The sequence below is a fragment of the Miscanthus floridulus genome, chromosome 8 (assembly GCF_019320115.1).
Source record: "Miscanthus floridulus cultivar M001 chromosome 8, ASM1932011v1, whole genome shotgun sequence".
NCBI classification, from domain to species: Eukaryota; Viridiplantae; Streptophyta; class Magnoliopsida; order Poales; family Poaceae; genus Miscanthus; species Miscanthus floridulus.
In genome coordinates, this window is record NC_089587.1 from 53,942,000 (window position 1) to 54,014,088 (window position 72,089).

Genomic DNA, 72,089 nt, shown 5'->3' on the forward strand with positions numbered 1-72,089 from the left:
CTTCGTCCTAATCTTTTCTTTTGATCCCAGGCCCGGTCGCTATCGACACCACTCACCACAAAGAAACACGCCTGAAAATGAAAGCAGGGGTACATCATGGCATGGATGTACGCTTGCTGCTGCTGCTGCTTGCTTTGTGGTGTGAAAGAGAGTTGCAGGGAACTGAAGCGTTTCTATTATATTCTGCTGGCGTTTAGCATGGACATGGAAGCATCGTGCAAACAAGCCACATGCCTGCCGGTGGCCTGCAGCTTTGCTTGCAACCGGTGGCACACTTGGGCAATAGATTAGTGGCCAAGCGTGAGTCATCAGGAGCTCAAGAATATGCAGACTAGGGGATCAGAGCTTCTCCTTGATTGACCACACACCATTTTAAAAGACCGTTAAGTTTAGTTTGAGAAGAAGACACCGCAATCATACTAATAAGCTATGCCATCCTATGGGCTATTGTCACACCCAATTTTAAGAATAAAATTGAATGCATAAAGCTCATGTGTGTTCAGGGATCAGTCACACACATAAGTCGACAAATTACATAAAGTATCATAATGATGTTTCTTACATCACGATTAATACCATTACATAATCTTATACAACACAGCGGAAAATAAAAGATAACTCTCTCGTGGTAACTCCATCACAGGGACGGTCAACTGGTTGATCACAAGCCTAATAGTCCTCAGAAAACTCCTCATACACATTGTCATCTGTTACCCATCCGGAATTTTTATCCAAATATAGAAAGTAAACAAGCGTAAGTACTTCCCGTACTTAACAAGTTAACATGGGGTTATGAAAGCTCAAAAAGGATGACACTGGCTTATTACAGTTAGCATTTTTAGCAGGTCAAGATTTTATCATCAACTATTATCAAGTTATGCTTAAGCCCAATTAAACCCACGTGATCAGATATCAGAATCAATTGTATCATATTATCATCATAGAACATCATAAATGAGCACAATAATTAACCAGTTATTCTGTGAGTTTTCCGGGCCGCTCGTGACCGTGAGCATGGCTGTTATAACAGTTTATAACCCTCTACAGAGGTTGTGCACATTCACCGCGAGTCGTGATTCCCATATGCCCGGATTAATTACTCCCATATCACTACCAAGGTGAGTGGGCATGGTACACTATGAAGCCATTTCATAGGTTTCTCTAATAAGTTAGGGCCGCTAGGTTTCCTCGGCAGGCAGATGTAGAAACCCCCCTTTCCTATGACACATATCCATCGCGACTATACACATAGGAACAGAGGCAGCCCTATACCCAATGTGGCAAGCCCCTTTTGCGCCATAAAGGTAACCTCTAACAAGCTAGAAAAGATCCTATTACTGAGCTAAAGTCAGATCCATATGACTCTCACGGTTGCACTGTCAGTCCCAGCTTTTGCCGACAGATAAGTACTTATGGAGGGCGGGAGGGCTTAGGGCATCATGATCAAAGTTATTTGCACCTTCGTCCTATGGATCAGTTGTTATAAAGCACGTTTTACCTTTATTTCCATAGAACCTTTAACCATTGTTTAGATCATGTTCAGTTAGAGCGCTAGCAATCTACCCATATGCAATTAACCCATAGGAGTCAAGGAAACATGTCATCAAATGACTAGGATGTCCTTATGGTTATCAAAGTTAGACACATGCACATGAGTGAATGATTAAAGTGAATAGGACATTAAGGTAGGCCCATGCTATACTTGCCTTGGTTAGCAAACTCCTGCTGGTCGTCGAAGAACTCTTGGTCTCCAACGTTCTCCTCACCGTCTGAACGCGACCAACACAGCAACATACAACATTCCAAAGGCATTCATGCAAAGTAAACAATCCTATAGTTAGAACAGTACACCAGCAGTATAGAAAATAAGATAAAATGTTTATGAAAAGATTCTATATCTCGCTACGATCACTTCAACGCGAAGTTCATGAAAAATGGAGCTAAAACGCGAAAGTTATGATTTAAATGGGATTTCCTATAGCAATTTATTTAACTAAATCTAATCTCAAAATTTAAATGTTGCAAACAGGGTTAACAGTGGTATTAACAAGTAGAGAACTTAATTGTGAACCTAACGTGATTTGAACGGGTCAAATCGAAGCTATAACGACGATTTTATAAGCAACACAGTGCAATGGCATTTCTATAAATACTGAAAACGTATTTTGGACTAAAACAGTATATTTTACATTTTCAAAAGGGAAAAGCATACTCTGGAAATGTGTTTTGGACTACGGGTTAAGACTTAGAAAAGCTCAGGGACTCATTAGCAAAACCGACTCACGAAGGGGTATCGACTTACGTGGTCCGTTGGATCACAGATGGGTGGCTCGGATTAGATCTGGGGGGAAGAAAGAAGGAGCCGGCCGGGAACAGTAGCTCCGGCGGCGGCGCAACCATGGCCGATGGCAAGGAACATGCTGGCGCGTGCGGAACTCGGCCTACGGGCCACGGGTCGAAGAACTGAGGGCACTGGGAGATGGCGGGGGTGAAGGAGACCTCGGCCAGGCCGATACGGCGGCCGAAGGACGCGGCCGAGGCGGCGGTCGCCATGGCCGGTGGCCGAAAGCTCATGGGCGCACGCAAAACGGACCCTAGAAGCCGTGAAACAAGAAAACAACGGCACGGGGAGAAGGAGGGGAGCAAGGGGGTTCTCACAGCGGGGAAAATTGATGTCGATGGTGGCTCGGGGACGGCTGACCACACGGAGGGCGGACGACGGATCACGGCTCACCAGTGCAGCGGTTGCGACCTCTGCTGCGCTCGGTGAACGTGAAGAATAAGTGGGGAAAGCAGCAGGAGGAGCGGTGGGGTCACGGCTCTGTTTTAAATGAGGCCAGGGAGCGGGGCGATGTGCCCACGTCGCGAGGAGCGGGCGTGGGGCGGCAGTTGCGGCTGACGCGAGCGGTGTGGGAGGTTGGGGGCATCTCTGATGGGCGGGACCGGGTTGTCAGCGGCAGAGAGGGAAGGAGGTGCGCGGGCCGTTGCCGTGCGGTGCTAGGCCAAGGGAGCGGCGGCGGTTGCCAGCATGCAGGAGAGAGCGGGCGTGGGTTGGGCCGGCCCAAGAGAAAAACAGGAGGAGGGGAAAGGAGGGCGCGCGTAGCTGGGCTAGCGGGCTGGCGTGGAAGAAAAGGCCCGTGGGCCGAAATGAAGAAGGAGAGAGAGTGAGAAGGATTTTTCCTTTTCTTTTTCCAAATAGATTTCCAAAAGCACTTTCAAATAGATTTTTTAATTCATTTGAACTTTGAATTAAGACTAATCATCACAAAAATAAATATGCAGCAGCATGTATGCATCAAGTAGTTACTAACCTTATGTTTGATTTTAATTCCATAAAAATTATTATTTCCCTAGGTTCAATGCTCACAAAAAATGCTTAATAAATCGTTTTATCTATTTTGGAAAAATGCAAAATTTTCAGGGTATTACAATTCTAGCCCCCTTAAAAAGAATCTCGTCCTCGAGATTGGTTGATCGCTTACTCGAACAGCTGCGAATAAGATTTTCTCAGATCATCTTCTCTTTCCCAAGTAGCCGCATCCTCTGAATATCGATTCCACTGCACCTTGCACATCTTTATAGTTCGGCTTCTTGTAACTCTTTCTGTAGTTTCCAAGATCTTTATCGGATACTCTTCATATGTAAGATCTTCCTTAACAGTAAGCTCTTCCAAAGGAATCTGCTCTTCTAGTACTCTCAAACACTTTTTCAATTGAGAAACATGGAACACATCATGCACACCTGACAAACTTTCCGGTAGTTCCAATTGATAGGCCACTTCTCCACGTCTCTCTATAATCCGGAAAGGTCCAATATACCTCGGTGCTAGCTTGTCCTTCATATTGAATCTTCTCACACTTTTCATTGGTGACACCTTTAGGTACACATAATCACCAACTTCGAAAGTCAGCTCTCTTCTGCGAGTATCATCGTAACTCTTCTATCGGGACTGAGCCACCCTCAAGTTGTCCCTAATCATTCTCACTTGTTCTTCTATGTCTCTAAGGACATCGGGTCCAAACACTTGAGTTTCACCAGTCTGATTCCAGAACAAAGGCGTTCTACATTTACGCCCATACATCGCCTCAAAAGGTGCCATCTTGAGACTCTTCTGGTAACTGTTGTTGTACGAGAACTCCACATATGGCAGACTCTTATCCCAACTAGTACCATACTGTAGGGCACAAGCTCTCAATATATCTTCCAAAATCTAATTGATCCTTTCAGTCTGTCCATCAGTTTGTGGGTGGTAAGCAGAACTGAAATTCAACTTTGTCCCTAAAGATCTATGTACTTTTTGCCAGAATTGCGATGTAAACTGAGTGCCTCTATCCAACACAATTTTCTTAGGAACACCATGTAAGCACACTATCCTTTCCATGTACAACTCTGCTAGCCTTGCACTCATATAGGTAGTCTTGACTGGTAAAAAGTGAGCAACCTTGGTGAGTCGATCCACTATTACCCATATTGAATCATAACCTCTTTGAATGTGGGGCAAACCTATGATAAAATCCATACCAACTTCTTCCCATTTTCACTCAGGAATCTTCATTGGTTGTAGCAATCCTGCAGGTCTTTGATGCTCAGCTTTCACTCTTTGACAAGTGTCACACAAAGCCACATACTCTGCCACATCTCTCTTCAAACCATACCACCAATACTTCTCTTTGAGATCCAAGTACATCTTCGTACTTCTAGAATGTATAGAATAAGCAGACTCACAGGCCTCTTGCAGAATTGCATCACGGATAGCCTTCACTTCAGGTACACATATCCTTTTTTCAAACCAAAGAGTACTATTCTCATCCATCCTGAATCCTGGTGCCTTTTCAAGCACTACATTCTCCGCTATCTCTTTTAGTTTTTCATCCTCCAACTGACTTTTGCGTATCTCTTGCTCCAATGTAGGCTCTATCACCAATTCCATTGCATTAGTGACAAAACTCAAGTTGAGATGCTCCATTTTAGCACACAACTCTGTTGGCATCAATGTCATCCCAAGTCCATTGACATAACTCTTCCTGCTAAGTGCATTAGCTATGACATTTGCTTTTCCCAGATGATAATGCACTTTCAAGTCATAGTCTTTGATCAATTCCAATCAACGACGTTGTCTCAAATTCAGATCTGACTGAGTAAAGATATACTTCAAACTCTTGTGATCTATATAGATATCACTCTTATGCCCAATTAGATAATGTCTCTAGATTTTCAAAGCATGAACCACAGCTGCCAATTCTAAGTCAAGAGTAGGGTAGTTCAACTCATGCTTCCTCAATTGTCTAGATGCATATGCCACTACTCTTCCTTCTTGCATAAGCACACATCCATGGCCCAAACGGGATGCATTGCAATATATAGAGAAGTTCTTGCTTAAATCTGGCAAAGTCAACACTGGAGCTATAGTCAATCTCTTCTTTAGCTCATCAAAGTTTGCCTGACATTTATCAGACCATATAAATTTAGTATTCTTTTCCAACAGAGCTGTCATAGGCTTAGCAAGCTTGAAAAAACCTTCAATGAACCTCCTGTAGTATCCAGCCAATCCTAAAAAGCTACGAATCTCACTTACATTGATTGATGGTTTTCAATTCAACACATCTTGTACTTTGCCTGGGTCCACTGCTATTCCACCATTGGAGACAACATGACCCAGAAAAGAGACCTCCTTCAACCAAAACTCACACTTGCTTCGCTTAGCATACAACTTATGTTCTCTAAGCTTTTACAAGACCAACCTTATATGCTCAGCATGTTCTTCTTCGGTCTTGGAGAATATTAGTATGTCATCAATGAATACCACCATAAATTTATCAAGAAACTCCATGAACACCTTATTCATCAGATACATAAAGTATGTAGGTGCATTGGTCAATCCAAAAGACATAATGATATACTCATACAAGCCATACCGTGTAGTGAATGTTGTCTTAGGTATGTCCGAATTTCGAATCTTTAGTTGATGGTAACCTGAGCGGAGATCAATCTTGGAGAACACATATGCTCCTCTCAACTGATCAAATAAATCATCAATCCTAGGCAAAGGGTATTTATTCTTGATAGTCACCTCTTTAAGTGAATGGTAATCCACACACATCCATTGGCTACCATCATTCTTATCCACAAAGATCACATGTGCCCCCCATGGGGAAGAACTAGGGCGTATAAAACCTTTTTCTTGCAACTCTTTTAGTTGTTTCTTAAGCTCTTTTAATTCATTAACCCCCATTCTATATGGACGTTTAGCTATTGGTGCAGTTCCAGGTAATAATTCAATAATGAATTCAATGTCACGGTCAGGTGGCATACCTGGCAAGTCATCGGGGAAGACATCCGAGAACTCCTCTACAACACGATCTTGTTTATTGGCATCACCATCCAGCTGGTTCACAGTGGCCATTGACTGAGCTTACACTACCACTTCTACATAGATTCTATCTCCATTGGGTGATGTCACAACAACAGATCTCTCTTGACACTGAATCACTGCCCGGTGTTGTTTCATCCAATCCATTCCTAGAATAAGATCAATTCCTGCTGTTCTCAACACAATAGGTTTCACTTTGAAGTCTACCCTCTTAAGGAAATACTAGCTGAGGGACTCCAATAAGAAGCTAGCATACTACCTCCTGATGAATTTACTAGTATGGGGTTTTTCATGGCACATAAAGGTATGCTACGTATTCTAACAAAAGCTTGGGAAATAAAAGAATGCGAAGCACCGAAATAAAAAAGTACTATAGCAGAGATTGAGTTGACACTAAATGTACCCAACATGACCTCAGGCGTCTCCTAAGCTGCATCAGGTGACACATAGTTCACCTTCATAGTGTGAGGTGGTTGGGCGTTGAACTTCTGATTGCCATTCTGGTTCTGAGGAGCTTGCTGGTTCTACTTCTTTGGACACTGATGAGCATAGTGACCTACTTCTCCACAGCGGTAGCATGCGTTGGGGTTATTGGGTGCACCACTCTTCACAAGAGCATTGTTGGGCATTCTCTGGCGTGTTGTCGGATTGCAGGTCTGTTGTGGGGGACGTTGATTACCATACTATTGCTGGTACTAAAGGTGTTGCTGGAACTGGTTATGCTGAGGATACTGACCACGGTTTCCCTAGTTAGATGGTCCTTGATTCCTCTACTAAAAACCCTACTAGGGATAGGCACGCGAGCGGGTGTTGCTTCCAGAAGCTTGCCTTTGAAGTCACCTCTTCTTGGCTTCCATCTCTTTGCGCTTATCGTCAATCACAATAGCATGGTTCACCAAGGACTGAAAGTTAGGGTAGGTGTTGGACATTAGCTGGAGCTGTAGTCCATCATAAAGTTCCTTGAGGAAATAGCGTTGCTTCTCCTTATCCTCAGCTACATCATTTGGAGCATAGCATGATAATTGAGCAAACTTGTCACGATACTTTACCACAGTCATGGATCCCTGCTTGAGGGACCTGAATTTCTCCTGCTTCAATTCCATGAGTCCATCAAGAATATGATAAGATCAGAAATTGTCCTTGAATTCCCACCAGGTGATAGCAGGAGCATCATTGGGGCGTCCATACTGGAAAGAATCCCACCAATCCTGAGCTGCTCCCTAGAGTTGACCAGAAGCATACAACACCTTCTCAAGATCATTGCATTGTGCTATGTTAAGTTGCTTTTCCACAGCACGCAACCAATCATCTGCCTCCAAAGGGTCTGAGGCATGGGTGAACACTGGTGGGCGACGCTTCATGAATTCTCCACGCTTGTCTCTGACCTAAACAGGCAGTGGTCCTCTTGTAGGTTCGTTATCCAAGCGTTGCATCATGGCTTGCATTAACTACGCTTGCATTCTCATCAATTGTTCTATAGTCATTGGTGGTGGTGGTGGTGGATTTATGAGAGCATCACATCCATGATCACAGCCTCTGCCTCTTCCTCCTCTTGTGGCCATCTGTTTTTCAACAAATGTGTAAAAGTTTAGAGATTTCCAATTTATAGAAAGCTTATGAAAGATAATGAACAATGCTGAAAACTTTTTGGTCAAGATTCAATTACAATAGTTCGGTAAATCTGTCATAACTTGAGTTTCAGAGATCCCATAGAGATGTACCAAGAACGGTTGGAAAGCTTAGGAGATCAGCTACAACTTTTATTTAGATCACTTTTACAGATTCTGACATACACATGGTAAAAAACATAGCTAAACTGAATCTATTCTGGGTTCTAGTCTGCGCAGGAACATCAATTTGTGATAGCTAGATCTCACAAACCTGAACAAATATTGATGTGATTCTAGAGACATTGGAAATATACAGAAGTCTAGATATCTCCACAAAAATTTCAGAATTTTTGATAGCCTAGATCTCGAGATACAAGATAAAGAACACAGGCTGCTCTAGAAAATAGTACAACAGAGATAAGATAAAGCAAACCCATCTACATTAAGACCATCATCTTAACTTAAGGTTCAAACCTAAGAAAGTTGTGAACATGCCCACAAACCTCCAGCAATCAAACAAACTCTAAATCATCCAAGTTCATGATTGAAAACATCTAATCATTAAAGTTCACAAGACCAAACAAGACTAGACATGACTCACGAACTAACAACATTATAATCTTTAAACAAGGAATCTAACACCTATGGGGCGGTGTCAATCATGGTGAACGACCGGCGCTTCTTCTTGTAGATCGGTGGTAGCCCAAGTTGAGCACGCAGTTTATCAACTTGCTTCTGGAGACGCCTCTCGGCCCTCTATGATGCACGCAGCTCTCCCTTGACCTCTTCATCTACCCCTGCATGGCATGGACATGTTGCACTGTGGCTTCTAGGGTTGGATCACTCTCTGGTGGTGCCAGGACCTGCCAGTTACCCTCATGATCATTGCAAGGGAGGAACCTAAAATGATCCTCCTTCATGGCCTCAAAACGACGACCATGGTAGTAGATGTAGGCGTCCTGTGCTGCATCTTCCATGCCATCCAATGCGTGAGCCCGTCTAGCAGTGGCACGGTGAACAGTCTCCACCTCATGTCCATTCTTTATGTCATTCCAAGCGGTGACAACCAGCTCTACCTTCCAAAAGGTTGCCTCCAAGGGATGCTGGTACTCTACGCAATGATAGCTGATGGAGGCGTGCAGATCAGGGTAGTAGTCATCCAACACATGAGTAAGGAGGGTGTGGTAGTAAGCCGTCTCTAGGGCTAGCTTGAAGTAGTAGTTGCACTTCTAGCCTATCTCCTCATCCACCACAGGAACAACTAGGGGTGGCACAGGCGTAGGTGAGGTAGCTGATGACTCTGCTAGGGTAGCTACAGTAGGATAGACAGGTGCAACAGCTGGAGTAGGAGCAGGTGCAGGTGTTGGGGTAGCCATCCACTCCTCATCATCCTCGATCAAAGGTTCCACCTCATCATCGGAGATGATCACAATCTCCTTCTCCGCCTGTGGAGCACGGGGGGTGAACAAGGCACGGTATCCTGTAGTGCTGAGGCAGGCGGTCTTTGGGTTATGAGACATCTATAGATTTAGAGTAAGATAGAATTAGAATCAACAATTTTATATAATAGATTAAGATATGAATAGCATAAATATTTTAATAAAATAACAAGAATGAGACAATAAGCAAGAAACCAATGGAGCAAAGATACTAAATCGACCATCTCTAACTAGGCTTGCGTCCTACAGTCAACATGGCTCTGATACCAATTTGTCACATCTAATTTTATGTATAAAATTGAATGCATAAAGCTCATGTGTGTCCAGAGATCAGTCACACACATAAGTTGACAAATTACATAAAGTATCATTATGGTGTTTCTTACATCACGATTAATACCATTACATAATCTTATACAACACAACGGAAAATAAAAGATAACTCTCTCATGGTAACTCCATCACAGGGACGATCAACTGGTTGACCACAAGCCTAATAGTCCTCAGAAAACTTGTTATACACGTTGTCATCTGTTACCCATCCGGGATTTTTATCCAAATATAGAAAGTAAACAAGCGTAAGTACTTCCCATACTTAACAAGTTAACATGGGGTTATGAAAGCTCAAAAAGGATGACACTGGCTTACTGCAGTTAACACTTTTAGTAGGTCAAGATTTTATCATCAACTATTATCAAGTTATGCTTAAGCCCAATTAAACCCACGTGATCAGATATCAGAATCAATTGTATCATATTATCATTATAGATCATCATAAATGAGCACAATAATTAACTAGTTATTCTGTGAGTTTTTTGGGCCGCTCGTGACCGTGAGCATGACTATTATAACAGTTTGTAACCCTCTATAGAGGTTGTGCACATTCACCGCGAGTCAAGGAAACATGTCATCAAATGACTAGGATGTCCTTCTGGTCATCAAAGTTAGACTCATACACATGAGTGAATGATTAAAGTGAATAGGACATCAAGGTAGGCCCATGCTATACTTGCCTTGGTTAGCAAACTCCTGCTGGTCCTACTGGTCGTCGAAGAACTCTTGGTCTTCAACGTTCTCCTCACCGTCTGAATGCGATCAACATGGCAACATACAACATTCCAAAGGCATTCATGCAAAGCAAACAATCCTACAGTTAGAACAATACACCAGCAGTATAGAAAACAAGTATAAAATGTTTATGAAAAGATTCTGTCTCGCTACGATCACTTCAACACGAAGTTCACGAAAAACGGAGCTAAAACGCAAAAGTTATGATTTAAATGGGATTTCCTATAGTAATTTATTTAACTAAATCTAATCTCAAAATTTAAATGTTGCAAATAGGGTTAACAGTGGTATTAACAAGTAGAGAACTTAATTGTGAACCTAACGCAATTTGAACGGGTCAAATCGGAGCTATAATGATGATTTATAAGCAACACAGTGCAATGGCATTTCTGTAAATACTGAAAACGTATTTTGGACTAAAATAATATATTTTACGTTTTCAAAAGGGGAAAGCATACTCTGGAAATGTGTTTTGGACTGCGGGTTAAGACTTAGAAAAGCTCAGGGACTCATTGGCAAAATTGACTCGCGAAGGGGTATCGGCTTACGTGGGCCGTTGGATCACAGATGGGTGGCTCGGATTAGATCTGGGGGGGAAGAAAGAAGGAGCCGACCGGGAACAGTAGCTCTGGCAGCAAGGAACATGCCGGCGCGTGCGGAACTCGGCCTTCGGGCCACGGTTTGAAGAACCGAGGGCACTGGGAGATGGCAGGGGTGAAGGAGACCTCGGCCAGGCCGATACGGCGTCCGGAGGACCCGGCCGAGGCGGTGGTCGCCATGGCCGACGGTCGGAAGCTCGCGGGCGCACGCAAAACGGACCCTAGAAGCCGTGAAACAAGAAAACAACGGCACGGGGAGAAAGAGGGGAGCAAGGGGGTTCTCACAATGGGAAAAATCGATGTCGACGGCGGTTTGGGGTCGGCTGACCACGCGGAGGGCGGACGGTGGATCACGGTTCGTCGGTGCGGCGGTTGCGGCCTCTGCTGCGCTCGACGAACGCGAAGAAGAAGCGGGGAAAAGCAGCAGGGGGAGCGGCGGGGTCACGGCTCCGTTTTAAATGAGGCCGGGGAGCGGGGCGACGTGCCCACGTCGCGAGGAGCGGGCGCGGGGCGACGGTTGCGGCTGACGCGCGCTGCGGGAGGTTGGGGGCGGCTCTGACGGGCGGGGCTAGGTTGTCAGCGGCAGAGAGGGAAGGAGGTGCGCGGGCCGTTGCTGTGCGGTGCTGGGCCAAGGGAGCGGCGGCGGTTGCCAGCGTGCGGGAGAGAGTGGGCGTGGGTTGGGCCGGCCCAAGAGAAAAATAGGAGGAGGGGAAAGGAGGACGCGCGTAGCTAGGCTGGTGGGCTGGCGCGGAAGAAAAGGCCTGCGGGCCGAAATGAAGGAGAGAGAGTGAGAAGGATTTTTCCTTTTCTTTTTCCAAATAGATTTCCAAAAGCACATTTTTAATTCATTTGCACTTTGAATCAAGACCAATCATCACAAAAATAAATATGCAGCAGCATATATGTATAAGTAGTTACTAACCTTATGTTTGATTTTAATTCCATAAAAATTATTATTTCCCTATGTTCGATGCTCAAAAAAATATTTAATAAATCATTTTATCTATTTTGGAAAAATACAAAATTTTCAGGGTATTACAGCTATAGCTGAGAGATCCGAGGTACTATAATATTCTCTTCTGTCGGGAAAATTGCCAGCATAGTCTGATCTGATGGTCCTAGGCGTCTACTGCTAAGCGTGGCGCTATCGATCACGAAAAAAGAGCAAATCTAATCTTCTTTTGTGATTCTTTATTTTTTCCACGAGAGTTTGCAGGAGCTTGTGATCACATAGCCGCCAGCCGTTGAGCTAGCAAGCATTCGAAGTGTCTGTCGAAGGGGACAGGATAAAGCTAGCTGGGAGGAGTATGCATGGCCATGGAATGCAAAGGGGGAATCATGGTGACAACACCTTTACTAGGAAGCTATCAGTCCTCGGAAATGGTCCAGAATCTATGTCACCCAACCCAGCCCAACCCATCTCAAAATATCTCTGCAGAGGAGGAATAGGCAAAGGCAGGCCACAAGATACAGTACACTGAGACTGAGTATTGTTCCCCTCTGGAAAGTGGGGCCAGGCAGAGTAGTTGCTTGGCCCTACCAACTCCCACCTAGGAGTAGTCCATTCACTTCCATTGTTGATATGTTTTGGTGGCCAAATTCGTGTAAACTAGAATGATACCTCTTGTTTCAAAAAAAAAAAAAGGAATGAACCTCACGTGTTGTTGCGAGACTATTTTTAGAAAAAAATAATTGCATGTCTGTTAAGCCTACATGCTCTTATATCCATTTTATCAAAAAGGCAACACAATGGAAGAATCCAATAATAAAACTCACCAAATTACAAATTATAAGATGATGGAACAACAAAACTAATTATATTATATGGATGGCTTTATATTTCTTATATATTGAAAGTAGTAATTGCGTTTAGTGGAGATGACATGGTTAGTGGGATCACGTGGCTATTAGTGGAAAATGAGGTGGATAGATTGCATATTAAGATAAAACTTGCAGTGAGATTAGCTTTAGTGAGATGGCATAGTTATTAGTGATTATGATGTGGATAGTTAATACCAAATGATGTAGATGGTTTGAATATTAAGATAGAACTTGTAGTGGAGATTAACTTTATAAGGGATATAGATTAACATGTCTTGGGCAACCATACCACAAGATTAACATGTTATGAAAATTGTTGTGTTACTCCACACGGTATAATAAAACACTGATGAGGTGAGCATCGAAAATAAAACGTAGAGCTTTGGTTTAGCTGGGCCCAGTTAACCCTGAACTTGTGTGCAACAGCCTTGTTTGGGCCGATCTGATTTGCGCCTTCTCTTTTTCTGTTTTTTTACTCTAACTAGCAAATTTGAGGTTGTGTTGCTTGTTTGAACTATGATGTTTATTGGTGTTTTTTTTTCAAAAAATTGCATGCTTGGCCCTTTTGCCCCTTTTCCTGACTATTTCGTTATGGATCAGAATATTGTGTAAGAAACTATTCTTACAGCTTTGAAATTACTAATGTAGGATACTAATAACTACAACTTTGAATTTTCATGACTATTTTATTTTTGGATTTTCTGTTCAAAATGGTGTAACTTTATGAATCCTTATTGATCTTTTTTTTAAAAAAAGGATATTTTGTGGAAATTGATTTATGTATATCTCCTAAGAAATAATAAATAGTTCAAAATTGTTGATAAATGACACTCATCCCTCAAACAATGTAGAAAAAGAACAATCATACACTAGTAATCTCAAATAGTACAATCATTTATGGCATGTTTAGTTTGGGGATGTAGTTGGATAGGATATGACCATCCATGTGTTTAGGATGGACTTATTCATGCTTTCTATTTGGTTGGATGGAGCCATTTTTTTTGTTTAGTTGGATGGATGGGAGTCGCATGCTTTCTGTTTGGTTGGATGGAGCTATCTTTTTGGTTGGATGGATGATAGTGGATGTGATGATAATAGTTGAGTTTGTATCTATTATTTAAAAATAATGACAACTAATTATGCACTAACACTAATGTTGGCATGATAATCAGTAATTAAAAACATTAAATATGTAATTAACACTACTACCACCCTAATTGGCACACAAAACACACACTAATCACCATATTAGCACTTATTAAAATTAATCTTGCCATCATAATAACTACTTCCTCCATATTAACTTATAAGTCATTCCAACTTTCTTTGAGACTCAAAGCATTTTTTAAAAGAAATTATAAATAGTTTAAAACTGCTCATAAGTGACACTTGCCCGTCAAACAACGTAGAAAAGGGCAATCACATGCTAGTAGTCTTAAATGCTAGTAATGATTTAAAAATAAGAAAGAAAAATAAAACTCATAAATGTGCATTTCACACTGAAAGGTCCTAATGGCTAGAGGGGGGTGAATAGCCTATTAAAAAATTTCTATAACAACACTTAGCAAACCAGTTAGACAAATATGAGACGAAGCGAGTGTTGCGCTAGCCTACTAAAAATACAAGCCACTTACCATAATTCTAGTTTCTATAGCCTCTATCCACACAATGGCTATGTCACTACACTAAGTTAGTGTGCTCTTAAAGGCTAACTAAAGAGCCACACTAACCAAACTAACAAGCTCTCACGACTATCTACACTAAATAGCTTGACAACTAGTTTGTGGTAATATAAAGAGAGAGAGCAAGATGGTTATACCGTCGAGTCGAGGAATGAACCAATCAATCATAAAAATGAATACCAATGAAATCACCTCGGAATCAAATGATGACACAATGATTTTTTTACCGAGGTTCACTTGCTTGCCGGCAAGCTAGTCATCATTGTGGCGATTCACTCACTTGGAGGTTCACACGCTAATTGGCATCACACGTCAAACCCTCAATAGGGTGCTGCACAACCAACATAAGATGAGGATCACACAAGCCACGGGCAATCCACTAGAGTACCTTTTGGCTCTTCGCCGAGGAAAAGTCAAGAACCCCTCACAATCACTACGATCGGAGTCGGAGACAATCACCAACCTTTGCTCGACGATCCTCGCTGCTCCAAGCCATCTAGGTGACAACAACTACCAAGAGTAACAAGCGAATCCCATAGCAAAACACAAACACCAAGTACCTCAAGATGTAAACACTCAAGCAAAGCACTTGGATTCGCTGCCAATCTGCACGATCTCAATGGTCAAGTGAGTCAGCGCAACCCCTAAGTCACGACTAGACGCGCAGGCAAGCTGACCGGACGCACCATGTCCGCGTTAGGTCCTCACACGCCTACGCACCAACACCCAACGACCGGACGCACTGATAGAATGATCGGACGCTCCAATAATGTGGAGTCCGATCACTTCCAGAGAGCATCCAGAGCCACATTTTCTTGATCGGACGCGTCCGGTGTACCTCGATCGAACCCATCTCAGCGTCTGGTGCAATACCCTAGATTATGTTGCCTCAGCTTTTTTCTGATCGGACTTACCACTGTCGTGTCCGATCACATTTTGACCTAGCGTCTGGTCACTTCAACAACAGAGCCTGAGCACCCCAACTTCATCTAAAATTGTTCGGGCGCTGCTCCCCCGAGTCCGGTCACTATGTGACCTACGTCCGGTCACTGTTTCACAGTGGCAATCACCTCCTTTACTTCACTAACTTCTCCACCCTTGCTCAAGTGTGCCAAACACCAAGTGTATCACCTTGTGTACGTGTGTTAGCATATTTTCATAAACATTTTCAAGGGTGTTGGCTCTCAACTAGATCCTAAATGCATATGCAATGAGTTAGAGCATCTAGTGGCACTTTGATAACCGCATTTTGATATGAGTTTCACCCCTCTTAATAGTACGGCTATCAATCCTAAATGTGACCCCACTCACTCAGTGTCTTGATCACCAAAACAAAAAAGCTCATATCAAGTTTCACCTTTGCCTTAAACTTTTTGTTTTTCTCTTTCTTCTTCTTCAAGTCCAAGCATTTGATCATCACCATAGCATCACCATCATCATGATCTTCACCGTTGCTTCATCACTTGAAATAATGCTACCTATCTCATGATCACTTAGATGAACTAGGTTAGCACTTAGGGTTTTATCAATTCACTAAAACGAAACTAGAGCTTTCAATTTTGCCTTTTTGGTAATTCATGACAACCCTTACACAAAGATATGAATTGAAATTTAATTGAATCAATATTGCTTGCCCAAGCATATTTACCATGTGTAAAAAGATATGGACAAGTTTCATGAATCCCATATGGTAGCAATTGCTCCCCCTACATATGTGCTAAGAGTTTGGATTGTAGCTTGCACATATGCTTAGATAGGAAATATAGGAGATAATATCTACCAAATGATGCTAAGGTATAAAAGATGGACATTTAAAGCGTGATACCAATCGGAGTGCACCAATATACCATCCTTAGCATCATTAGTAACTAGACATGCACAAAAACTAGAATATCCCATGAGATCAACGTTAGAAGCAAGGGTCTAGTTTTCATAAAAATGAACATAAGTCTAGTTTCTTAATCTATGCATGCTAGTTTTTATTTCATCATTCAATCCTATAACTAGCATATACCATGCAACCATAAATATTAAAATTTAAAACTTGTGTCATGCAAGCAAACATATGAAATGCACATTCAAATGCATCCACCAAGTTTATGAGCTTGCTCCCCCTATTTGTGTGCTCAAATTGATCCCTTTCTTTGTCATATATCTCTCCATATGTCAATTTCTCCCCTTTGTTATCTTTTCACTATCTGTGTACACTATTTCTTCCCCTTTGTCATCAATGACCACAAAGGTTTAATTTTAAATAGGTCGAGATTATCAATGTCAATCAATGGGGCGATGATTATTTTCCCAAATTTGGTTCAATCTAGAATACTTACCAAAGATATTTAACTCGGTTTGATCCAAGAACAAGCTTCTTTAAACCTCCAAATAAGGGTTATCTTGTACCATGTTGAGTTAAACACTTAGAGCTCATTTTCTAGATCAAACACTAGGTTTACAAGCCCACAAACATGTCATATGCTACCACTTGACCAAATTAAGCATAGAGGCAATAGTGGTACCATACAAATATTAAAATCATTTTATTTTTATGAATGAGCCTATTAAATGTGAAAGATGACTAGATACACTAAACATGTCCTTAGCAAGGATGTATGCCATGTCAATCAACTTTTACCTTAGATTGCTCGAAGGAGGTGCATCATACACATATTTGAGAAATCCAATATGTTCAACTCATTCCTTAGCTTGTAAAACCTTTTCTCATTTAATGGCTTGGTGAATATATCAGCAAGTTGATCTTCAGTGCCCACACTCTTAATGCAAATATCCCCTTTTTATTGGTGATCTCTTATGAAATGATGGCGGATATCAATGTGCTTTGTTCTTACATGTTGAACCGGGTTGTTGGTTAACTTAATTGCACTTTCATTGTCACATAGCAATGGTACTTTCTTGAACTTGATTCCAAAGTCATTTAAGGTGGCCTTCATCTAAAGTATTTGTGCACAACAACTACCAGCGGATATGTATTCGGCTTTGGCGGTTGATAATGCAACACTATTTTGCTTTTTTGATGACCATGAAACAAGTGATCTTCCCAACAATTGACATGTGTCTGAGGTGCTCTTCCTTTCAACCTTGCATCCCACATAATCCGAGTCGGAGTAACCAACTAGCTTAAACTTTACTTCTTTGGGATACCACAAACCAACATTTTGAGTATGCTTCAAGTACCTCAATATTCTCTTTGTAGTTTTCAAATGACTTTCTCTTGGCGAGGCTTGAAATCTTATACACATGCATACACTAAATATGACATCCGACCTTGATGCTGTCACATAGAGTAGCTTCCAATCATAGACTGATATACTTTTTGATCCACCATATTGTCACTTGTATCACTATCCAAATTGCTATTTGTCCCTATTGGTGTGCTAATGGCTTTGCTATCACTCATGCCAAACTTATTGAGCATGTCTTTGATGTACTTGCCTTAACTCACGAATGTACCATTCTTCAATTGATTGATTTGAAGACCAAGAAAGTAACTTAACTCTCCAATCATGGACATTTCAAACTCATTAGCCATCATCTTTCCAAATTCTTCACAAAAGTCTTGATTGGTTGATCCAAATATGATGTCATCAACATAGATTTGCAACATAAATAAGTCTTTACCAATCTTCTTGGTGAAAAGAGTAGTGTCAACCTTGTCCATCATGAAGCCTTTAGAGAGTAGGAAGTCCCCCAATCTCTCATACCATGCTCTAGGTGCTTGCTTCAAGCCATACAATGCCTTCTTCAATTTGTACATATGGTCAGGCTTCTTGTCATCTTCAAAACCAGGAGGTTGCTCAACATATACTTCTTCATTGATGTAACTATTGAGATATGCACTATTAACATCCATTTGATAGAGCTTGATGTTGTGGACATAAGCATAGGCTAATAAGATTCTAATTGCTTTCAATCTAGCAACCAGGGCATATGTTTCTCTAAAGTCAAGACCTTTAACTTATGTATATCCTTGTGCTACCAGTCTTTCTTTGTTTCTTACTACTATCCCATCTTGATCTTGTTTATTTCTAAAGATCCATTTGGTTCCAATCACATTGTGTCTCTTTGGTCTCTCTACTAATTCCCATACTTAATTTCTTGTGAACTTATTCGATTCTTCATGCATAGCATTCACCCAATCAACATCCTTTAATGCTTCATCTATCTTCTTTGGTTCAATAGATGACACAAATGAGAAATGCTCACAAAATAAAGCCAATCTTGATCTAGTTTGTACACCTCTTGAAATATCACCAATGATAGTGTCCAATAGATGATCCCTTGTAATATTGGTTGGTTGGAGTTTTGAAACTTAATTGCTTACACTTGCTTGATCATTAGATTGAGATGATGTGCTAGCCACTTGATTTTGTTTATTGTCATGAAAGCCATTTGTACTAGCTTGATTTGTATTATCTTGCAAATTTATGTTAGAGAGCACTTGCACTTGATCATCTTTATCATCATTCATTTGGCTAGGCCTTAATTCACCAACATCCATGTTCTTCATGAATTTTGAAAGTTGAATGACTCTAACATCTTCCAAGTTCTCATTCTTATCTTAGGAACCCTTGGTTTCATCAAATTCAAGATCATGAACTTCCTCAAGAGTACCACCATCTAAATTCTAAACTCTATATGCTTTGCTAGTAGTTGAGTATCCAAGCAGTAATCCTTCATCATATTTCTTGTCAAACTTGCCTAATCTAGTGCTTTTCTTCAAGATATAGCATTTGCAACCAAAGACCAAAAAATATATAATATTGGACTTTCTACCATTCAAGAGCTCATATGGTGTCTTCTCTTTTAATGGGTGACAATAGAGGCGGTTGCTACAATAGCAAGCCATGTTGATAGCTTCGACCCAAAAAGATTGACTCACATTGTACTCACTAAACATAGACCTTGCCATATCAATGAGTGCTCTATTCTTTCTCTCAACAAGGCCATTTGATTGTGGAGTGCACTTGGCTGAGAATTGATGTCTAATTCCAAATTCATCACACAACTCATCAATTCTAGCATTTTTAAACTCACTACCATTGTCACTTCTAACTCTCTTGATGGTTGTTTCAAACTCATTGTGAATGCCCTTGACAAATGATTTAAATATTGCAAACACATTTCTTTTGTCTACTAGAAAGAATACCCAAGTGTATCTAGTATAATCATCCACTATCACAGAGTCATATTTGTTACCACCAATGCTAGTGTATTGAGTTGGTAAAAAGAAGTCTATGTGTAATAACTCAAATGCTTTACTAGTGCCCATCATGCTTTTCTTAGGATGTGTGTTTTCAACTTGTTTTCTGGCTTGACAAGAGCCAAAGCTTATCTTTCTCAAACACTACATCTTTCAAGCCTTTAACCAAGTCATGCTTGACCAATCAATTCAATTGTTTCATTCCAACATGACCAAGCCTTCTATGCCATAACCAACCCATGCTAGACTTAGTGAACAAACATGTAGATAATTAAGCTTCATTAGCATTAAAATCAACCAAGTATAGATTCTCATATCTAAAGCCTTTGAAGATCAAGTTAGAGCCATCTATACTTATGATTTCTACATCATCTACCCCAAATATGCATTTGAATCCAAGATCACACAATTGAGCCATGGATAGTAAATTGTAGTTCAAGCTCTCAACAAGCAACATATTGAAAATACTCATGTCATTGGATATTACAATCTTACCAAACCCCTTAACCTTGCCTTTGCCATTGTCACCAAATATAATACTATCATAACCATCATTACCATTGGTGTTGATTGAGTTGAACATTCTTGCATCACCGGTCATGTGTTGAGTGCACCCACTATCAAGAACCCAATGTCTTTCTCCGGCTTTGTAATTGACCTACAAAAGAAGTTTAATTCTTTTTAGGTACCTAAACTTGCTTGGGTCCTTAAAGGTTAGTGACCAAGCTATTTGGCACCCAAATGACTTTCTTCTTTGAGCCAATCTATGGTGTACTAATGAACTTAGCTTTCACACCATTTGTACCCTTAGTATGCACATAGAAAGAATTAATCTTAATTGAGGATATATTAGCATTTTTGCTCTTGTTCTTGCACTCATACTCTTTATGACCAACTTGCTTGCAACTAGTGCAAAACCGACCATTGTTCTTCACAAAACTAGTCTTGTGAGGAGTAAAGGCCGCCTTGCCTTTCTTGGGGGTCCTCTCAACAGCCCACCTCGGCCCAATTAGCAGACCCACTCGGCCACTCCACCAGACCACCGCTTTGGCCCCGCCCCCACGCGAGATGACGCGACGAGACAGACACGACGGCGAACCCTACCGAGAGAGAGCGGAGGCGACGCGACGGCCACGCGAGGGGAAGCGACATGGGTGGCTGGGTGTGACTCGCCGACGAGCTGCGAGCGCCCGAGTGGAGCACCGAGCTGCGTGGGCGCTGCAGTGGCTGCGAGCGCCCAGTGCCGAAGCAGGCGTGCAGCGGCTACGAGCGCCCTGTGCCAGAGCGAGCGTGTGGCGGCTACGAGCGCCGGAGCTGGCGAGCGGCGCGGCGAACAGGGCGAGGAGCTGCACGGCCGCGGCCGCGGCGGCAGGAGCGACTTCGAGTGAGATCAGCGAGGAGCGGAGCAGGTCAACAGGAAGACTTCGGTCATCTCGGTTTAAACCGAAAAGCCGAATTAGGAAACTGAAACCGAACTCGTCGGTTTTGCATTTTTGAAATAACCGATCGGGTGTTCATTGCTGGGAACCGAAGTTTACTAAAACCGAACAAACCAAACTGAATTTTCGGTTTAAACCGAATGCCCAGTCAATGGGAATCCACAGCTCGAAAAAAAGTGAGGATTCTGATCTCAGTACCAGAGAGGGTCCAATGCACGGTATAGACACGTGCGTGCTGCACGTGTAGTGTAAAAAACACACCAAAAAAGTCAAATCTTAAAATGGCTAACATGCGAGCCCAAGACGATGACAACCAAGAGAGTGGCTGCCTGAGTGCCTGCTGTCCTTCTTCTCCCCCATCGATTTTCCTCCGAAATCGAATCCTCAGAAAACCAAATCTCATTCTCCGGCGCTCAGGGCGCACCCAGGCGGCGACTCTCTCCCTCTCTCTCTCTCGATCCGATCCGTAGTGGCTCACGTCCCAGTTCCTCGCCGGCGGTAGCGGCGTTGGGCGAGCAGCGGTGACTTGGCGAGGGCGCTTCGCCGGCGACGATCATCCAAAATGTACGCCGTTCTTTCCCTTGCCTTCCTGCTGGGCGGAAGCGAGCACCCCACAAGCTATATGCATTCTGATCTGACCCAATTACAGTATATACATGTGTCGTATCCTTTAACTTCGATGTTAATTATCGGGTGTACATATCTTTTACTTGGCCCGCCCCTGATTCCTTGTAATCTTGATGTGCTCAAAAAATTATTCACGGTTATTCTATGTTGATGATGCTAAAATAGCAGAACTTATCCCATCCTTTAATTCTGGGAGTAATTGATTTGCAAAAGTCAAACTTTTCAAGTTTTGACCAACAATTGGTCAAATTATTTTTCCTGCTTGGTGCTCAAATGTTGCATCAATAGATTCATATCCAAAGCGCTTTTAGGATGGTGTTGATTCTGTTGTAAGAGAAATTAATTCAAGACTACCCAATCAAAATATGCCTTGTATTCACGAATTGAGGGGGTAACTTCTGTAACACCAGTGAGTTAGCCTATTAAAACTGTGACAACGATTTTGCAGGATGGAAGGGGAGGCAGAGACTGTGGTTGGTTCTAGTTCTAAACCATGTGGGAAGCTGGAGGACTACTACATTCCAGATTACATTCTGAAGCCAGGTACCCAACAAGTACTTGTTGATCATGCGCCACCCTGCCCCATTGTAGTGTTCATCAACTCAAGATCTGGAGGCCAACTTGGAAGTAGTTTAATCAAAACATATCGTGAGCTTCTCAATGAAGCGCAGGTACCTTTTGTCTTTCTGGAAATGCTAGACCATGGAAATGTGCTTCGGGCCTTAGTGGCATTTTGAATCTGGAATTTTTGTGAGAGCTGCTCAGTTATTTTCAGGTTTTTGATCTCTCGGAAGAGGCTCCAGATAAGGTGTTGCATCGTTTGTATGCCAACCTTGAAAGGCTAAAGATGGAAGGAGACATTCTTGCAGTTCAAATTTGGAGGACGCTGAGGCTAATTGCGAGTCATAAAACTTTCAGAATTTAGATTATATTACTATACATAGGTGTCTGTCTCTTTTGCTTTCCCATTGTACTTCTTTTGACTAAACAGATTTCAATTAGGTTGCAGGTGGTGATGGTACAACTAGCTGGCTGCTTGGGGTAGTCAGTGATCTTAAGCTTTCCCACCCACCTCCAGTTGCAACTGTGCCTCTGGGAACCTGAAATAACCTCCCCTTTTCATTTGGATGGGTAGGTGGCCAATAATGTTCTTAAAAACAAATTTCCTTTATGTTATTGTGTTGCCCATGTTCCGCACAAAAGGAAAAATGAAAGTTATTTATATGTTTTTTTTTTTTCAATTTTCATCCTTGATGAAAGATAGAATAAAGAAGGTGATTTACCAATAGTCTATGCTGATGCACCAATGACTGTCATCCATCTACTTATTACCTATATACATAATGTCTAATACTTTGTAGTACTTTGGATAGGATCAAGTTGTGGTTTAAATGTTTATTTTTATTGATTTATTGATTTAAGATGTGGTGAGTGTAGAAAATTTTGGAAAGTTGATGCACTCTTATAGGTTTTATGATCCTCTCAGGTTATATGCGAATGCAATTTTGTTGATGGATTATCTCTTTTTCTCATCTGACTTTAGCTTGCGATCTTGCATGCAATTGCCTCTACATGTAAGAAGACATTGGAATTTATGTCTAATTCAACATTGCAGGGAAAGAAGAATCCTTCTACTGACCAAGAGGCTGTAAAATCGTTCCTTGGGCTAGTGAAGCATGCAAGAGAAATGAAGATCGATAGGTACTGCCTGAGACAAATAGCTCATTCTTAGTTTTTTAGTTTATGTAATGATTGCCCTAAGGATGAAAATATTATTTAATTTGTTTAATAATCTTCAGGCTGTGTCTTTGTGCTTGTGTAGCCCGTCTTGACGGTAGTTTGTATGGAACTGTTTAAGAAAAGTAGCTCTCCTGTGTGTTTGCGGCAAAAAGAAATTGTCTAATATTTGCTGCAACAATGGGGCATGCTCCTATGCTCATTTATTTGCTGCTTCTAAGATACAAAATTAGTTATTTACATTTAAAATTATTGAATAATTAACTCTTGATCTTCATATCTTTTCTCATTTTAAAACATGCTTATTCTTCTCTCTCATGCTGAGGCAGATTCAATTTAATGCAACTTGATGTTTCAGTTGGCATATCATTTTGAGAATGCGAATTCCAGAAGAAGGCCCATGCGATCCAATTGCTCCACTAGAGTTGCCTCATTCATTGCATGCGTTTCATCGTGTCTCAAGTAGTGACTCCCTTAATATGGTAAGACATCTCTTTCTATTGCAACCTTCTTCGCTATGGAATTATGCTTGTTTAAGATAATGTCTATGCACCATTACAATCAAAGACATTTGGTTACTGTATTTAATTCAAAGCTTCCATGATCATTCTTGCTTACTTCAGGAGGTTACCACACATTCCGTGGAGGATTTTGGAATTACTTTAGTATGGGTAAGTCTTCACTGTTATTGTCCTCTTTATGTTACACAAATGGGGGCAAGACCATTATGTCCCTATACTATCCAATTGTTTATTTATATTTTTTATCTTGACATGTGATGCTGGGTACTAGTTCATGCTACAAAGGATAGTGATTCGCTTACCCACTAAGGAAGCTAGTGCAAGTATAGTGACATTAATGTTATGGCAGATTATCATTCTCTTTTTTTAATTAAATCCATATTTGGTGAATCCTTAAGCAGCTAACAATTAAAAGAATTCAGGCACCAGAGAGTCAAACATGACGAGCATGACTGGACATGTTGCAGGGATGGATGCAGAAGTGTCTTATGCATTTCATTCTGAAAGGAAGAGGAATCCAGAGAAGTTCAAGAACCAGCTGACAAATCAGGTATTTTTTCATATTTTAGTTTTGTTACTATATTTTCATTCTGCTTGTTAAACAAATGGTCAGCTAGTATGTTGAAGTTATGCTAAAACTTTTGATTTGTTAATATGTATCAATTACGCAGGGTCAATATGCTAAGCTTGGACTTAAACAAGGATGGTTTTGTGCTTCTCTAAGTCAGCCATCGTCAAGGTAAAGTTCGCTAAATTTATCATAATCCCAAATCATAGACACTGCTGCCATGGTGCATGTCTTTTGTGATATTTACTGTCTATCATCTAGGAGGCTAGGACTAATGGTGCCTCGTATCTTGATCATGTTTAGTGTTACATTTGTGTCTCGTATCTTGATCATGTTTAGTGTTACATTTGAAATCAGGCTGCAGGAGTGTGGGAAGGGGAGGGCTGTATTTGTCATTTTATTGTTCTCTAACTCTAGCGACTAATTCATTTTGTGTTTTTTCATTGGTCCAAATCACCACCATCCTTTGCATTCTGAATTTACAATCTGGGAGACTATAGCTTTGGTGTATTATTAACAATACTAGATATACTATTTTTATCACTCGTGTATCTTCCAGGTTTCCCCTTTTCTCCCATCTCCTTTTTTGGATAAATGATAAGCTAGATTGCTTTGTTACCAGGAACCTTGCTCAACTTGCAAAAGTTAAGGTCATGAAAAGAGCTGGTGGCCTCTGGGAAGAACTTCACATTCATCACAGGTAAACTTAGGCGATTTGTTTTTCTCCTATGCATTATGTAATCCTACAATATGACCAAAGCTTCTTGCTTTAATTTGACTTGGGAAATCCTTGTTCTGTTCCATTTGTTCATCATTTCATCATACTGCTTGGGTATCTGTATTTCTTTTGGTAGCAGATGGGTTTGTAATCTCCACATTTGCGCCTCTTGCAGCATTCGATCCATCGTCTGTCTGAACCTGCCTAGTTTTTCTGGAGGTTTGAATCCTTGGGGCACACCTGGCACAAGGAGAGCAGCAGATGTGAGTTTCCATGTCTTCATTTCTGTGAACGGAACATGCGTTATTTGCAAGCCATGGAAATTAGTTAACAAATCTATTATGGCAATGTGCAGAGGGAGTTCACTGCACCTTTTGTCGACGATGGACTTATTGAGGTTGTTGGCTTCCGTGACGCCTGGCACGGGCTGGTCCTGCTGGCCCCTAATGGACATGGCACTCGCATTGCGCAGGTATGAATTGCTTCTGCTACCTATTCCTCCGAGTCCTGATGGAAATCTTACATCTCAGAAATGTTAACTCAGGGTCGATATACCATTATGGTTTCGTGGTACACTGAAACGGGCCAGTCTCCCCATCTAAATCAATCTGATTTCACCATCCTATTTCACAGGCCCATAGAATCCGCTTTGAGTTCCACGAAGGCGCGGCAGAGCACACGTTTTTGAGGGTCGACGGAGAGCCATGGAAGCAGCCCCTTCCGAAGGACGACGACACGGTTGTCGTGGAGATCTCTCACCTCAGGCAGGTCACCATGCTGGCAAACGAGCCCTGCAGGTCCAAGAGCGTGAACGACCCGTCATCACCGTCGCTGGCGCACGACAGCAGCCATGGCGATGACAAGGATACCGCGGAGGAGGACGAAGACGAGTGGGAGGACGGCAGGAGGAAGTTTGGGGCCGCGGATACGTTCAAGCTCCCTGACGAGATTGACATTGCTCACCTCAGTTGAGCTTTCGTCGTGTGCATTCTGAATTTCTGATCATCATATACACGAATTATGGTCTGTAACCATCTTCTTTCTTCTCATTTGATATATTTGGGACATGATTGCTTCAGCCATGTATAAGTGAATCCTAGGTCCGGCGTTGCTATATGTAACCAATATATAGATTCAGTGTAATGGCAGAAACGAGCGAACTGCTACGTTTTGCTTCTTTTTTTACCGGTTGAATTGAAGGAGAATATAATGTTTGCTCGCTCTTTGTTAGATTTGATCTGAAGTGGCTCGACTACCAGGTAGAGTGAAGCCAATTTACTTTAGGAACACTGTGTTAACATTCTGTGGATCGACTAGAGTAGATCTAGGCGGATGAACTCATAGAACCATGAAACACATGCACATTTAGACCTAGAACACTACACCGAGAGGGAGATAGGGGAGAGAGGGGCTGGTGATGAACCTGAGCCTCCAGATGATGTCGCGGTTGTGCTGGCCATCGCGGGTTCGGTGATGGAGGCAGCACACGGGCAGCGACGGGTGGAGTAGAGGTTGCACGGACGTCGATGCAGTGCGGTCGGGCGTAGCAGTGACGACGGCGAGGATCAGCGGAGCTTCCCGTCGCTGGCTGCGCGCCCTCTTAGATCGGTCTAGGGTTTGTCGGTGGGGTTTGCGGCTCACGGCGAACCTCGTGCTTTGAGCCGCCGGCCCCCACCTCTTTATATAGCGCAGTGCGACGGGGGCCCACCAACCATGTAGGGTTGGGCGCCCCCGATCAGGGCGCGAGACCAAGGCCCAATAGGCCGTTGGGCTTATTGGTCAGGAGATCAATCTAACATTCTCCCCCTTGATCTCACTATTACTTTTATCTTTAAACTTTGAACTTCAATCCTTTTATCCTTACTCATTTCTTCACACATGATGCATAGAGCATGTCTCATCGTCACGGTCAATCGCCGATAGATTTAACAGCTACAATGCACGTCTCTGATCTGAAATAGTTACTTTAACTTTTGGGCCCTTTATAGTCAGGAATCATAGGCTTTCCCTTAAACCCATGCCGGCTACATGTTCTCTGAACACGTTGGGTGGTAAGCCTTTTGTAAGTGGATCCGCAAGCATCTTTTCGGTACTTATATGCTCAAGACTTATCATTTGATCCCAGACTTTATCCTTCACAACATAATACTTTATGTCAATGTGTTTGGCAGCACCACTTGACCTATTGTTGTGAGCATATTGTACTGCTGGATTATTATCGCAGTATAACTTCAGTGGTCTATTGATGTCGTCAACCACCTTCAAACCGGGTATGAACTTCTTTAGCCAGTTCACCTGCCCCGTTGCCTCATAACATGCTACAAACTCGGCATACATTGTGGACGATGTAGTGACGGTTTGCTTTGAGCTTTTCCATGAAATAGCTCCCCCTGCGAGAGTAAACACATATCCAGACGTGGATTTTCTATTATCTCCCGCATAATCAGAATCTGAATATCCCACTATATGGAGTGAATCAGATCTTCTATACGTCATCATGAGGCCTTTCGTTCCTTGCAAATAACGCAAGACTTTTTTTTACCAATTTCCAATGTTCTATTCCAGGATTGCTCTGGAATCTGCCAAGTAACCCGGTAACAAATGCCAAGTCAGGGCGCGTACACACTTGAGCATATTGCAAGCTTACGACAGCTGAAGCATATGGAACCACTTTCATTTGATCGATCTCATATTGGTTCCTGGGGCATTGAAAATCCCCATATCTGTCGCCCTTGACTATAGGAGCAGGTGAGGGACTACATTTGTGCATACTGAATTTCTTTAAGACTTTTTCTATGTATGCCTTTTGTGACAGTCCTAATACCCCTTTACTTCTATCTCGGTGAATCTCGATCCCTAGAACAAACGAAGCTTCACCAAGATCTTTTATATCAAACTTTGAGGACAAAAACTTCTTTGTTTCCAGTAGTAGACTGACATCACTACTAGCAAGTAAGATATCATCCACATACAGGACAAGGAAGATAAACTTCCCATTCTTAAACTTTGCGTAGACACAATTGTCCTCAACATTATCTTTAAACCCAAAATTCTTTATTATCTGATCAAACTTCAAGTACCACTGTCTTGAAGCTTGTTTTAATCCATAAATAGATTTCTTTAGGCGGAATCTCAAACGTTCTTTTCCTTCCATGATAAAACCTTTCGGTTGTGCCATGTAAACATTTTCATCTAAGTCTCCGTTGAGAAATGCCGTTTTTACATCCATCTGATGTAATTCCAAATCGTAATGTGCCACTAATGCCATTATGATTCTGAAAGAATCCTTACATGAGACTAGAGAAAAGGTCTCGTTGTAATCAATCCTTTCTCTTTGCGTAAAGCCTTTTGCCACAAGTCGGGCTTTATATCTCTCTATATTCCCTTGAGAGTCAAGTTTTGTTTTGTAGACCCATTTACAGCCTACTGTTTTGGCTCCTTTAGGAATTATTTCTAAATCCCAAACTTTATTTGCATTCATTGATCTCATCTCATCTTCCATGGCCTCAAGCCACTTTGATGAATGATCACTTTTCATGGCTTCTTCAAATGAGGTGGGATCATCCTCTATTTGAAATTCTTCAGTGTTGTACACTTCATAATCAGCAGGAATAGCTGATTTTCTAACTCTTTGAGACCTTCTAGGGGCCTCCTCAATTGGCACATTTTCTGTTTGAGGCTGTTGTTGCTCCCCCTCATGTGTGGCAATAGGTTCTATAGGATCCTGAGGCACAAGATCCTCATCATCATTCATTGTTGCCACAGGCGGGATAACAACAGGTGCTGGCACCACAGTGTCTTGTACTGTTGGTGCAGCAACAGCAGGTAGTGAGAAAAATGGCTCATGAATGATCGGAGTGGGTGCATACACCTGCTTCTCTTCAAGGTCAATTTCTCGAGCTACCATGCTCCCTCTAATCATTTCATCCTCTAGGAAGACAGCGTGTCTCGTTTCCACAAGCTTTGTATGTCTGTTAGGACAGTAGAAACGAAAACCTTTTGACTTTTCTAGGTAGCCAATGAAATGGCAACTCACTGTTTTGGGATCTAGCTTCCCAATGTTTGGGTTAAAAACTTTAGCCTCAGCAGGGCTCCCCCACACACGCAAGTGGTTAAGTGAGGGTACTCTTCCTGTCCATAACTCATACGGTGTTTTGGGCACCGACTTACTTGGTACTCTATTGAGAATATGAATGGCGGTTTTAAACGCCTCCATCCATAGACTCGTGGGTAAAGTGGAGTAACTTATCATACTGCGCACCATATCCATCAGGGTATGGTTACGCCTTTCAGCTACTCCATTCTGCTGAGGTTCGCCCGGTGTTGAATACTGGGCGACTATACCATTCTCCTGTAAAAACATTGCAAAAGGTCCAGGAACTTGTCCATATGGGGTATGCCGACCGTAGTACTCTCCTCCACGGTCAGACCTGACTATCTTAATCTTTAAATCATGCTGATTTTCAACTTCTACTTTAAATATTTTAAATTTATCCAACGCTTCTATTCTTTCTTTAATTGGATAAATGTAGCCAAAACGAGAGTAATCGTCTGTGAATGTTATGAATGAATCATAACCATCCACACTTTTCACAGGGAAAGGACCACATATGTCTGTGTGAATAATCTGTAGAATTCCTGCGCTTCGTTTGGCATCTTTCTTAATTTTCTTTACATACTTTCCTTTTATGCAATCTCTACATTGTTCTAACTCTGAGAGCTCTAATGGAGGAAGAATATCATTCTTAACTAGTCTTTCTATTCTCCCCCTCGAAATATGGCCTAAACGACAGTGCCATAATTTCGACAACGCATCTTGAGCTCTCTTTTGTTTTCTGTTTCCATTGTTCGATGAGGATACATTTTCATTCACATCACATACGGAATTAACATTTTCACGAAGTGATAACAAATAAAGCTCGTCTTATCGGAAGGCAAGACCAATACATTTATTATTAAACAATATCTGACATTTGCCATTTCCAAAATGGCAATCATAACCATCATGGTCCAACTTTGATACATTAATCAAATTTCTTTGCAAAGAAGGTACATAAAGAACATCTCTAAGAATAATTATGAAGCCATCAGCAAGCTCTAACGGAAGATCACCAACGGCCTCAACATCTGCCTGTTCTCCATTTGCGACTTTAATGAAACTTTCGCTTCTTTGCAAAGTTCTCATCGAATGGAATCCCTGTAATGAATTAGCAACATGAATAGTTGCACCTGAATCAATCCACCAAGTAGATTTTGAAAACTTTACATACAAGGATTCATTTACGAACGTAATAATGTTCTCACCTTTATTCTTCATTATCATCTTTAAGAAATCAGGACAATTCTTTTTATAATGTCCCGTCTTCTTGCAGTGTAGACACTGGTCTTTAGCCACTGGGAATTGCTGGTTCTGAGACTGTTGCATGGGACCTTTTCTAGATGATTTGAAGGAAGAACTGTTATTATAGTTCTTTTTCTTATCTTTTAGGTAGTTGACAGAACCACCTTGTGAAACTTTTATTCTTTCCTCTTCCTGCACACACATGGCAATGAGCTTTTCTAAATCCCATTTTTCAGGCTGTATGTTGTAATTAACAACAAAGGTGTCAAATTCTTTGGGCAAAGAAGCAAAAATCAAATGAATAAGAAACTCATCCTTAAGTGCCAAATCCATTGGTTTGAGCTTAGATGCCAGATTGCTCATTCTCAGTATGTGCTCTCTAATGCCACTGCCGCCACCAGAGTACCTTTCTGTAACCAGCTGCTTGATCAGCTGGGTTGCATATGTCTTTGAAGAGCCAGTGAACTGACTCTTTATTCTGTCTAGGTACTCTATGACCGTGTCACAGTCTGGAATTGAGCCCACAATAGCAAGCTCAATTGTGTTCTTTATCACTGCCAGACACTTCTTGTTGGTAGTGACCCATTTCCTATGCTCAAGGTCATAGGACATCTTTACGGGAGTAAAATCCCGCTCTCTGTTCTGTCATGCAGCATCAGTCTCATCTGTCTCCCTCACCGGTGTCACAGGTTCTTTAGGGCACGGTGTGGTGACAACCCAGTCCACCTCAGCGAGGATAAAGGCCAGGTCTATCTTTTTCTTCCACTTAATATAGTTATCACCTTTTAGAGTGGGGATTTCTTTGATACAACTCATCAAGTTGTATCCTCCTGAAAACATAATTTAAATAGGGTGAGAACAGAAATAACAACAATAATTGCATGTCTTAGTTTAACGTTGGTCAAAATTAAAACGTACAATTATTTTATACACTAATTCTACATCACCGTTGGGCAGAAATAGAATTAATGTATAACAAAACATTATAATATTGCCATTAATCAACGTTGGTCAGAATAACAACAATATTATAATCAATTTAAAACATATCCATTTTTCAAAATTAAATTCTCTCGTTGGTTCGAATTTAATAATGAAAATCACATCTTTAAATACGCAGCGGAAACTTTAGCATTTAATAATTTTTTTCCTATTTTCCAGAAGCAAATTTACTATTTACTGAACAAAAAATATCGTTGGATAAATTTTGTACAGAAAATTATCATAAAAAATCAATTCAAATTGATCAAACTGTTTTCTAGAAAATAAGAAAAACAAAAACTGTGACTTTTCTATTCATTTGACCATTTCGGCCCAGCCAGCACACGCGCGGCCCACGGCCTGCTCACGCGCGCGCGCGCGCCAGCGAAACCGGCCCAGCAGCCGCGGCCCATCCGCGCGCTCAGCGCACCCGGCGCCCAGCCGCGCGGCGCTCTCTCCCCCGCGCCCAGGCCGCAACCTGGGCCTGGGCCGGGATTTCGTTTGCCCGCCTGGGCCTAAAGCCGGTCCAGCAAATCCTGATCGCTGGATCGGATCGGACGGCTATCCGGCCGTTTCGCCCGAACAAAACCCCCCCGGCCGGCCCCTCTCCCTGAACCCTAGGTTCATTTCCTCTTTCTCCTCTCCTCTCCCACGGCGTCGGTAGCGAAAACGAAGGGAGCAGCGCGGCCACCTCGTCACCGGAGAAGAAAGGAGGACGACACCGGTGCCAAGCCCCTCGCCGGTGCGTGCGCTCGCCCATGGCAGAGCGCGCCGCCGTCGAGCGGCTTTGGACCGCTGTCCTGAGCCACGGCCGAGCCGGGCCTCTGTCCGCTCGCCAACCATGGCGGCGGTGATCACCGCCCGCACGGTGGTGAATTTCCGCGCGACGGCGGTGTCGGGAAGACCGGGTAGGTTCCCCTCTCCATCTTATTCCTTCCCCAAAACCCGATCTAGGGTTAGGGTTTCATTTCTAGGGTTAGGGTTCTTTCTCATTCGATCCGAGATCGGGATCCTTTTCATTCTTTTCCTGTTTCTTTTATCCCGATTTTGCACGATTTCCCGATTAGGGTTAGGGATTAGGATTGGGGAACGAAACTGTTTTCTTTTCCCCGAATCACCTTCGGGTTTTTCTTTAACCTCATTAGGTTTAGGGTTCATCCGAACCAAAACTTTTCTCAGATCCGACGGATCGAGTTTGGGGTTCAACCGAACGTCGGCCGACCCTTTTCTGCTTAGATCCGCACTGGATCTCTTCGTCTTTTTTCTTTTCTAATCGGTACCCGTTCTAGATCTACGTGCTAGTAGTCTCTGGTACCATTGTTAACATTCTGTGGATCGACTAGAGTAGATCTAGGCGGATGAACTCATAGAACCATGAAACACATGCACATTTAGACCTAGAACACTACACCGAGAGGGAGATAGGGGAGAGAGGGGCTGGTGATGAACCTGAGCCTCCAGATGATGTCGCGGTTGTGCTGGCCATCGCGGGTTCGGTGATGGAGGCAGCACACGGGCAGCGACGGGTGGAGTAGAGGTTGCACGGACGTCGATGCAGTGCGGTCGGGCGTAGCAGTGACGACGGCGAGGATCAGCGGAGCTTCCCGTCGCTGGCTGCGCGCCCTCTTAGATCGGTCTAGGGTTTGTCGGTGGGGTTTGCGGCTCACGGCGAACCTCGTGCTTTGAGCCGCCGGCCCCCACCTCTTTATATAGCGCAGTGCGACGGGGACCCACCAACCATGTAGGGTTGGGCGCCCCCGATCAGGGCGCGAGACCAAGACCCAATAGGCCGTTGGGCTTATTGGTCAGGAGATCAATCTAACACACTGTTGCTTATCGTTTGTATTTTGATGGACACACCAAATGCAGGGTACGCGTATGCGCAGTGTACTAGTAGTGGAAGCTACAGTAGCAATTATGGATTTCCTCTGGCGACGCACCAAAACAAAATTAGTAATGCTCTGGTGAGGACGGCCGATGGTTCGAACGGTGTTGACCAGCCCAACTGGCGTATCCCCTCGCCCACTCGCCTCTAATCTTATATATCCTGCTGCTTCATTAAAATCATGCTCCACCACGACAGCGCTCCGCACCGCCGCAACCATGGGGTTCCTCCGCTGGTCGCCGGCCTCGCTAACACCCCGGAGTCCGTAATCCACGGTGCCCCCTGGCCAGCCGCCACCCCATCGCGCTCCCCTGGCTGGTCCACGGCTGCCTCCTGTCCAGTCCGCGCCAAGGCTGTCCCATGGCTGCTCCGCCGACAACACGAAGCTCCATTGTCGGGCTCGAAGAAACGGAGGGTAGCTCCGCTCCGGCCGCCACCCCATCGCGCCCCTTGGCCGGTCCGGCGACGATGCAAAGCTCTATCGCCAGGCTCAAAGAAACGGAGAGCAGCTCTGCTCCAGCCGCCACGCTCGATGGCTATCGCGCCCCCTGGCCAGTTGCTCCGCGCCACCGGCGAGCTCTAGACCGATGAACTTCACACGCCGATGAACCTCCATGTTTCCCAAGTGGGAAAGAGATGTTGCGCTGAAAGCGCATGTTGCAAGCGTACATTTCAAATGTTTCAGAGGTATGTTGCAAGTGCTTCATACGGATGTTGTAAAAAGAGATCGGGATGTTGCATTTGTTGCAATGGTTTGTACACGTATATTGCAAGCGTATGTTCCCAATGTTTCATTGGCTTTTTCGACGTATGTTGCAAATGTGTTTATCTGGATATTGCATATGTTACACACATATGTTGTAAGTGTTTTAAGTGTTTTATCTGGATGTTGCGTATGTTTTGCTATGATTTTTAAGTGTTTTTCTTGTGTTTTTTTACAAGTGTTTCATCTGTCTTGTTTGATATGTTGCAAGTATTATATCCGGATGTTTCAAAGTAGATTTGGTGTTGCATATATTGCTATGGCTATACACGTATGTTTTAGACGTATGTTTTTAAGTGTTTTATTGTTTCAGATGTATATTGTAAGTGTTTTATTTGGACGTTATAAAAATAGACGTGAAAAAAAAGTACGTGCTGCTACTTCTAGCGCGCTGCCATAGGTCACCGTGCCGCCGTCACCTCACGCGCCTGCGGTGGTGGTGCTGCTGCGTGCATGCGGACGTGTGAAAAGGGAGCGGGCTAGGGTGGTCCTCGCACATGTGTGGGCCCGCGCGGCCTCTGTAGCGAGATGGGTGTGTCGGGCGTGGGTTCGGAAGCACCGATGGATGCTAGCGCCTTAGATTAGACGTGCGAGCGATAGCAATCACAGATAAAATAGAGCTGCGCCGCGCGATGCCGTCCAGCTCAGCTCACCCAGTTCCTATTTCCACTCCACCGGCAAAGCCGCAGGCCGCCCGCCCGCCGTTTCACCTTGGACGACCGATCGCTTGCAGTTTTCCCGCGAGAAAAGGAGGTCCGCCGAAACCGTGAGCTCCCCTGGCACACCGGAATGAAAACAGCCGGCCGCGCTGTCCTGCTGGCTCCCCTTCTCGCTCGCTCTGTATAAATTAGTGCAGAACAAATTTCTTTAATCCGGACATACTAGGCCTTTCTCCACGCAAGTTTCAAGCACACAACAATAAAAAAAAGGCTGAGACAAATTAAAATTAGAAAAAAATTCATTCCTTCCACGCCATAAGAAAATATAGCTTACCTGGTTACAAGACAACTTGTTTTATTAACAGAGACGGTAAGAAAACATAGGTGTCTCTAAAATATATGAAGATCAGAGACGGGTCTCTTAAGTAGTTTGCCTCTAAAAATCAACCAATTTTCAGAGACAGATATTTCAATCCACATAACCTAAATACAATATCCCTACTAGCATTTTTACCTTGGCTTCTCAGCCAACCACGTCACCACCTGTTATGTCGATCCAATGCAAGCCATTTCCTTCTGTTCCCCAAGCGTAATTGCAAGAGATTATTGCCTTCGTGTTGGATCACAAATAAACCCGTGTTCAGTTCCAAAAAGAGTTCAAAAAAAATGCTACAGTATCCGTCACATCGAATCTTGCGATACGTGCATAGAGCATTAAATGTAGACGAAAAAAACTAATTACACAGTTTGGTTGGAAATCGCGAGACGAACGTTTTGAGCCTAATTAGTCCATGATTGAACACTATTTGACAAATAAAAACGAAAGTGCTACAGTACCTAAATTCCAACTTTTCCTCCAACTAAACACAGGCCTTGTTTATATTGCAAATTTTTGCAATCTGGACACTGTAGCACGTTTCGTTTGTATTTGACAAACTTTGTTCGATCATGGACTAACTAGGCTCAAAAGATTCGTCTCGTGATTTACAACCAAACTATGCAATTAGTTATTTTTTTATCTATATTTAATGCTCTGCATACGTCCAAAAATTAATGTGATGAAAAGAATGAAAAAACTTAGAATTTTGAGACAATCTGAGCAATGCCACAGCCAAAGAGTTGGACACCAAACGAACAGCCACATCGATTCATATGCCACCATAAATGCACCTGCACCTGCTTGGAAACTAGCGTTGGCATAGAAAAGGTCACTGCCTTTCTATTTAAATACTTTGCGTAGAGGTTAGGCGCCCACGCCTTCCCCACGCTGCGCAGAAGGCGGCCACCGTGCAACTCTGCACTGACTGGAGCTACCTCATCTTCCAGTCCTCCATGGCGGCGGCATCATCTTTTACAGGGCCGAGCATATTTTCAGGATCTAATTGTTGTGCTTAGCTACCACCACATGGTGTAAGTTTTAAATGATTATTTATACCACCATAATACTTAAGTGTCTAGTCTAGTCCTAAAGTCCTTTGAAAACGCAAAAAAGAAGTGTTAATAAAGGTACAATAAGTACAAGAGTTTCAACTAAACTTGAGGACAAAAAATAGGCAAAATTTGCTCTGGACACTGAAAGTGACCTGCCTTTGTATTGGTCATGAGCTGGCGAGGTCGCGCCCGCCCGACGAGAGCCAGGGGCAAACTACGGGTGCTGAGAGCGTCCATATACTGCTTCTCTTTCCTGAGCATATGGAAGTGGAAAGAAAATCTATTCTGATTGAGGAAAGAGAAAGACGTGTAACAAAGTACATATTTCACCAAGTTGCTAGTAGGGGACGCATGCAAATTGGGTAGCAAGTTCGGTTTTGTTTGAGAGGATATTTTTGAGTTCTCTCTTATCTGCGTCGCCACTTTGTCTGTTCCATTTTTCCAGTTTAGCCATTTTCACTCCTACTTAGAATCGGAATTTTTGTAGTTCCAGTAAGTAGTCTAACGATGTGTTTTGTATCCATAAAAAAAATCAAAGCATTATAATAAGTGCCTCTATCCTTTTCCATGTCGAAGTACACTGTTTAGTCATGATTTCCTTCTAAATATAGTTGCGTTTGTAACTTATCTTTTGTCAATGTTTACTAGATGTGATCTTTATAATTTCCATATATCTTTCCGGCTTTTGTACATATCACAATAAAATGCATTATGTTTCACCAAATGCCCAAATAGATATGCAACACTACAAATTTCTACAGCAACGCGTGGGGTGTTATCAAGTATATAAAAACAAGTACACCCTAGGAGAATTCCTCAACAAGTCAACTTGATTGATTGCAGAAAACAAGTTTATAAAGACATGCAGCCTATTCGGGAGGCCGTATCGTATCGTGGATTATTTACTGCTGGCTGGTTTGGTGTGAGAGAAAAACACTGTTCCCGGCTGGAAATTTACGATCGTTTACGAGCAAGCGAACAGGCTGATGGTCTAGCCTCCACTCTTCATCCTCCCTCTTACAGATCAGAAAACAGATGCCAGAGGCAGTCACTCCTCTTTATAGCTGAATTCTCTAAGCCTAAGCAGTGAATACCTTTGCTAGCATGTGCTAAAGATCTAGATCGGGAGATATGGCTATCTTGGGTAGCCTCTATCCTTATTTATAGGGCTATTACATATTTCAATAAGATTATCCATAGATATTTTCCCTAAACCACTTAACCCCAGGGGCAAAATGATCCAAGTTGAGTTCTGAACACAGGACGACCACGATCCCTTCATGAAGAAGCTTCGCCTCGACGCAAGCTCTCTGGTGATGCCATGTGCCGCCCCAAGATCCTTCCTCGGGTTTTGAGGCGCAAACCTGGCAAACCCGCCTCCCGTGGTTTTGAGGCCAAAACCACCAAAACCCAGCTAGAGTCGTGTATTCGCTATGCCTCCTCCATGATCTCGACGCGTGTCATCGCTCGTCCTTGACCGCCTGATCACCAAGTGCTCGCGCACCTGCCTTGACTTGGTCAACTACCGTCTTGACTTCGGTCAACACCATCTACGCTAGCTCCATCACATGTACATTTGCTTGTCGACGTCGCCAGGTGTTAGCCGTCCATGGTCCATTGTCCAACCCTAGGTCCCATCGGTCCAAGCCTCCATGTCTGTCCTTCACTGCTCCCAGTCCATCGGCACGAACTCGCTTGACCTTCTACATTGCCATCAACCATATCAACCCTCAAGACCTGCACATCACAAGACAAGAGACATGTTGCACACACACCACTACTCACGCTATGGTTAGTTTCAAAGCACTAAACCAAAGCCCGATCACCTCTTGACAATCACTCATCATTCTCACACATGGGCACATATCCACCATGTGCTCGTAGCTCAACTTGTTTTGTAGTAATGAGACTCTGGTTTGTAATGACTTCATCTCTGCCCATTAATAAGTATGTATACATGGTTTTGTAATTATGATGTATTTGTTATCAAATTTTGTGAGAAATGTGATGCATTATAATGTTGAATAATGTAAAATATTAGATAGCAACATCTATTTTAATGTAATAATAAAGCATACAAAAAATGGGAAAATGAAGGTTAGTGTCGATTGAAGCCACTAAACCGGTAGTGACCCCCACACTATCACTAGAGTATAGAGGATAGACCCGACAGTGATCCTAATTCTATTATTGCTAGGTCTATCCTTGAACCGAGAGTGGTATCGTTGGTCATTGCTAGGTCGGGAACTGACAGTGATTGATGAGCCCCATCACTGTTGATTGTCGTCTGTTGGATCCCATACTGGTAGTAATGCCGAGTTTAGACCTGGTAGTGATATAAGGATCTAGAGTAGTGTGACTTAGGTCACCTGGAACTACCTCGGATTTCGTAGGCATTCGCCTAAAACTGAAGCTGGGAAGATTATTACTTGGCTGATACTTATTACTTGTACTATTTTTTTTATATGAAGACATATTTAACTTTTCATTGTAACTAATGATTCTCTACACTTGATACATTCTCCAATCACATATGAGAGCTTGGTGTTCACATCCAAAGCTTGTAAGTGCTTATGCTTTATCTTGTAAGCTAGAGTGAGCCTGGCTTGTGCCTTGTAATCTTGGTGGGCAGGAGCAATCTAGACCTTGTTGGTATTCTAGCGATATCGACCCTCCAAGCTTGGTGTGGAGCGGTAGTGAACTTGGTATGCTAGGGACAATGAGACCCCTTTCTTGGTGGGGAAACTTCCTAGCAAAGACGGTGCTATATAACTAGGACAGTGGATGGCATGTGGTGGTGATCCTTTGTGGTTTGTGGCATTTGTCTTGGTTGATACGACATTTGCGGGTTACCCAACACTGTGGGTAAATAGCCTTGTGGATCATATCCTTTCACGCTAAGGTAGAGACCCATATTGTACATGTGTGGATAATGGGCATTAGCTAATCAATTCTAGATTTAGTGATCGCCGAAGAGTGTTCCTTATCAAGTCGAAGGTCTGACGATGATGATGAATTGTAATATCTAGCTGCAGTACAACACACCTATTAAAGAGAAACGTTCTTTATTTTAGCTGAGGCAAACATAGCACAATACAATTGACGGTAACATATATATTTTCCAACAATGCCCGAGAACAACAGCTATAGGATAGCTGCTGTCTTCTTTATTGGGGTAATATATACCACCACATCCTTGAACATTACTTAAGCCGTACAATATATATAGCTCCGATAATTATTTCTGCGTCCTTGGAGCAAAGCTTCATGCCGGTATTATCTTGATCAAAGATGACAATAAGAGAAAGCTTCACATCAGTACTGGCTTCACGTAAAGCGATGTTAACATGTCTTTGATTGTATGGGAGACAGTGTATTTGTCAGCTTTCTTGTACATGTAATCTACTGTTCATGCAAACTCAAGTACCGTTCGCGGCACAACTACTGGGTATTCTTTCAGCGCAAGGCCCTGTCCAATCATGAACTTCCATGATTCTTCTGTAAGTTCTTTTATCTCTTCACATGCTTCATCCATTGTTAATGCATGCTGCTTCATGTAACACTGAACAGTGGAGACACAGTGCTTCTCTCTTTGTTCACGCTGCAAAATGTGGTATCAGGTATTTTCTATTAAAAAATAGTTTGATTAATAACCCAAACTCAACTAATGCTAACCAAAAGTTTTATGTTTGGGGTCATCTCCATCATTATTATTCACTATAATATAATTGTCGAACAAAGTTGTGAGTCTAGCTAGATGTTGATACAAGTAACAATCAAGGTATAGTCTTTGCAGGGAATTAGAGTTGTCAAAGGATAGAGAAAGACCTTGGTTGATACAATGTCATTGGAGAGCCGTATAAATATACCGAAAGACTTAACATGAAGGCGTTCTTTCAATGTTTTTGGCATATAATCCTCATCACGCCATTTTATTTCCTTGGTGTATTCTCGAACTAATTCCTTCACCTATATATGTAGAATAAGAAAACATGTGAACTCATTTTAGATGCTTACATAGTTGCTAAATTATAACCACTACTACAGAAACCACTGCTTAAAAATATGATTATGAGACAATAACAACATAATAAATAGTTTGCAACATTGTCATGGTGCTTGCACTTGGTAATTTCCATGTTGTAAGGAATAGATTTATATACAAGGCAACATACATCATCTATTTTTTACTAGAAAATAAGGTATCCCATGGATATGTGTGTGTGTGTGCGCGCGCGCGCTCATATAGTAATATGGAATAGGATGTGATCGGCCACTGTATTATCCATTAAGGAGTCCATTTGTCATATTTGGCTTAATTATAATCAGCTGTGTCAAGGAAGATAGAAATAGATACTTGCCGCTTCTTTTAAATAGAATACACGGTAGCTCTTGTCTGGTCCTAACTCATGCTCAAAGGATGTAAATGTCTTCAACAAATATAAGTAGAAATCCTTCATGTATCCTGGGAGGAGAGAGACTGCACTTTCATCCCACCTGCAACTTACTAAGTTAGAATATAGATCACTTTTTCTCTCTTTGAGTATTTTATATGTAAATCCAACACCTCAAAAGTTTTTTAGTGTGGTATTTTCTTAATGACATGTCTACAACACACATACAAAATATGTGCGGCTGTTGACAAAATATGTGAATTAGTTACTATAGTTTTTATAGAGAGTTCCCTTTTTTGGAAAGAAAAAAGATAGAATTCACTAGACAGCGGCTCATGAAGAATGTACCTGTCGACCGCTTCCGCAAGTTGCATACTCTCATAAGTGGTAGCATGCATGTGAGTCACGGGTATCATCTAGAATCGTGATAAAAGCAACAATCTTGGTAAGTATAATTCGAGAATGAGAATATTGAGGATCATAGCATCCCCCACTCATAAAAAAATACACCTCTACTATCCTATCCCTGACAAAACTCAAGTTTGATTCGACACAGAGTTCCTTCCACCACCTGCGATGTAGAGAGAACAAAACAATTAATTGTCATAAATTTGAAATATGCACTTTAAATTCCGAATGAGATTTAAATATAAACTTACGCCGTGCATTCTTTTAGCTCCTCCGTTGAATAAAGAAGCTGCAAAAGGTTGAAGTTCAGTTTCGCAAACTCCAACATTCCTTTGTTTTGTTTAGCGTCCTTTTGATAAATAGGAATATAATCCCTCATTTCCAAAGTTCCAACCCTTCGAAATAGTGGTGTATCTAGAGCAGAAGATGTTAGATTGATCTCCTGACCAATAAGCCCAACGGCCTATTGGGCCTTGGTCTCGCGCCCTGATCGGGGGCGCCCAACCCTACATGGTTGGTGGGCCCCCGTCGCACTGCGCTATATAAAGAGGTGGGGGCCGGCGGCTCAAAGCACGAGGTTCGCCGTGAGCCGCAAACCCCACCGACAAACCCTAGACCGATCTCGAGAGGGCGCGCAGCCAGCGACGGGAAGCTCCGCTGATCCTCGCCGTCGCCACTGCTACGCCCGACCGCACTGCATCGACGTCCGTGCAACCTCTACTCCACCCGTCGCTGCCCGTGTGCTGCCTCCATCACCGAACCCGCGATGGCTAGCACAACCGCGACATCATCTGGAGGCTCAGGTTCATCACCAGCCCTCTCTCCCCTATCTCCCTCTCGGTGTAGTGTTCTAGGTCTAAATGTGCATGTGTTTCATGGTTCTATGAGTTCATCCGCCTAGATCTACTCTAGTCGATCCACAGAATATCAACAATGGTACCAGAGCCTACTAGCACGTAGATCTAGAACGGGTACCGATTAGAAAAGGAAAAGTTGATTAGATCCAGTGTGGATCTAAGCAGAAAAGGGGTCACCCGACGTTCGGTTGAACCCTAACTCGATCCGTCGGATCTGAGAAAAGAAGAAGGGCTCGGTTTTCATGCAAAGAACGAACCCTAAAACCCGAAGGTGATTCGGGGAAAAGAAAACAGTGGCCGTCTCAACCCTAACCCTAACCCTAATCGTCAAATCGGGCTAAAATCCGAACAAATGAATCAAAGAAAGGGGAAGAGGGTGGCTCGGTCACCTCGCCGTCGAGCACGCCGGCGCGCGGGGGAAAAGAAAAGGAAAGGAACCGATTTCAAATCGGAAAACCAAACCCTAACCCTAAAAAGGAAGCCTACCTGGGCTTCTACCCACCGCCGGCAGCATCGCCACCGCGCGGATAGGAGACCGCGGCGTCGCTCCCGAACGGCGCGCGGGACAGGGCCGAGATCCGCACTGCACCTCGCCAAGCGGTCACGGCAACAGGGCACCACCCTGCGGCCCCTCGACGGCGGCGTGCTCAGCCTCGGGCGAGCACGCACGCCGGCGAGAGGGCGCTGGACGGTGCCGCCCTTCTTCTCCCTCGGCCACTGAGGACGGCTGCTGCTGCGGGTCTCTCAGAGCTGCGCTGCGGGGTGAGAGAGAAGGAGAGGAAGTGAAATGAACCTAGGGTTCAGGGAGAGGGGCTGGCCGGGGGGTTTTGTTCGGGCGAAACGGCCGGGCAGCCGTCGGATGGAGATGGACGGCCACGGGCGACTGGGCCAGCGCCGCAGCCCAGGCGGGATAGGGCACAAGGCCGAAATCCCGGCCCAGGCCCAGGTTGCGGCCTGGGCGCGGGGAGAGAGCGCGCGCGGCTGGGCGCGGGGGTGCGCTGAGCGCGCGGATGGGCCGCGGCTGCTGGGCCGTTTTCGCTGGCTGCGCGCAGCGCGCGTGGGCAGGCCGTGGGCCGCGCGTGTGCTGGCTGGGCCGAAATGGTCAAATGAACAGATATTGTCACAGTTTTTGTTTTCTTATTTTCCAGAAAACAGTTTGATCAATTTGAATTGATTTTTTATGATAATTTTCTGTACAAAATTTATCCAACGATATTTTTTGTTCAGTAAATAGTAAATTTGCTTCTGGAAAATAGGAAAAAGATTATTAAATGTTAAAGTTTCCGCTGCGTATTTAAAGATGTAATTTTCATTATTAAATTCGAACCAACGGGAGAATTTAATTTTGAAAAAGGATATGTTTTAAATTGATTATAATGTTGTTGTTATTCTGACCAACGTTGATTAATGACAATATTATAATGTTTTTTGTTATACATTAATTCTATTTCTGCCCAACGGTGATGTAGAATTAGTGTAGAAAATAATTGTATGTTTTAATTTTGACCAACGTTAAACTAAGGCATGCAATTATTGTTGTTATTTCTGTTCTCACCCTATTTGAATTATGTTTTCAGGAGGATACAACTTGATGAGTTGTATCAAAGAAATCCCCACTCTAAAAGGTGATAACTATATTGAGTGGAAGAAAAAGATAGACCTGGCCTTTATCCTCGCTGAGGTGGACTGGGTTGTCACCACACCGTGCCCTAAAGAACCTGAGGCACCGGTGAGGGAAACAGATGAGACTGATACTGCATGGCAGAACAGAGAGCGGGATTTTGCTCCCGTAAAGATGTCCTATGACCTTGAGCATAGGAAATGGGTCACTGCCAACAAGAAGTGTCTGGCAGTGATAAAGAACACGATTGAGCCTGCTATTGTGGGCTCAATTCCAGACTGTGACACGGTCACAGAGTACCTAGACAGAATAAAGAGTCAGTTCACTGGCTCTTCAAAGACATATGCAACCCAGCTGATCAAGCAGCTGGTCACAGAAAGGTACTCTGGTGGCGGCAGTGGCATTAGAGAGCACATACTGAGAATGAGCAATCTGGCATCTAAGCTCAAACCAATGGATTTGGCACTCAAGGATGAGTTTCTTATTCATTTGATTTTTGCTTCTTTGCCCAAAGAATTTGACACATTTGTTGTTAATTACAACATACAGCCTGAAAAATGGGATTTGGAAAAGCTCATAGCCATGTGTGTGCAGGAGGAGGAAAGAATAAAAGTTTCACAAGGTGGTTCTGTCAACTACCTAAAAGATAAGAAAAAGAACTATAATAACAGTTCTTCCTCCAAATCATCTGGAAAAGGTCCCATGCAACAGTCTCAGAACCAGCAATTCCCAGTGGCTAAAGACCAGTGTCTCCACTGCAAGAAGACGGGGCATTATAAAAAGAATTGTCCTGATTTCTTAAAGATGATAATGAAGAATAAAGGTGAGAACATTATTACGTTCGTAAATGAATCCTTGTATGTAAAGTTTTCAAAATCTACTTGGTGGATTGATTCAGGTGCAACTATTCATGTTGCTAATTCATTACAGGGATTCCGTTCGATGAGAACTTTGCAAAGAAGCGAAAGTTTCATTAAAGTCGCAAATGGAGAACAAGCAGATGTTGAGGCCGTTGGTGATCTTCCGTTAGAGCTTGCTGATGGCTTCATAATTATTCTTAGAGATGTTCTTTATGTACCTTCTTTGCAAAGAAATTTGATTAGTGTTTCAAAGTTGGACCATGATGGTTATGATTGCCATTTTGGAAATGGCAAATGTCAGATATTGTTTAATAATAAATGTATTGGTCTTGCCTTCCGACAAGACGAGCTTTATTTGTTATCACTTCGTGAAAATGTTAATTCCGTATGTGATGTGAATGAAAATGTATCCTCATCGAACAATGGAAACAGAAAACGAAAGAGAGCTCAAGATGCGTTGTCGAAATTATGGCACTGTCGTTTAGGCCATATTTCGAGGGGGAGAATAGAAAGACTAGTTAAGAATGATATTCTTCCTCCATTAGAGCTCTCAGAGTTAGAACAATGTAGAGATTGCATAAAAGGAAAGTATGTAAAGAAAATTAAGAAAGATGCCAAACGAAGCGCAGGAATTCTACAGATTATTCACACAGACATATGTGGTCCTTTTCCTGTGAAAAGTGTGGATGGTTATGATTCATTCATAACATTCACAGACGATTACTCTCGTTTTGGCTACATTTATCCAATTAAAGAAAGAACAGAAGCGTTGGATAAATTTAAAATATTTAAAGCAGAAGTTGAAAATCAGCATGATTTAAAGATTAAGATAGTCAGGTCTGACCGTGGAGGAGAGTACTACGGTCGGCATACCCCATATGGACAAGTTCCTGGACCTTTTGCAAGGTTCTTACAGGAGAATGGTATAGTCGCCCAGTATTCAACACCGGGCGAACCTCAGCAGAATGGAGTAGCTGAAAGGCGTAACCGTACCTTGATGGATATGGTGCGTAGTATGATAAGTTACTCCACTTTACCCACGAGTCTGTGGATGGAGGCGTTAAAAACCGCCATTCATATTCTCAATAGAGTACCAAGTAAGTCGGTGCCCAAAACACCGTATGAGTTGTGGACAGGAAGAGTACCCTCACTTAACCACTTGCGTGTGTGGGGGAGCCCTGCTGAGGCTAAAGTTTTTAACCCAAACATTGGGAAGCTAGATCCCAAAACAGTGAGTTGCCATTTCATTGGCTACCCAGAAAAGTCAAAAGGTTTTCGTTTCTACTGTCCTAACAGACATACAAAGTTTGTGGAAACGAGACACGCTGTCTTCCTAGAGGATGAAATGATTAGGGGGAGCATGGTAGCTCGAGAAATTGACCTTGAAGAGAAGCGGGTGTATGCACCCACTCCGATCATTCATGAGCCATTTTTCTCACTACCTGCTGTTGCTGCACCAACAGTACAAGACACTGTGGTGCCAGCACCTGTTGTTATCCCGCCTGTGGCAACAATGAATGATGATGAGGAACCTGTGGCTCAGGATCCTATAGAACCTATTGCCACACATGAGGGGGAGCAACAACAGCCTCAAACAGAAAATGTGCCAATTGAGGAGGCCCCTAGAAGGTCTCAAAGAGTTAGAAAATCAGCTATTCCTGCTGATTATGAAGTGTACAACACTGAAGAATTTCAAATGGAGGATGATCCCACCTCATTTGAAGAAGCCATGAAAAGTGACCATTCATCAAAGTGGCTTGAGGCCATGGAAGATGAGATGAGATCAATGAATGCAAATAAAGTTTGGGATTTGGAGATAATTCCTAAAGGAGCCAAAACAGTAGGCTGTAAATGGGTCTACAAAACAAAACTTGACTCTCAAGGGAATATAGAGAGATATAAAGCCCGACTTGTGGCAAAAGGCTTTACACAAAGAGAAGGGATTGATTACAATGAGACCTTTTCTCCAGTCTCATGTAAGGATTCCTTCAGAATCATAATGGCATTAGTGGCACATTACGATTTGGAATTACATCAGATGGATGTAAAGACGGCATTTCTCAACGGAGACTTAGAGGAAAATGTTTACATGGCACAACCGAAAGGTTTTGTCATGGAAGGAAAAGAACGTTTGGGATGCCGCCTAAAGAAATCTATTTATGGATTAAAACAAGCTTCAAGACAGTGGTACTTGAAGTTTGATCAGACAATAAAGAATTTTGGGTTTAAAGATAATGTTGAGGACAATTGTGTCTACGCAAAGTTTAAGAATGGGAAGTTTATCTTCCTTGTCCTGTATGTGGATGATATCTTACTTGCTAGTAGTGATGTCAGTCTACTACTGGAAACAAAGAAGTTTTTGTCCTCAAAGTTTGATATGAAAGATCTTGGTGAAGCTTCGTTCGTTCTAGGGATCGAGATTCACCGAGATAGAAGTAAAGGGGTATTAGGACTGTCACAAAAGGCATACATAGAAAAAGTCTTAAAGAAATTCAGTATGCACAAATGTAGTCCCTCACCTGCTCCTATAGTCAAGGGCGACAGATATGGGGATTTTCAATGCCCCAGGAACCAATATGAGATCGATCAAATGAAAGTGGTTCCATATGCTTCAGCTGTCGGAAGCTTGCAATATGCTCAAGTGTGTACGCGCCCTGACTTGGCATTTGTTACCGGGTTACTTGGCAGATTCCAGAGCAATCCTGGAATAGAACATTGGAAATTAGGTAAAGAAAGTCTTGCGTTATTTGCAAGGAACGAAAGGCCTCATGATGACGTATAGAAGATCTGATTCACTCCATATAGTGGGATATTCAGATTCTGATTATGCGGGAGATAATAGAAAATCCACGTCTGGATATGTGTTTACTCTCGCAGGGGGAGCTATTTCATGGAAAAGCTCAAAGCAAACCGTCACTACATCGTCCACAATGTATGCCGAGTTTGTAGCATGTTATGAGGCAACGGGGCAGGTGAACTGGCTAAAGAAGTTCATACCCGGTTTGAAGGTGGTTGACGACATCAATAGACCACTGAAGTTATACTGCGATAATAATCCAGCAGTACAGTATGCTCACAACAATAGGTCAAGTGGTGCTGCCAAACACATTGACATAAAGTATTATGTTGTGAAGGATAAAGTCCGGGATCAAATGATAAGTCTTGAGCATATAAGTACCGAAAAGATGCTCGCGGATCCGCTTACAAAAGGCTTACCACCCAACGTGTTCAGAGAACATGTAGCCGGCATGGGTTTAAGGGAAAGCCTATGATTCCTGGACTATAAAGGGCCCAAAAGTTAAAGTAACTATTTCAGATCAGAGACGTGCATTGTAGCTGTTAAATCTATCGGCGATTGACCGTGACGATGAGACATGCTCTATGCATCATCTGTGAAGAAATGAGTAAGGATAAAAGGATTGAAGTTTAAAGTTTAAAGATAAAAGTAATAGTGAGATCAAGGGGGAGAATGTTAGATTGATCTCCTGACCAATAAGCCCAACGGCCTATTGGGCCTTGGTCTCGCGCCCTGATCGGGGGCGCCCAACCCTACATGGTTGGTGGGCCCCCGTCGCACTGCGCTATATAAAGAGGTGGGGGCCGGCGGCTCAAAGCACGAGGTTCGCCGTGAGCCGCAAACCCCACCGACAAACCCTAGACCGATCTCGAGAGGGCGCGCAGCCAGCGACGGGAAGCTCCGCTGATCCTCGCCGTCGCCACTGCTACGCCCGACCGCACTGCATCGACGTCCGTGCAACCTCTACTCCACCCGTCGCTGCCCGTGTGCTGCCTCCATCACCGAACCCGCGATGGCTAGCACAACCGCGACATCATCTGGAGGCTCAGGTTCATCACCAGCCCTCTCTCCCCTATCTCCCTCTCGGTGTAGTGTTCTAGGTCTAAATGTGCATATGTTTCATGGTTCTATGAGTTCATCCGCCTAGATCTACTCTAGTCGATCCACAGAATATCAACAGAAGAGACTTCCTCTGCTAATGGTGATGATTCCAAATGTTCTAATCTATCTTGAAGGCATCTTGTAGTAAAAGAAATTGCCTCATCGAGCAGTGTCTCTCCATGAATCCTCAGGTATGCTGCATTGTATAAGCTTAACAAGCTCCTAGTATCAGCCTCAATAAAATCCCCTTGTTGGTCTTTAAAATTCAGAAACACATCTGCATGCATATATATCCAGTTGGTTGGGACAGTGAGCATTTGGTAATATATATTTTCTCAAGTGTAACATAATATATATAGCTCAGTATTTGTATATGATAATAAGGACTCACCGGATGAAACATGATAGCCACATTTACGCAGAAGATAGAATCGACGCGAGACTAAGTCCAAATTACCATCGTAATTGGAGTTGTAAACAACAAGCAGCTTTTCGTTTATCTCATCCTCATAGTGGTAGTCCAGATTAAGTCGCTGCAGTGTGATTATAAGGTCCACTATTTCTGGCACATCATCTGAACTTTTGATCATCTTCCTCACTTCTTCCCTTAGCACTCCAGTCCTTTCCCGCATTTGAGCTTCCTGCAGTGAGGACAGGCAAACAAGCGTATTAATTACCTATTGAGTGCAACAAAGCAGTATGTGTTTAATGTTTTAAACCTGCATGTCTCTGTCTATATACACAGTATATGTTTCTATATCTATATCGAGCAATTTGCGTCATTACTAAGCATGTTGTATATAGTAAGAGGCTAGGCATCACGAATTATCTAACTGGTCACTTGTGTAAGCAAAATAGTATATATCTTACCTGTGTTGCGGTCGATCGGCGGCTCGTAAGAAACAAAGAAATCTCTCCACAGAGATGGGTGGAAGGAGGAAGAGATCTGGTGTGTTTGGTTTCACTACGGAAAACTGGCACTTTACCGAGTGTCTGTGGCACTCGGCAAAGCCCGAAATACACTCGGCAAAGGCTTTACCGAGTGCCACACTCGGCAAAGGGCACTCGGCAAAGAATTAATCGGCAAAGAAGCCTTTGCCGAGTGCTTTTTGTCGGGCACTTGACAAAGCCTTTGCCGAGTCATTGCATTCTTTCGGGGAAGGCCGCCACCGGCCATCGAAGTCGTTGCATTTTTTTGCGCAAAATTCACGGCTAACGCGGCTGGTGGGATTCGAACTCACGACCTCTCCCTCACGTGTCTGCTGCTCTACCACTGCACTACACTATCATTTATGTCTAAATTCCGTTATCTATCCTCATATATTATACTAAACCGAGAGTAAATTGCTTGTTTGAGGCCCTAAACGAATTCAAATCAAAAAGTGGCCAACTATAAAGTTTCATAACTTTTCGAGATCTACAATTTTCATTTGGGAAGTTTTTTCATTCGAGGTCATTTGAAAAATTTGAATTTTAAATTTGAGAGATTCAAACGTAGTTTTACATGATAAGATGATTTCAAATCAAAAAGTTGTCAACTACATAGTTTCATAACTTTTGGAGATCTACAATTTTCGTTTAGGAAGTTTTTCCATCCGAGGTCTTTTGAAAAATTCAAATTTTAAAATTTTCAAATTCAAACGCCGTTTTTGCATGACAAGATGATTTCAAATCAAAATGTTGCCAACTACAAAATTTCATAACTTTTCAAGATCTACAAAGTTTATTTTGGTCATTTGTTCATCCGACATAGTGATAGTAACATTATTCACAAATCTTATATATCCCTCTTCTACTTTCATGAAACTAATGAGACATATGAGAGAGATGTAGATTTTATGAACAACGTTATTGTCGTTTTGTCAAATGAAGAAATGACCAAAATAAACTTTATAGATCTTGAGAAGTTATGCAACTTTGTAGTTGAAAAGTTTTTCATTTGAATTCATTTCGGGCCTCAAAAATTGCTTTGAAAAAATAATTTGCCAAGGGCAAAAAAAAATGCACACGGCAAAATACCTCTTTGCCGAGTGCCAAAAAAAGGCACTCGGCAAAGACGTATTTTGCCGAGTGCCAAAAAATGGCACTCGGCAAAATACATCTTTGCCGAGTGCAAAAAAAAACACTCGACAAAGCCATCTTTACCGAGTGCCGAAAAAACACTCGGCAAAGCCGTCTTTGCCGAGTGCCCGATAAAATACACTCGGCAAAGCTTCCGGCACTCGACAAAGTGCCGGTTTCCGGTAGTGTTTGAGGAATGAGGTGGTCCATCATTTTCTCACTCCTCACTTTTTATATTTGTTTTGTGGAATAGAATGAGTTGATCTATCACCACCTTATTCCTTATATGCTAATAATTAGTATATGCATAAGGAATGAGTTGATTCCACCAAAATTTATGGGATAAACTCATGATGCATCGTCTCATGAAGCAGGAGGTAACTCCACAAACCAAACACACCATCTCCTGACCGAGGCGAGGACCAGTCTGTAGTTAGTGTTGGGGCAGCCATCCTTAGCTATCTCAGTGCTTCGTATCGTATGTGGTTTTGGTACTGAGACATGGGATGAATGCATGGAAAGCCTCATGGGGGTGCTATTTATATATGCTTTGAGGTAACAGATATAGAAACAAAAGTCTAAGCTGTCGCCCTTATACTTTTCAAAATGGAAATGGAGAAAGTAACGCCCCTTGCGAACACCTTTTCCAAAGCTGCTGCCTCTATATTTTATTAGACGCCCTTTCTGTACTTTGTATATTTTGTGATGACCACATACGGAGATCTAAGTATCATTTATACTCCCTCCGTTCCAAAACATAAGTCGCTTTGACTTTTTTTTTTTTGTACATCTATTTTGTTATGCACTTAGATATAATAATATGTTTAGATATACAGTAAAATTGATGAACCAAATAGTCAAATTAACTTATAATTTGGAACGGATAGAGCAGTTAACATTGTGATGATTCACTTGTAAAGTTTAGGACTACAGCAATGTCAATTAGTACTACAAGAGTGTTTTTTTTTCACCTATAGTGTTTATTAAGCTGCTGCGGCTCATTGGACGATTATGGATCCAATATATGGTTATCAAGACATGACGCGATGGTGTTTAATTAATGAGCTACCATTGCTACAGAATATTAATCACCGCCGGCCAGAAAACCCCATATCAGTGCCGGTTTTCACTCTTGTTGGTGATAATCGGCAGTGACAATCGAGGTCATCACCAGCAGTTTGCAACTAGAGGTGAAAAGTTACTATGACCGCCGGCCAGTGGTGAAAACATTTGAAAACAATTAAAAAAACAAAATGCCATCTGACTGAGCTAGCCATCCGGCGCACCAGCCTCTAGACCAAGAGACGACGGGGAGGTTGCACACGTTTCCGTGGGGGCAGCCGCACTGGGGCCTCCGCCGCTACGAGTGAGGTCAGCCTTCACACTGGGGTCAGGGAAGGCCGCTGCTCGCGTGAGAGTGGGAATCCTCCTCCGCGCTGGGGTAGGGGAAGGCTGCCGCTAGCGTGAGAGTGGGCAGTTGAAATGTTGTTTAAAAATATTGTTTCTGTAGTAGTGTATTTCTGGTGGCAGCGGGCGGTTGCTGCATTTTTTCGTAAAAGTGTTAATATTGTCGGTTGCCTAATCAGTAGTGTGTAAGAGGTTCTGGTAGTTGGCAAAATCAGCGGGGACAGAGCGTTACCAACCGGTGGTGATAGGTGATTATGAATTGTCCATCTTTTTTCATCTACTTAAACTTTTGGAATAGATTGGTTAGTATATGCAACTTAATATAGTATATCATGATCAAATGCCTCGAATTCGAATCCTTTCAGGAGCCATCAAATATAATTACAACTAACTTCTATTTCCCATGTTTGAGGTCAAGGGGAGATTGTTGGACGTGATTAATTGAGTTGGTCGGCACATGTAGCTTTATAATGTCAGGAAAAAATTGTACATATGATGATACTCATTTCGATTAGCCTAGCTTAGAGCCATAACTTAAGTTTTAGGCCATGTTCGAATGGGCAGATTCAAATTGATCCCTTCGGATTGGCAAGAAAACTTCAATGATTTCTTACTAGCTAGAGCGAGTATTTGATTTTCTTTCATCGATGTATCCAATGGATAGTGGCTAAGGCCAACCCAGAGCGACCAGTCTCCGTCAAAACAAGTCAGCGATGTGCAACGACTTATGATACACATTTGTTCATATGGGACCACGTACTAAATTGACATATTCCGTCATCGATCTAATTAAATGAAGGGCTCACGGTCATTTGAGGGTACCACAGCAAAAGCCCAAAACGATTACGAATGAAATGGACTTCTTACATGCATGCATGTTGTGCTTCCTTTATCTAAAAAAACATGCATGTTGTGCTGAAAAAACTTGGACTTCCTTGAATGGTCTATATGCCCACTGGAGCACATGAGAAGAAAAACTTGGAGTACTGCATGGCGCATGCACTCGACTGTTGGCCTGTTGGGTTAGTACTTTTGTTCGATAACGGAACAGAAGGACCAGCCTCTAGTACATTTCAAGTTGGGTGTTAGAGCAAGTACGATAATTGTCTTATAGCGAAACAAATACTGATGTAGAGGAGAGAACAAAAAAGAGAGAGCTTGGCTCGATCTCATGCAAGTAACAAGCTAGACAGAGGCATATACAATGGTGGGCCCATATATTAAGGGCTCCATTGGAACACAGGACAGAAAAAACATAGGAATATGAATTTTATAGGAATTGAGTTCTAACCCTGTAGGAATAGAAACCATAGGAAATAAGATGAGATGGCATTTGGTAGCACTACATGAAAAATATAGGATTGATGCTCAGCTTTTTTGAATTTGGACATCTTGCTTGCATGATGGCCACCTTCCCGCCAAACACACAAATGACTGGAGAGCCAATGACACACATGCGAGGAGACAGCTTTCTCGCCAGGAATTTTTCCAAGATATCATGCCTCTTGTTTACTTTCCTATGAAATCAAGCCAAAGGAATACAATCCTATATATGGAATGTTTCCTATTTTTCCCTATGAACCAAAGGGATGTGTAGGGAAAATTCCTTAGGAATCTGAATCCTCCAAAGTTCCTTTGCCAATCCTCTATTCCAAAGGGGGTGTAAGTGGATGTGAGGAAGATTAGGAAAGAGAAGGTGAGACATAGGTAAAAAACAAATAAAAGAGTTTATTATAGACAAATAAGATACCACTGTTGTATAGTATGACTCTTACCACTTGGCTAATAGCTAAACACAGCTTGGCTCTATTATTGGGTTTGCTCGTACTATTGGCTACATTTCTACTTCCATCTAAACTGACCAATAGTGATCAAGCCCTTATAAGGACAGTTGCTTCGTAGCACCTTGTGGTTCGATCAGTGCTCCGAAGAACAGACAAAAAACACTGCAGTTAGCTAACTTCATTCCCATGAGACATGCATTGGAGGAAAAACCTCGTATGTGTGTGTCCAGAGTCCACCCATTCCACACATGTGAGGAAGACGGAAACTTAATTGGAGAAGTGCTGAAAGGACCTTTTCTAGAATTTCTGATATTTGTGAGTGACTTTTACCCCACAGATTTGACTACCGGGTTGTTGTTGCCTAATCTATTTCATTGCATGCATGACCTTTGTTAATTACAACAGCTTCATTCGTAGTCCCCCTTCACAATGGGAAATACTTACGGATTGGTGATGGTAACAGGGAGAAAATCATTTTCCACCCACCAGCCGAATTAGAAAACTGTCATAAAGTTTCCTAATTAACACAAGCATTGCCATTGTGGGGTAAAAGTAGTCAAATCTGTGGGGTAGTCACTCACAAATATCAGCAATCCTTTAGACTGACTCCAGCGACGGCAACCCAAACCCAAGACGCATTTCATATTTTAGGTAGTGTACAGTAAAAAGGTTGCGTACTGATAACATCGTCTCTCCAACGGAGGCACTGAGCAGCAACCCCAAATCTCTACTCTCGTTCTTCGCTCTGTACTTCTTCCCAACCACAAAGCGAGCGCGCGCGCGGGGACAGCGGAGCGAGCGAGTGCAGCGGTGGCGGCCGGCGAGGGCGGGGCTAGCGCCGCGAGCGAGCGCACGGTGGCGGCCAGCGAGCGCGCGGCGCGGCCAGCAGAGCGAGCCTGCGCGTCCTGCGCGGCTTGGGCGACGAGCTCCGCCGAGCAGAGGCCCCGCCGGCGAGCTCTTGACCCGTGGCCGGCGAGATCCAGGCGCGCGCGGCGGTGGCCCCCCGGATCCAAGCGACGGCGTCCCCATCCAGCGTGGCCCCCTCCTCGCCCCTCTCCTCCTCCAGCCATGCGTCTCTCTCTCTCTCTCTCTCCACCAGCCCCCCGCGGTGCTCGCCCGCCGGCGCTCCAGTGCGGCCAGGCCTCGGCACAGGCGCGGGAGCCCTGGGCGAGCGCCCCCTCCCCTGGCGCGGCGGCGCCCACCACCACAGGCGCAAGATTTTTGCGTCATCTCTCCTCGACGATGCTTTTTTGCGTTCTTGCCGGCGTCGGACCCAAAATGCGTTCTTTGTATGGGTCTTCGGTTGGAGTGTGATTTTGATACGCAAATGTACTGTGCGCCACCGATTTTGCGTTTAGGTCTCCTCGTTGGAGACAGTCTTAGTAGTGAAATCTGTGGGGTAGTCACTCACAAATATCAGCAATCCTAAAAAGGATCCTTTCAGCACTCCTCCAAATTTCGGTCTTCCTCACATGTGCTGTGGAATGTTTGGACACATGTGGACTCTGAACACACACATACGATGTTTTTCCTCCAATGTCCCATGGGAATGAAGTTAGCAACAGTCCTTATAAGGGTTTGATCACTATTGGTCAGTTTAGATGGCATTAGAAATGTAGCCAATACTGGCCAACAGTGAAGTGCATGCGCCATGCAGTAAAGTTTTTCTTCACACGTGGACCATATATTCAAGGAAGCCCAAGATGACGATCGGAAGGTATGCGATAGTGGAATGAGTAGCGCGCTCGCCCTTGACCCCGGCGCCCCGGAGGGCTCCTCGCCGGGTGCTCTCCCGCCGCCACGCCAGCAACGCTCCACCGCCGCCTCCAGCACCACAAACCCCAAAGCCCCCCGGCGTGGTGCCTCAAGACGCAGCCCCGACACCAACCAGTGACGCGCTCACCCCCCCCCCCCCCCCCCCCCCCCCCCCCCCCCCCCCCCCCCCCCCTCGCAACGGCAGATGGGCAAGACACCGCCATTGGAGGGAGCCATGACCCGGCCTGAACCTTGGGCAACCAGGTATGCGTTCAGGCCCAAGCTCCCAGACCAGGCTCTGTCTTCCAAGACCTTCTCCTTCCTCCATGTGACTGCCGCCCCCTGTTCTTGGGGCTCCCCCTCCCGTCGCCAACGACCATCTGGGTCACCACGGTGCTCCCGATCGTCCTCAATCGCTTCCTGGTCGGGAACGTTCTCCTCGTTTCACCTAGCGGCCCCGCCGGTTAGACTACTCGCCCATCCGGCGCACCGCTTCCTTTTCGCCGCCGACGTCACGTCCTCCTCCGTCGCCGCCTTCATCTCCATCAACGGTCCTCAGGAGCGGGATAAATTCAAACTTGCTGTTCACCACTCCCGAGAACGCGCGGTCATTGAGGCCGAGCGGCTTCATCAGGAGGCTGAGCGCGAGAGCAGTGAGGTTGAGCGGCTACGTCTGGAGGATGAGCGGCAACGTCAAATCACCTTAACTCCCCCAACCCCCAATGCTGACCACTCGATTATCCCCCTGGGAGCCCCTAGAGTGCCTGCCAGCTCCCCCCACTAACTCATCGCCAGGGATCCTACATGGGAGAAAGTCTGTCAGGGGATACGCTTACTTACTCCAGCTCCCCTCTACCACTAACCCCTCTCTCTCCCTCCTCTGCCCCCTCTCCCCCTCGTCGACATTATGAATGACAGCGTCGACATGACCGGGGCGGCCATCGAGCCCAATGTCACCATTACTCGGGCTGGCATATCCTTCAAGGAGGCTCTCCTAACTCCGCCTTGCCCCGGCCTTCAAAACCACGTCCCCTCCCCGCTTTCGCATTCCACCCATCGCCTGTTTCCACTGCCTTGCTCCTGACCACCTCATCAAGGCTTGCCGCGATCCTGTTCGGTGCCGGCGGTGTGGTGCTTTAGGCCACATGGAGAGCCGCTGCCGCTCGACATCGTGGTCGCCTCGCCACGCCATGCCGTGGCCTACCTCGTGGCGTCCATCCCGCGCTGTCCTGGTTCTCCCCCAAGGTTTTCATTATCGGAAATAAAAATTGATCGGAGGTGATGGATAAATAGGATAAGCAAGATATATCAGAAATATTGGACCAAATTAAAAAAAAATTCAAATTGTTTTGAAAAAATTTCGTAGAATTTGACTTGAAACTATTCCTAAGCTATTAAACATTACTTGTTCACAGATAAAAACAAGAATAAAATATTATAGCATGGGATTGTCGCACGGCTGAATTTGGGTTGTCTGTGTGGAAGCAGGAAAGAAGGGAAAAATTTGGCCGATGTCAAATTTTATCGGACCCTGTGGATAGAAAGGAAATTTCGAAAATTTCCGTGAATTTCGGCCGATAAAAAAAACCTTGTTCTCCCCACGGTGTTCGAGTCCCCCTTACTCCCTTTCACCCCACCAACATCCACCCCTCTCATCTCCATCTCCACCTCTTCCTCCACCTCTGCTTTCCGTCCCTACAACTGGTCCCCCAACTCTGTCCTCCCCACCACCCCACCCCTATCTCCTGCCTAGAGCTCCGTGAGATCCATGTCTCCGGATCTCCCACCTAGCCCACGGCCCTGGTCGACCTCTATGAGCTGCCAGTGGACCGGTCTGCTCTCCCTGCACCGTCTCTAGTTCGCCATGCGACCACCTCTACCCGGGAGGACTCCGATGAGTACACCAACTTTGAGCTCCCCTCCAGCGACGCCCCCAACGACCCTGGGGAGGAGGTGGACTCGGATGGCTCGCTCTTCCATGCCGCCTCATCGGACACCCCCGCCGGGGACAATGATGAGCTCCTCTGGATGCCGAAGGGTGATATGGAGTGGGTATGGAGGACCGCCTTCGCCTTCATCAATGACGATGGCCCCATCGCCACCTTGGCCCCCTACATCCGCTCTGTCCTCTTTGCAGTTGCCCCCAACACCCACTGCCAGCTGATCCCCTCCTCTCAGGACGCATGATGCTCAAGTTTGACTCTAGGGCCGACCGGGACGTAGCAGCGAACATCAGCCCCATCTTTCATGATGGCGTCAGGCTCACAATCGAGCGCGGAGAGGAGTCAACCAACCGCTTCATCCTCGACCAACCCTGGTTGGTGGCCATCTCTGCGATGGACTTCTCAGGTGAGCACTGGCACCTAGAGGGGATCAAGGCCACTTTCCAGAAGCTTGGGACCGTCATGGAGATCAACACCAAGTGCCTCCTCGACAACGACTACTCTGCGCTCTGTGTCGTGGTCGCCAGGGTCAAGCCCGACGGCATCCCCGAGGACCTCTAGATTGGGAACCCTAGCTAGGGGCCGCAGGGACGCGTCCTCAGCTCCTCCTTCACCATCACTGTCCTCCGGGTCTGGCTCCAGGTGGATCAAGTTGACGAGATGGGCAACCTTCACCCATTTTCCTGCACCCACCTGGCCCTAGGAATGGTGGCGGGAACACCCCCTAGGCTTCTAGGGCCCTCGTGGCTTTTGGGCCCATCCTCCACGCACTACGGGATACTGTTAATTTACCGAGTGTGAGTAACACTCGGCAAATAGTGCTACACACTCGGCAAATTCTTTACCGAGTGCCACACTCGGTAAAGTGGACTCGGCAAACAACGACTCGGTGAAGTTATTTTACCGAGTGTCTAATATTGGCACACTCGGAGCAGAGAGTTACCGAGTGCTACAATGACACTCGGTAAACAATTATGACTTGACGGTCGTCAGCCTCCAAACTGTTAATTTAAGGCGACGTTTACCGAGTGTCACTAGCAGCACTCGGTAAATAAATTAGCATTTCGTGATTAAAACAATTCCGCAAATAAATTTTTTGAATAATGTTTACCAGTGTAGCTCCTAACACTCGGTAAAATAATAACCATTTTTGTGATTAAAACAATTCCGCAAATAAACTTCAGGAATAATGTTTACCGAGTGTTTTCACTCGGTAAAAAGTAGTCAAATATTTCCGAGTGGGGAAGCGGCACTCGGTAAAAAATGGCACCCTCGGCAAAATTCACAGAATTAGAACCAATTTGGTTCTGTTGGCTGTTTTACCGAGTGCTACACTCGGTAAAACTGACAGAATCTCTGTTTTACCGAGTGGTACACTCGGTAAAATATGTCCACAGAATTTTTTTTGTTTGTTTCAGTGCATATCCAGTCACAATAAGCAACAAAATCACAGGAAATTATAATAACATGATAGATAGACAATATATATCACATATATGTCCACAAATGTCACATCCACTCACAATAACAAACATATGTCGACAAGCACCATGCAAAGTCCACAAACACCATCAACATATGTCCAAAGTCCACAAAGTTCAACCAAGTCCACAGTTCAACATACAAAACTATCAAACAAGGTCGGATGGCCTGTCACATGGTCGGAGGCCTGCGGAGAAACGGAGTCAAGTCCAGGTCTTGATCACCCTGCATATCGTTGTTCGATCCAGCTGTAGAAGGTCCCTAGAATGAGATTGCACATGTGAGTTATCTGGATTAAAGCAAATTCTAAGGTCTAAGCTATGGTAGATAAAACTAAGGTATAAGTCGAAGGTAGCTCTATATGACACGAAAGTGAAGAGTGCATCTAAGTGACTCATAGGAGTGCCGTCGCGCGGAGGTGGAGGCACCAACGGTATCATCGGTGGCGGCGGAGGCGGTGGAGGCTGGCCCATGCTCTGAGAAAAATGGGCCATGTACTCGTACCAGTCCTTGTGCGCCTGCTGGAAGGCCTCAAGCTGGGTCTGCACTCGCGCCCTCTCCTGTGCCAACTCGGCCTAGTGCGACAGCTCGAGGGCCTGAAGCTGGCTCTGTGAGGCCTGCTGTGACTCCTGTAGGGCTTCAATCTGGGCCTACAATTATTTATCACATAGTTAGAATGCAAATAAAGAACGAGTAGAAAATGAATGGACAATGAATGCAACAGAACTAACCTAGAGTGCTACCACCTGGGGCTATGAACATGGGCGTATGGCCGGACTCGAACTCGTGCTCTGGGCTCTAATCTAGGCGAGTGTCTGAGTGTTGGCCGTGTCTATGGTGCTGTTGCCCATATAGTACCGCCCGTGTGGCTTACCTGGTCCCAACCTCATGACGATGTCACCCTCGAGGTCAGCAGTGCTTGGATCAAATTCTGACCCATGGATCTCTCTCGCCATCGCCGTGTACTTGCTGAGGCGCCTGTGCACGCTCGGGTTGCTGTATGCCTCGGGCGGGTCCTCCGGGTTGTAGACGAGGTCGGGGTCCTTTGCCTTGCCCTTGTGTGCCAAGGCATATGCCTTGAACGAGGCACACTCCTGGCCGGGGTGGAACCGCGTCTGCAGGAAGAAGCACAACAATAAGATATTATGCATTCAGAAGTTAGTATAGCAACAACGAAATGAAATCCGCGTATATATTTGGCTGCATATTCCTTGAGGGTAGTGGGGCCTTGTTTGTGCGAGGAACCCTGCATCATCGCACGGCAACGTGAGCGTACGACGTGATATTACTCATACTCCTCACTCAACCACTTATCCACAATGGCCTCACAGCAGTTGTCCATCCCCGCACACCAAGCAGGAGGCACCTGCACGTACACGTGCACATGACAAATCATAAATCAATTTCAGTGCAATTAATCACAGACGATGTAATCTCATGTTTACCGTCAAGTATTGCTCCTTAGTCAGGGGCAGGTGCACTGCCTGTGCTCTGGTGACTCTGTGTCCTCTGCGGCCATGGTAAATTCTTCTGCACAGGAGCTTTGTCTCGTAGAAGAGGTCCTGCACTCGGTGAACACAGACTCTGTTCACCACGTCATCCACGTCCTCCCTACGTACTCCCTCCGCCAAGGTGTAGTAATCCTACAAGCAAATATAGTCAGTAATATACAATTAATGTGATGTTATTATCAGCATAGTGCGATGAACACGTACCCATAGCTCTTTCATCACCCGGTCGGCCTTACTGTTATAACACCTGCCAGCTCGATCAGTCTGATCGCTGGCGGCATGCTAGTGGGACCACTTCATGGTGGGCTGCACAACACCATCGATCCTCACCATCCCGGGGTAGTTTGCCCTACACAGAAGACCTAGGATCCCGTTTACTCGGCGAGAGTGACTCCCTGGGATCACCATTTCCCAATCCCTCCACAAAGTTATTGAGATTGAATATTAGTTTCTGTTATAACTTAAAAACCTGTGAAGTAGTGTTAACATGCAAAAATTACTTACTTAGTTCCGAAGGGTTGAATCACTGGCCGTCTCTATATGGGTAAGTCTGGGAGGCGCGACGACCCTCACAGCCAAACCGTAGGCACCCCATTTTCCTCTGCCAGCAAGTCGGCATCCTCCTTGCGCTCGGCCTCATCCTCCTCCATGGCCGCTATGAACTTGTCGTCGTCGTCCTGTGGAGGAGGTGTCGGCTCTCGATGCCCTCATCGTCGCCATCCTCCTCCTCCACCCTGGGCTCCTCCTCCACCCTGGGCTCCACCTCCACCCTGGGCTCCACCTCCCTGGGCATGCCCTCGTCGTCGTCGTCCTCCTCCTCCCTGGGCATGCCCTCCACCCTCAGTCTATGCACGCCCTCCTCCTCCACCCTGGCTGGACCCCTCGCCACCAGCCAGTAAGGTCATAACTGACCTAATCTTCCTGATTCCACCGCCCACCATCAATCACCTGCAACAAAAGGAATAAACTATCAGTACGCATATACAAAAGTAAATGTATCATACATGTATAAAAGAGATGCAAAATAAGTAAATGTATCATACATGTATAAAAGAGATGCAAAATAAGTAAATGTATCATACATGTATAAAAGAGATGCAAAATAAGTAAATGTATCATACATGTATAAAATTGCCATAAGTACTATAGATCTTACATGTACTAGAAATAATCATCAAGATCATCGATAGGTGGGCCAAAAATCTCATCATCGCTATTGTTGACGTAATTATGATCATCTCTCAAAGTCTCATCACTAGCGACACTGCCTGAATGGTGTTGCTCAAGTAATAACAAGTCCTTCGTGTTGTGAACCTCCTCTCCATCATTCCCGTCAACAATGATCGTATCATTGTCTACTTCCATTGCGAGATCTACATCTAAGACAATCTCAAAACTCCCTTCTAATTCTTCTTCTTGAAAGAACTCTCCGTCATATGTGTTTGTATCGATGTTATAATCATCATCATTTGGGACGGGTACTTTACTATGCGGTGATACCTTGTACACAACATCATACGCCTTAAGACGGTCTTTGGTTTGGCATGGGTATGAGAGATAATAAACTTGCGTGGCCTGTTGGGCCACAATGTACACGTCGTCTCCTAGCAAGACGGATGACTTTAGAACTTCGACTAACCCAAGCTCAGGGGTCTTTATCACTTCTTTGGGATCAAACCAATGGCATTTGAATATGACAGGACGAAGAGGTACACAACCAGGAAACTTGAGTTTGTATATTTCTTCAATTATTCCATAGTAGTCCAACCCATCTGTGCCTGGCGTGAAAACACCGGTATTTGTGGTTCTTTGATTTGGCCGACTCTGCTCGTGCCGAGTTGTGTGAAAGCGATATCCATTGACATCGTACACAGAGAATGACTTGACCCTAAATTCAAATCCATTGGCAACTTGCCTCAGCTCGGCACTCATAGACACGTCAGTTTTGGCCTGCTAGTTCAAGTAGGATGATTCATTATATATTTGTCGAGTTGAGAGTTAAGTACAAACAACCAATGAAATTGAACAGTACCTCCTCCTTGAACCAACAAATAAAAGTGGGATTTCGTTCTCCCGTGCCATGTCTTAGAAGGGTTTCAACTTCCGCTTCGGTGGGTTCCCTCCATGATGGACGATGGTAGAGGAGAACAATTTGCTGTAATGGCTGTTAACAAGAGGGTTGGATGGGTGCAAGCGAAATATTGACAAGAAAAGAAACAAGTTTGTGTAAAACTTACGCAATGTACGGCCAACCTCTTCAAGGTTCCGCAACACATATAGCTGGATAGAGCGCCACTCTTCTAGGCTCAACATCTTCAAGGTAGGTTCACTTGCACTTCTGAGTTGCCCTTGGAAAAGGCTAAGGGTCGACTGATTGTCGGTAGCATTGTAACGAGGGGGTGGATTATGCACGTTAGGAAGGTTGTCGGCATAGTATCTTGTTGTGAAGTATGACACCTCCTCCACAATGGATGCCTCTGCACAGGAAGCTTCAATTTTGCATTTATTTTTGCATTTTGTTCTAAGAACCTTTAGGCATCGCTCAATTGGATAGCACCAATGGGCATGCACAGGGCCCCCCATTTTTGCCTCATATGGTAGGTGCAAGAGCAAATGTTGCATCGGATTGAAGAAGCCGGGGGGAAAGATCTTCTCCAACTTGCAGAGCAACACCGGGGCCATTCTTTCCATTTCTTCAATCTCGGTCCGAGATATCTCCTTAGCACATAGCTTGCGGAAGAACATGCTCAACTCTGCCATCACTCGCCAGATGTGATCAGGGAAATAGCCACGAACCATCACTGGAAGAAGGCGTTCAATCCATATGTGGTAATCATGACTCTTGAGCCCTGTGATTCGCATGGTACTTAAGTTCACACCCCTCCTCCAATTCGCTGCATACCCGTCAGGGAACATCAACGATTGGAACCATTGAAGAACTTCTTTCTTTTGGGCCCTCATTAGGACGAAGTCGGCCTTGGGCTTCTTCCATGACTTCCCGCGTAAGGGAGGCAACATGTTTAGCTTTGGTCTATCACACAGCGTTGCTTGATCCAATCTAGCCTTGACATTGTCTGTTGACTTTTCCCAGTCCATGATTGTGTGAAGGACCGCCTCGACGAAATTCTTTTCAGTGTGCATTACATCAATGTTATGTGGAAGAAGGAGGTCCTTAAAGTAAGGAAGCTTCCACAAGCACGACTTGTGTGTCCAGGCATGCTCTTTTCCGTATCCCATGAAGCCCCCCTTTTCATTGTCGACCACAAGACCATCTAACATCTCAAGAACCTGGGCACCTGTCATGATTTCCGGTGCAGAGTCTTCCACTGTGACACCTTTTCGAAAGTTCTTGTCTCTCCTGAATGGGTGGTCAAGAGGGAGGAATTGTCGATGTTTGTCAAACGAAGAAAACTTGCCCGCCTTCTCCAATCGAAAGAACTCCATAGCTGACTTGCATATCGGGCATGGCATCTTCGTGTGAACACACCAGCCACAAAATAACCCATAAGCCAGGAAGTCATGCATGGAATAATGGTACCAAATATGCATTCTGAAGTTTGTCTTTGTGAATCGGTCGTATGTCACTACCCCTTCGTCCCATGCACGGACCAAATCGTCTATCAAAGGCTCCATGTACACACTCATATTAGCCCCCGGGTGTCCTGGAATTATAAGTGACAAGAAAATATTTTGCCGTTGAAAGGCAACGCCAGGTGGGAGGTTGAGAGGGATGACGAATATGGGCCAACATGTGTATGGTGAAGAACCCATTCCATAAGGATTGAACCCATCAGTTGCCAGTGCAATGCGTACATTACGAGCCTCGTCAGCTTTGTCGGTATGCTTCCGATCGAAGCTTTTCCATGATTCACCATCGGACGGATGTATCATCTTGTCAGTGTATCGACGTCCAATTTTGTGCCACGTCATCTGTTTTGCGGATTCCTCGCTCATGAAAAGCCGTTGGATCCTCGGTATGAAAGGAAGGTACCTTAGGATCTTTGCGCCGACTTTTGTTTGCGTCTTCCGACCATCACCAGATTCTAACTCAATGTACCTAGATGCCTTACACTTCAGACAGTACTTATCGTCAGCATGTTCTCCCCTGAATAAGATGCATCCGTTCGGACAAGCATGTATCTGCTCGTACGACATCTTGAGTGCACGAAGGATTTTATTTGACTCATACGTGTTCTTTGGCAGAATGTGATCATCCGGAAGTAGGGTGCCAACTACTGTCAATAGTTGATCGAAGGATTCTCTACTCCAGCTAAACTGGGACTTCACAGCCATTAGACGTGCAATGGCATCTAGTTTAGAAACATTGGTGCGCCCGTGAAGGGGTTGTTGTGCCGCATCCAACATGGCGTAAAACGCCTTTGCAGTTTGCTCTGGCTCCTGCTCTGCACTTCCTTCATCGAAAGCCATGTCATGGTCATTTAACATTTCTGCCACCCCGGCTTCAGAATCAAACTCCTCGATCCGTTGTCTCACGACCTCTTCTCTCGCACAATGGCATTCACCATGCATGGTCCACCGGGTATAGTTCTCTACAAATTCATTGTTGACAAGATCTTTACTCATCTCCTCATATGTTTTCATTGCCTTGTTCTTACACTTCCTATAGGGACACCAGGCATGTCGCCGTCCGTTTGCAAATGCCTTCGTCATGAAATCATTGGCCTTCTCAATCCATTCATTTGTGTATTGACCCATCTTCTGATAGCCCGTGTACATCCACTGACGGTCATCCATCCTAACATATAGACAATATTGCAGTTTAGAGCAATAGAGTAGTAGTGCTAGAGAAAAACCATATGAGATGATAAAGAGACATTCATGTTCTTGGTCGATTCACATAGAAGATGTTTGCTAGATTGGATGATGAGATTTTACCTAAGGTTGAAAGGCCGCTATGTCACTTGTAGATGGAGGAATACACGGAAGAGTAGTAGTGCACTAAGTCTTATGTGGAATGATTTGAAGGAAGCAAAAAGTCTACTTCTGTAGTTACCTCCAGTGTATTCTCTAATAGCATAAATTTGTTGTTTTGAACCCTTTTCTCATATCAGTATGTTTTTACAATGTTTAGTTCATCTAACATCATTACCTTAGCTGTCTAGCAAGAGACTACATAGACATATAATGCAATTTAGCTAATATAATCCATTCATACTGTATTTTAACAAATAACCTATTTACTCCATACAAGAAACTGAAAGTAAACACATAATATTTTCTTTGACTACCAGGAACACCAGAGATGGCAGCCTCAAATTCTGCAGTGACATACTTGAATTATTTGGCAAATAAACTATGTGGATAAAGTCAAAATGTTTAGGGAAATATTGATAGTTCTACATTATGAGAAATCAAGTGCTAAGATAGACACCTGTCTGGAGCATCCGAAAGTAAACATTACTATGCGGATGACTATGCAAAAGAACCATTATTCATCTTTTTCAGACAATGAAGAATGGAGATGACAACCCATTGATAGTTAATATTTCTTCTCTAGAAAATGCAATGACATTGTATGAAAAACAAAAGGGAAAATGGTGTTCTTGCCCCTTACACAGATGTGCAATTGTGATTTTGCCCTCGTTTTTCTAACTTTGTGATTTTGCCCTTAACTGTTCATAAGTCAACGCGATTTTGCCTCTGGTCAACGCGAATTTGCCCCTGTTTTTATCATTGACCAGGGGTAAAATCGCGTTGACTTGTGAACAGTTAAGGGCAAAATCACAAAATTAGAAAAACGAGGGTAAAATCACAATTTCACAACAAAGTAGGGGCAAGAACACAAGAGCCCCAAAACAAAATTGACCAACTGCTGAAGAAGGTACAAGCATGGGATACCTCGTGCTACTCATTGCTAGATGTTGCAACTGTAAATGACTGAATATGAAGACTGGGATTCCATGGTTCATGTGTTCGAAGTAAACATTTGAAGTTTACAAATATAGTTCATAAACATTCGTCTCTATCCATCAGATTAAATAGAGCTATCTATCATCCACATTGCAGAATTATGAAAATTCAGTTTGTATCTACAAATGTTACATGTCCAATTTGTATCTACAAATGCCTTTATCCTAAGGCCAACACTTCAGTCAGTTCTTCCATACAATCAAACTTTTAACCCTCAACACCATACTACTACATATGTCTGGCTTGTACATACATCTAATTCAACATGCAGTGAAAGATGGATGACAGGACAACATGAGGGAATCTATGAATCAAGATCTCATAGAAAAAAATCGTCTGACTTAAGATAAGGTCACACCTACTTGAGTAAAACCTGAGCTTCTTTTCCAATTTTTGCTTAGATTTGAGCTCGTGCTTATTAGAAGCCCCCTTCCTGCAGGCATTTCAACAAGAGGAAATTTTCAGAAATAAAGTGGCCATGTCCAGAGAACAAAAGTGAATATTTTTCGCACGGGTCTAATTCAAACATGGCTAAACAATGGCAGTATTGCAATCGAAGAACAGAGTAGTGCATGCTGATTGTTATTATTGGACTGTGACTGCAAGGTCATAGCATTGCTGACTCTTGATCACACTTTCTGTTAGTATGCTAGAATTGCAGTTCAAGGATTATTTGTTGTTCATTCCAAATGTTTTGTTGCCACAACTTCCACAGAGATGCTGAGGATTGCAAAAGTAGTTTCTTACAGGTCCTAAAACATAGTGTGACATCATTGTGTCTGAAAGGTTATCACTAACACTGATTGTTCATGATTTCTATACTCCTATAAGTAGTTTTAATCACATCACCATTGCCAGCTTTGAGAGTGTTACAAGCTCTACAAGATGGGTGTAAATATGTTGGCTGCGATGTGCAAAACTGCAGTCTTGTTGGTGTCCTTGCAGGCATAGCTAAGCACATTGGCATGCATGCCGCCGTGCATTGTTGTCTGAAGCAGGCAAGCTGGCTTCGCCAACTATGTAACTTGTTTACTTTATTTCAACTAAGATTCCGGTGCAAGTTATCTTGCTAAAATACATATCTTCCAGCTTTACTACCAAAGCAAAATTCCAGTCTGCAAATTAAATGCCACATCATGGATGGATTCGGTGGCACAGACTTAACTTTGTGAATTGTAACTAGCGGGCAACAAGTGGTCTCAGCCATGCATCAATTGAGACTGTCTGAAGTTTTGTAAAGATGAGACGTTGCTGGTGAAAGCCCCTAGAAGCACATACAATTGCTGTTTTAGCAATAAATGAAATGGATATAACAACAAAATTTAAGTATTCTATTATTATCAGATTTCATTATCTAAAAAAATTCAGCCCGATTCCATGTACATATCTAACCTTGGCAATCTGACGAAATCTGACTTAATTGCAATCTGACGAAATCTGACAGTAATCCTCAGACTGCAGAGAAGATAGATTAGCAACAAACCTCGGCAATGGATGAGGTTGCAGCCCTTCCTTTCCCGGTGGCGGCGGCTGTGGGGGACCACCCGGTGGCGGCGGTGGTGGAGGGGAGGAGGCGGCCACGACGGTGGGGAGGCGCCGGCGACAGCGGGGAGGCGCTGGCGATGGCGTGGAGGGGAGGAGGCGACGGCGTGGAGGGGAGGAAGCGGCCGCGGCGGTGGGGAGGCGCGGGCGACGGCGGGGAGGCACCGGTGTCGGCGTGGAGCGCGCGAGCGCGGGCGCAGGCGTGGGGAGGCACGGGCGCAAGTGCGGGGGACGGCGGGGAGGCGCCGGCGACGGCGGGGAGGCGCTGGCGTGGGGGACAGCGGCGGTGCGGCGGGGATGCGCGGGCGTGGATGCGCGGATGTGTGTGTGTGTCTGTGCACGATTTGAGGGAGAAACGGCTAAGTGAATGCCTCTGTTTACCGAGTGCCTAGATATACGGCACTCGGTAAACTCAAGCACCGCAGCCCAATTACATGTGGGCCTGGTACATGTTTACCGAGTGCCCAGATCTACGGCACTCGGTAAACAGAAGCACCGCATCCCAATAACATGTGGGCTTGGTACATGTTTACCGAGTGCCCAGATCTATGGCACTCGATAAACAGGAGCATGGCAGCCCACTGTGGCAGACAGGTGGGCTGTGGCTAACCTTTACCGAGTGTTTGAGGTCACACTCGGTAAAAGTATCCATTATTTCATGCAAAACAAAAATGAAAAAAATGACAATTTAATCCTAAAATTCACCAAACTTTCACATGAACTATTTCATGTCATCTATTTACTATCTAAAAAATTCCAAGTTCAAATCATAATGTTGAATTTCACTCTTAATAGAAATCCTACTCGTCATTGTGAATGTTTAGCGTCTCTTTGGGAGATGTACCGGTTCGGCAACGACAAATGTAAAAATACTTCTGAAACGTTATGAAAATTTTTCTATAACATAGATGTATGCTTCAATGTTAATTCTTCCAATCTCATGATTTATCGAGTTCGATTTTAATTATTACAATTAAATTTACACGATATGTACCTAATTATCATAAAGAATGAAAATTTTGTGAAATATAGTAAATAAATCGAAATAAACACCATATTTTGGAATGGAGTACTAAATATCATATGTGGATAGAGGAAAAAGAATGAAGGGAAAAACAAGAAATTTGGTTGAATTTTACCGAGTGTTGCGCCAATACACTCGGTAAAAGATAGTGTTTACCGAGTGTTGTGCACTTACACTCGGTAAAACTTTATTATTACCGAGTGCAAATACTTCTACACTCGGTAAACATGTCATGCCGTGACGCCGTTTGGCGCACGGTTGGTATACTAGGTGACGTGGCACCTCAATACCGAGTGTCTGTTTTTACCGAGTGCGCCCCTTCGGTAAACTTGTATTTTTATCGAGTGTCTGAAGTTACCGAGTGTGCGGACTCGGTAAAGCGGTCTACTACCGGGTGTTTATGTTTTCCGAGTGTTGACACTCAGTAAGTAGTTTTTTCTGAGTGCCCCGACTTTTGACACTCGGTAATTATCGGGGCACTCGGTAACTACACAGTCTCCGGTAGTGACGTCACGATTGTTGGGCCTCCTAGTCAGTTTGGTGGTGGCCCAAGCTTCTTCCTGGGCCTCAACTACTTCTACCACCGGCTCTCTGACGTGAGCGTTCCCCCCTAGACCCTCCTTGCCCTTCCCTAGTACGAGGGTGATGACGTCCCTCCTCCACCACCGCCATCGCCAGCCATCAGCGATGACCGCCCCGCCTGCCGAGGGCATGGACGCCATCCTCGACCATCTAGCCCATAGCGTAGCAGCGCTCGCATCATAGAGAAGGAGCTTGAGACCTTCGTCCTGGTGGCGGCAAAGGCCACTCGGCTCAAGGCCCTCCGGGAGAGCTTGATCACCTGTTCCACCGCGCTCAAGAGGTAGGTCGAGGGGTGCAAAGTGTTGAAGCGCAAGAACCCCATCGGCACGCTCGACCTCAAGCGTCTGGCCAAAGCTACGGACATCATGTGCTCCGACACTCAAGCGGTGGATGTGGCTGAGAGGAGCAACATCATTGCTCCATGAGTAGGCTCCATCGGAAGCCTCCTCAACTTTGGCTTTTGCTGGACACTAGGGCCATGGTTCGCCGCACCGCACACCACAACACAATCCAAATCTTTGGTAGTGCCTTGCCTATCAACGTGCAGGATATTTTCTCCACCTGCTCCAGCTGCGACTGTGAAGGTGGCTGCCATTGTGACTCCACCACCATTTCCGTTTTTCTCTTTGTTTCATTTCCTTGTACCCTATCGGATGTTGTAACCGTTCCTCATGAATAAAAAATGCCTTACCTTCTCAATCATGTCCTGGATCATTCACGACCTCAGTCTCCAAGACAAATGTGACATTGTCCGGGACACAATCTCCATCATTCGCCCCCACATTGTTTGTCTGCAGGAGTCTAAACTCCAAAACGTCGATGCGCACAAATGCAAGTCCTCCCTCCCTCCCTATCTATCTGACTTCAACTATGTCCCCATGGATGGTTCTAGAGGAGGCATCCTCACCACTTGGGACGTTGGGGTGGTCACGGCGGGTGCCCCTACCCAGACAGCTTACTCCCTTACAATCTCTTTCACCTCCGCGTACTCCTCCATCACCAACATTTATGCCCCCTCCAACCATAGCGACATGGATGCCTTCCTTGATGACCTTAGCTCCCTATCGCCCCCCCCCTCCCCCCCGATGACATGAACTAGCTCATCATTGGTGACTTTAACCTCACCTGCTCCCCTACCGACAAGAACAAACCCAACTTCAATCTGAGGTTGGCTTCCAAGTTCAACTCAGTGATTGACAACCTCGCTCTCATCGAACTCCCCCTCCTGGAAAGGATGTACACTTGGTCTAACAAAAGGTCCACCCCCACCTAAGCCAGGCTTGATCGTGCATTCATCAATGGTGGCTTCACCCAAACATTCCCCAACTCCAACCTCGTCTCCTGTCTTGGCTCTACCTCTGACCACATCCCCCTGGTCCTCAATGCCCCCACTTCTACTCCAAAGTCCTTTCCCTTTTGCTTCAAAAATGCCTAGCTCAAGAGCCCCATGTTCCTCCCCTCTGTCCTCCCTACCTGGTCTAAAGCTTTTGTGCCTTTGGACCCGATCGGTGGCCTGGTTGGATGGATCAAAGCTCTCCACCATTGCCCAAAAGCCTGGCCCCAAAAACACCGTGAGTGCCCGGATGATTATAACAATGCTTCTTTTATTGTGTTGCTCCTGGACATCTACGATTAAAGTAGGGTGTGTCCACAGGTGAACGACGTCTGCGTAGTTTGTGCCATGATCAAATCTCCTTGATCATTGCCCAACACACTGCTTACGGGAAGCAGCATGGCAAGTTCTAAGAGCTCCAGGAATGCAACGCTAACACGAGGTTCTTCCAGCGCGAGCCTCCTGTAGGGCGCGCTAGAACGCAATCCATGCTCTAGAGGTGGATGACGCTCAACTGATCAACCACGATGACAAAATGGCCGCGCTCACCGCTTACTACACCGGCACCCTAGGCGGTGAGGTAGCCATGTCCCGGGGGATCGACATCGACCAACTGTATATGGTCACGCAACAGGCTGACCCAGCACCGCTAGTCGCCCCTTTTACAGAGCAGGAGGCCTCCCACGCAATCCACACCATGGCTTACACCTTCCATATCACACTCACAATAGTAGTACGTGGGAAGCTCACCATGCGCTAAAGTGTCTCCCAAAGGAGTAGTGGGAATCCTCCAGTGGTCAAACAGTCCGAACAGTCACATATATCATCCATTGCTGCAAAAATTCACCACAAGGGTTAGAACATTTTTGCGACACAAATGAGAAACAACAATGAGAAGGGTTTGTTGCCTTTACTACTATTAGGTTTGCAGTCATTCCTATTACTATAAAACTATCTAACGTGTTTCCAATCCTAGGGCTTCGTCCTATGGTCAAGCTCGGCTCTGATACCACTCTATCTGACCCTCAATTTGAGAGTCCTCAGTGCATCCGTATTTGCGCCAAGATCACACACAAATACGCACTAATCACGGGGATGGTACATAGATATATATTAAAAGGTTCCTAGTTTTATTGATATATAGAAATAGGGTCTTACAATAGTAGCCCAAGGGGCATGGTCATAGGCTACATATCTAGCGGAAGGCTACGATCGTGAA

At 44.1% G+C, this 72,089-nt stretch overlaps 2 pseudogenes; one reads left to right on the forward strand and one right to left on the reverse strand.

The window, feature by feature from the left end:
* The first annotated feature begins 21,546 nt into the window (after positions 1-21,546).
* LOC136472084 (diacylglycerol kinase 1-like) lies at positions 21,547-26,630 on the forward strand (annotated as a pseudogene).
* A 13,157-nt stretch (positions 26,631-39,787) lies between these two features.
* LOC136476398 ((S)-beta-macrocarpene synthase-like) lies at positions 39,788-51,028 on the reverse strand (annotated as a pseudogene).
* Positions 51,029-72,089: the final 21,061 nt, after the last annotated feature.